Source organism: Triticum aestivum, chromosome 5D (genome assembly GCF_018294505.1).
Source record: "Triticum aestivum cultivar Chinese Spring chromosome 5D, IWGSC CS RefSeq v2.1, whole genome shotgun sequence".
NCBI lineage: Eukaryota > Viridiplantae > Streptophyta > Magnoliopsida > Poales > Poaceae > Triticum > Triticum aestivum.
Genome location: NC_057808.1, coordinates 394,749,628 through 394,821,716, shown reverse-complemented (window position 1 = coordinate 394,821,716; position 72,089 = coordinate 394,749,628). Strand labels below are relative to the sequence as shown.

General features: G+C 46.9%; 1 protein-coding gene and 1 long non-coding RNA gene across 5 annotated transcripts; one reads left to right on the top strand and one right to left on the bottom strand.

Annotated features, from left to right (window-relative positions):
- Positions 1 to 40,465: 40,465 nt before the first annotated feature.
- LOC123122073 (uncharacterized) lies at positions 40,466 to 49,890 on the bottom strand. 3 transcript variants are annotated; one of them, XR_006460033.1, is made up of 12 exons: positions 49,731 to 49,890; positions 49,430 to 49,623; positions 49,128 to 49,264; positions 46,511 to 46,964; positions 46,214 to 46,424; positions 46,088 to 46,137; positions 45,780 to 45,985; positions 45,022 to 45,371; positions 44,609 to 44,865; positions 41,788 to 44,488; positions 41,538 to 41,690; positions 40,466 to 41,034 (listed from the first exon to the last, which is right to left on the bottom strand). It is a non-coding gene; the product is annotated as an uncharacterized lncRNA (long non-coding RNA). The 3 variants fall into 3 exon arrangements; XR_006460034.1 differs by having other exon boundaries at positions 41,788 to 44,623; positions 44,731 to 44,865; XR_006460032.1 differs by having other exon boundaries at positions 41,788 to 44,865.
- Positions 49,891 to 50,059: 169 nt separating this feature from the next.
- LOC123122072 (uncharacterized) lies at positions 50,060 to 57,335 on the top strand. Of its 2 annotated transcripts, none has more exons than XM_044542207.1 (16): positions 50,060 to 50,364; positions 53,040 to 53,225; positions 53,312 to 53,442; positions 53,531 to 53,806; positions 53,909 to 54,039; positions 54,115 to 54,170; positions 54,269 to 54,289; positions 54,389 to 54,475; positions 54,958 to 55,038; positions 55,147 to 55,212; positions 55,317 to 55,436; positions 55,518 to 55,645; positions 55,718 to 55,984; positions 56,219 to 56,349; positions 56,935 to 56,973; positions 57,104 to 57,335. In XM_044542207.1, exons 2-16 carry the CDS (start codon positions 53,045 to 53,047, stop codon positions 57,180 to 57,182), a joined length of 1,794 nt encoding a protein of 597 aa, XP_044398142.1. In that variant the 5' UTR covers positions 50,060 to 50,364; positions 53,040 to 53,044; the 3' UTR covers positions 57,183 to 57,335. The 2 variants fall into 2 exon arrangements, with proteins under 2 accessions (XP_044398142.1, XP_044398143.1); XM_044542208.1 differs by having other exon boundaries at positions 50,065 to 50,360.
- Positions 57,336 to 72,089: the final 14,754 nt, after the last annotated feature.

Below are 72,089 nucleotides of genomic sequence, written 5' to 3'. Positions count from 1 at the left end.
GCATCCGCAACTACGAAAGAAGAATTAAGGTAAACCTAACCATAGCATGAAACATATGGATCCAAATCAGCCTCTTACGAAGCAACGCCTAAACAAGGGTTTAAGCTTCTGTCACTCTAGCAACCCATCATCTACTTATTACTTCCCAATGCCCTCCCCTAGGCCCAAACAATGGTGAAGTGTCATGTAGTCGACGTTCACATAACACCACTAGAGGAAAGACAACATACATCTCATCAAAATATCGAACGAATACCAAATTGACATGACTACTTATAACAAGACTTCTCCCATGTACTCAGGAACAAACGTAACTACTCACAAATCATATTCATGTTCATAATCAGAGGGGTATTAATATGCATAAAGGATCTGAACATATGATCTTCCACCGAATAAAACAAATAGCATCAACTACAAGGAGTAATCAACACTACTAGTAACCCACAGGTACCAATCTGAGGTTTTGAGACAAAGATCGGATACAAGAGATGAACTAGGGTTTTAGAGGGGATGGTGTTGGTGAATATGTTGATGGAGATTGACCCCCTCCCAATGAGAGGATCGATGGTGATGACGATGGTGACGATTCCCCCCTCCCGGAGGGATGTTTCCCCGGCAGAACAGCTCGGCCGGAGCCCTAGATTGGTTCCGCCAAGGTTCAGCCTCGAGACGGCGGCGCTTCGTCCCGAAAGCTTCCTTTTGATTTTTTTCCAGGGCAAAGGACACCTTATACCATAATATGGGCATCGGGAGCTTCCAGGTGGCCCACGGGGCAAGGGGGCGCGCCCAGGGGGGTAGGGCGCGCCCCCCACCCTCATGGACAGAGGGTGGCCCCCCTCTGGTGCTTTCTTCGCCCAATATTTTTAATATATTCCAAAACCGACTTCCTGGAGTTTCAAGACTTTTGGAGTTGTGTAGAATAGGTCTCTAATATTTTGCTCCTTTTCCAACTCAGAATCCAGCTGCCGGCATTCTCCCTCTTCATGTAAACCTTGTAAAATAAGAGAGAAAAGGCATAAGTATTGTGACATAATGTGAAGTAACAGCCCATAATGCAATAAATATCGATATAAAAGCATGATGCAAAATGGACGTATCAACCGCTGGTTGAAATGATTCAAATTATACGCCGTTGGAAAGATATCGATGAGGCGCAACTTTTTCATGTAGAACGCTCTCTCCGATTCCTTACGATTTAAGAGCAATTTTGAATTTAACGAAACGCGGACACTCTGTTTTTTTTGCAACATCAATATCGTCGTATGTACTGCATCAGACAGAAAAGCGCACTGCTTCAAACAGAAAACCGCACTGCACCAGACGGGCAAGAACTTCATGGCTTCTTTTGTTCAGATGTAAATTTTCTCAAACAAGGAAGTTGACCGCGCTTCATATCGAGCGTAAGTGAACCGCAGCACTATCAAAAATGAACAGGATTACTTTTTTGCCATTTTCGTAAAAAGACGTATGTACTGCATATTGGGAGCAAGTGAACCGCGGCACTGATAACAGTGAACCCGAGAAGTCGAAGTGAGCCAAATGACTTTTTTTGTCTTTGTCTATCTTTTTCTTATTTAGGCGCATCCGGACTACATGACCAAGGTTAGGGTACTACGTGATCAAGGTTAGTGTACTGCATCATATGTTTTCTCCTTTCTCTAAAAAAGTTATGAAGTGATTTTGCATCCAAGTCAGCCGTAATGATCGAGAAAAATGAACCACAACACAATGTTGGATGAACTACTTTTAAACAAAATCATATACACGTGCCTGAAAAACAACACAAATAAACCCTGAAAAAATGCCTCATTTCCTGTGTCCTCTTCAAAGTGTGTGCAATGCACTTTTTCTCATTTTTTCTGTCCAAATCTTCTCCTGCAATAAATAGTAATATCACAACCAAACTGCATCATGTATTTCTTCAGAGTGTGTGCAGTGCACTTTTTTTCTATTTGGTGTTCCTAGTTTTCTCCTCCAATAAAAAGTACAACGAACCACAAGGGCAGAAAATAGTGAACCACAAGGGCAGAAAGTAGTGTAGAAGCCGCCAAAACTGAACTGAATGTTGGCACGCCCAAAATCTGTGATATGTTGTTTCCTCTCTTCCGCATGCTACACAAAAAACTCCTAGTTTAATCCGTCGACGGTGAAGTTTTGATCCCACTGCTAAACCATTCTTAATGAGACGCCACATATGTATTTTAGCCTTGGCTGGTGCTTGTGAAGCCCAAAGCGCCATGAAGCCACGATGCTTGGTGACCGAGCTTGATGCCTCCAGCTGTCTGGATTGTGCACGCAGCATGGCCATCTTCAGGTGATATGCGGATTTGACTGTGAAGCTCCCATCCTTTGTAAAATTCCATGCTAGGTAGTCATCCCGGCCCGGACCACCCACTGCAATTTGCTGGATGTCATGGACATCATCCGGCGTGAACATAGTTCTTAGTCGTCCTTCATTCCAGCTAGTGCCACCGGGGTTAAGGAGATGAGTTACTCGCGTGACTCCCGGCATATAAACTTGTCCCAGCGGTTTCATACTGTTACTCCGCGGAATCCAGTTGTCATGGTGGATACGCACCTGAGACCCGTCCCCAATTCTCCAAACCAGCCCCTCTCGCAGCAAATCACGCCCGTGCAGTATACTTTGAAATGTGTATGAAGCCGTGGCAGGACAGGTTGCTGTCAAGATAGTGTCCTCACTAAAATAACGAGCCTTGAGGACCCTGGCGCATAGAGAGGAAGGGCATTGCAGCACCCTCCAGGCCTGTTTTGCCAACAAAGCTTGATTAAATGCTTCCTGATCCCTAAACCCCATCCCACCGTCTCGTTTCACTGCACACATTTTTTGCCATGAAATCCAATGTACTTTCCTCTCGCTGTTCGCTGCACCCCACCAGAATTTAGAAGAAATAGAAGTCAGTTTCCCACACGTCTTCTTTGTGAGACGGAAGCAGCTCATGGTGAAAGTCGGTACTGATTGCAGGCCCGATTTGACTAGCACATCCCTGGCAGCCTTGGATAAGCCCTGTCCCTTCCAACCACCAACTTTTCCTTTCGAACTCTCGGTCAGGTACTTGAAAGTACCGTCCTTGGATCGCACAACCAGTGTTGGAAGACCCAAATGTCTCTCGCTTAGAGCTTCAGAGTGGACACCCAAAACAGATTTTAACTCCACTTTTGTGTCTTGTTGACACCACCTTCCGAAGAAAATAGATGACTTCTGCATATTAACCCGCTGTCCCGATGCAACCTCATAATGTGTTAGGATATCTTTGAGCGTTTGCATGTTCTGTGTTGTGCCCTCAAGGAATACGATGCTGTCAATGGCGAATAGAAGATGTGTAATATGGGGGCCAGTGCTCCCAAATTTCACTCCTGTAATCATATTTTCGCTTTGTGCCTTCTTCAGTAGAGCAGAGAAACCCTCCACGCAGAAGAGAAACAGATAGGGCGATAGAGGATCGCCTTGCCTTAATCCTCTTGAAGGGAGAAAACACCTTGAGCAGTCCCCATTGAGCTTCACCCGAAAGCTCGCGGTCGTTACACACCTCATGATCATTGCAATCCAGCCCGGTGCGAAACCAAATCTTCCCAACATCTGCTCCAAAAAAATCCACTCAACTCTATCATATGCTTTCATCATATCTAATTTTACAGCACACAACACCTTTCTCCTTTTCCTTGTTCTTATCGCATGAACACACTCATATGCCACCAATACATTGTCCGTTATCAGTCGCCCCGGTACAAAAGCACTCTGCTCCTCAGAAATAAGGATGGGTAGGATGCGCTTCAAACGGTTAGCCAAGATTTTTGTAGCAATCTTGTATAAGACATTACAGAGGCTTATAGGCCGAAATTGGGTGAGTAACTCTGGCGCACTGACCTTCGGGATCACAACAATTACCGTGGCATTAAAAGCATCAGGGGCTGCTACCCCACTCAAAAAATCCCTCACCGCTCTACAAACATCTCCCCTTACCAACGACCAGTGTCGTTGATAGAACAAAGCGGGAAGACCATCGGGTCCCGGAGCCTTCGTCGGACCCATTTGAAATAGCGCCACCTCTATTTCCTCATCACTTATCATAGATACAAGAGCTGCATTCATGTCATCAGTGACCACGCTCTCAATATTTTGTAATAAAGTGTTGGCTCTAGTTGATCCTTCGGAGGTAAAAAGATTTTCATAAAAAGCTGCAGCCATCTGTCTCATCTCATCGTTTACCAAACATCTCGTACCATCCTCCCGCCTTAGTGCCTTGATTGTATTCTTATGCTTGCGGTGGGAGACTCTGTTTTGAAAATACCTAGTGTTTTGGTATCCCGCGCGCAGCCAATCCACTCTTGAGCGCTGCCTATACATGATTTCCTCCCTTGCATAGACCTCTCGCAGCTCCTCTTCTAGCTCACGAACCTCCATGTAACAAACAGTACCCAGCGCCCTCTTTTTCGCATCAAGGAGCTGCGCTTTCAGCTTGGCAATTTTCCTTCGAACAGATCCAAAAACTTCCATTGCCCATCACTGCATCGAGCCCGTCACCCGTCCCAGCCGCTGCCAGGTCGCGGACAGCCCCTGTTCGCCCATACCAGCCGCCTCCCACGCTTCTGCGAGCATTTCCTCATATTTTTCATGTCTTGTACAAGCTTCCTCAAAGTGGAACTGTCTTGTGCCCCGTTTATTAGTGCGAGGAGCCGTCTCCAGCGCCCTAACAACTAGAGCTTGATGGTCCGATTCCTCTGTAAGTACATGTTCAACACTTGTTTCCGGAAATAACTCCAAGAAGCCGTCATTGCATGTTGCACGGTCCAGCCGCACCTGTATGTTTGCGTTGCCATCCCGCTTGTTGTCCCACGTGTAGGGATACCCCGAGAAACCCAAGTCCGCTAGCCCACACTTTTCCAAACTATCTCGGAATGCCTCCATCTGTAAAAAACTCCTTGGATTACCACAACTTTGATCAGTTTGGAATAGCGCTTCATTGTAGTCCCCCACGCAAATCCATGGAAGATTATCTTGAGCCCGTAGATATCGTAGAGCGTCCCAAGATTTCTTGCGTAGCTCTGTTTTGGGTTCCCCATAGAATCCAGTGATCCTAAAGGTTTTCCCCTCGAAGGCCACCTCCGTGTCCAGAAAATATTGGCACCACAGACGCACTGTGACTTGAACATGATCTCTCCACCACATAGCTAATCCACCACTCTGCCCAAAACTATCCACTGCCACTCCGTTTCGGAACCCCAAACTCCACTTAAGCTTCTCCATCGCCCTGCCTTTCTTTTTTGTCTCGCATAAGAATACCACCGCTGGGTTGTAGGACCGTATCAGGTCTCTCAGTTCGCCAACCGTCGAGTCCAACCCCAGTCCTCGACAGTTCCAGGCCAAGATATTCATGGCGTCCGGCGGCCCCCTCCTCGGGGTCCGCCGATGTATTGTTGGTCTCTGAGATACGGTCAAACACAGTAGACGTTTTCCGCCTCGTGTCGCGAATGAACGCATCATGTGAAGTTTGCTTATCCGGATCATTCTTTGCCACCCAGTATTGCCTCGGCCCCCTCTTGCGTCCCATCTGTTCATACCGCTGCGAGCTCCGCTCATAATAAACTTCTCTATATTCTTGCCTCGGCTTGCGTACAAAATGACCCTTTGTCCTTGTCCTGCTATTGTCGCCATTTGGGCTATACCTTGATGGCTCCCCTAGGCCTCCATCACCTTGATGCTGCAAACCCCCCTGCCTGTAGTTCCTTTCCTCATTTTTTGATCTGCTTGCATGTGCCTGTCGTTGGGTCTCCTGGAGCTTGTTTCTTAAATCCTTCTCTTTCTTCTTTTCTAAGCCTTGCCTAAGATCAAATTCTCCCTCTGCAGCAAAATGTGATCCACCTTTTAACGGGCTGTCCACTGCTCCTTTGTCCAGCTTTAAACCACCACCAGTGCGCTGGTCAGCTGACATGGAAAACTCATCCTGCAAATTACGTTTTGCTGGAACATCTCTTCCCTTGCTTGGTCTAAACCGGTCGCTGTCGCCGGTTCGACCCATTCCCCTACTGTTATTGCTGCTGTGTGAGGGCCCAAGAGATCCCTCCTTTTCATTGCCCTTTCTCCCCGGGGATGCCCTGAGCCATCCTCCCCACTGAGCCGCCGACTCCAACGGCGGATCGCATACTCCCCCCGCATGCACTAGACGCCCACAGTCAAAACAAAAATGAGGAATCTTCTCATAATGAAAATCGAACCACGTTCCGGTCTTGTCATCCCTCGAGTTCTTAAGATAAAAACCTCTGACCAATGGCTCAAACACAGAAACTCTTGCTCGGACTCTCAAATTATTCCCTCTAGCCACCCCATCTTTATCACAGTCCACCTTCACTATCGACCCCAGCCAATTGCCTAGTGCTTTCCCAAATTTCTCAGTCCTCTTGTCAGGCGGCAGGTCGTCCACACGAACCCATACGTCCACCGAATCAAAAACCATCTCCGATGGCCTCTTATTTCCTTCATACTCCTTGAGGATGAGCACACTAAAATCATACTGCCACGGGCCATTGTTCATAGCGTGCTTCCAGTCACCCTCACTCCCAAAGTGCACCTCGAACACGTTGGATCCCAGGTCTCTGAACCGTGCTTCCCTATGCAGACCCCATGCCCTCGTCATTGTCCTCTCCAGAGAACTCCTGATCATCGGCCTAGTCGAACAAACTTTCCCCACTGTCGACCACCTCGAGTTCTTCGGAGTCACCTCCTCTGGATCGTCAAAAACCAATCCCTCCACTTCTTTATCCAACAGAACCATACCTCCCATCCTCGCTGAGAGACTCGACATTGGATCCGGGGTTTTACTTTCCGTCGGGGATTTTGAGGATCCCCTGCTTGCCGTATCGCCCCCCTTGCGCAGCGGTGTTGCCATCGCCGCCCCCCAACATCCGCAGCAGTCTTTCCTTTTTTGTCCGCCGCACCCAACGCTGTCGTCGAGGGCATGGTTTTTATCTGGCTTGTGGATCCCGCCGCCACAGATGCCTGGTTCAGCGGCGAAGGAATCTTCTTCTCGCGCCCCGTCTCCCCCGCCCTGGCGGGCGAGGAGTTCTGCCGCTAAAGAGTAGCCGCCGCCGTCATCTCTAATGCTCTCGGCTGCAAAACCTTCGTCGATCTCTCAGATGCTTTCTCCGCCATTAGCTCCGCCCCTGACGGAAGAGAAACCAGCGCCGATCAGGTTCTAGGGCAACGCCGTCGCTACCCCAGCCCCCACCGCAATCTCTCTCACCCCCGCAGCAAAACCCTAACCCCAGCACTCGAGCGCGATCGCCATGCAATCGCCTCTTGTCGCCTTAGGGTTTCCTACGTGGTGGACCCTTCTCCGCACCTGACTACAACATGGAATGGGGTGTTAGCAGAATAAGCTAGGTGTTATTAAAATAAGACTCTTAAGGGGTGTTATCATAAGAGACCCACCTTATATATATACTAGTAGAATGACCGTGCATTGCCACGGGCTTTTAAATATTTGTACCAGTTGCATATATATATATAATGCATGTCAAATTTTATATGTAAGAAAAGATAGTCATTAACAGACAAAAGATAATTGAAATTACAAGCAATCCCCGGTAGTATGGTAGAATCACCTCGACGCGCTCGACAGCAATCGACTGGCCTATGATCTAAGCGAGTCCCTCTCTGTAGAAACCAGTAGAATCAGGGAGCATGTCTTGGAGTTCTTTGGCGCACGCGTCTCTGGAGACGAAGAGAAGAGGCGGCGTGTGTGCCCGGTCACTAGCTCACCTATTTTGCTTCACATGACCAAACTCGATGTGCAGGCTGCATTCCGCTAGGGCTAGATCTAGTCTCCGCGATTTTTACATAGTTAATTGCCTGTGTGTTGAAACGGGCCATACATATTCTAGTGGCTCAATACTAATCATCCCTATCGTATACTTTTATCACCAAATCACTTTTTTATTCTTCTTTCACCACCCACTTTATTTTGTAAAAATACAAGCTCGCTCACCACCTCCTTTAGGGCATCTTCAACGGTAGCCTGCAAATTTCCTCCCGCATCTGTGCACGGACAGGGGGACCAGTCTGCGGACACGGATGCGGGATGACGACATCCAACCGTAGCCGCATACATCCGGCCTTCCTCAATTTTTTTAAGTCCGCACCATCAAATAGCCGCAGGCAATGGGTACATACGTTCAAATAGCCGCATACAAAGGGTACGGACGTTCAAATAGCCACAACAGTAGTTCAAATATTACGTCCCAACATTGTTTTCACCTTTAACGGCGACCGAGGAAAAGCGGGGTGGAGCCCTGCTACAGTGCTAGACGCGGCGGAGACGTAGAGTTCCGGCAGGGGTGTGGCATCGCGGCCAGGGTGGTGGAGCGGCAGCGAAGGCAAGAGGGAGAGAAAGAAGAAGAGAAAATGGGGAGGATGGAGACGCGTGGTCCGGGAAGAGTTTTGGGTGGGCCGGGGGTATCAGAGTCATAAATATCTGGTGTCCGAACTTCCGCAAATGTCCCCCACTTTTGTCTTTAGTTTGCGAAAGAAAACGCGTCCGGACCACCCCGCAGACCGATACAGGAAAGAGTTGGAAATTTCTTTTTATAGCCTTACCATACCTGGTGGTAATTTAAATTTATTACCATATTCGATATTTCCCGAGTTATGGCCTTACCATACCTGGATTGATAGCCTTTGAGGTAATTTAAATTTATTACCATATAATTACCATATTACAAATTTCCTGAGTTATGGCCTTACTATACCTAGATTGATTTATTACTGTACATGGATTAATTGTGATTGATTACCATAAATAGGTTGGGTATTGCCGGCCAGACGAGAAAAGAGAAAAACCGATGGGAGGGGGTGGTGGGAGGTGGGACGAAGAAAAACCAGACAAAAAAACAGACGGAAGTGGTGGGACTATTCAACCAACTCGTCCATTAGGAGTAGAGATATATATAGTGGAGGGGGCAGAGGAGGCTGCCTAGGGCGTGCCCTAAGGGGGCCAGCGGCCGCCCTAGGCGCCTACCCTAGCCGCGCCCCCCTTTCCTTTCTGGCGCGTGGAGGGAAAGGCAGGAGGGGAGGCGCCCCCTTTCCTTTCACATCATGTGGAAGAGAAGGAAACATGGGGCTGGCCCTCTTCCTTCCTTCCCTAGGGCCAGCTGCCATGAGGTGGGGGCGCGCCAGCCTCATGTGGGCTGGTGTGCTCTCCCTCGTTGGCCCGTTTGGCCCAATATGCTCCCGCGACCTCCCGGAACTTTTTCCGGTGATCCGATAATTATCTGGTGCATTCTGAAACCCTTCCGGAGACCAAATACGATCATCCTATATATCAATCTTTATCTCCAGGCCATTCCGGAGCTCCTCGACATGTTCATGATCTCATCCGGGACTCCAACAATATTCGGTCACCAACATACATAACTCATATAATACAATATTGTTAACGAACGTTAGCGTGCGGACCCTACGGGTTCGAGAATGATGTAGACATGACCGAGACGCTTCTCTGGTCAGTAACCAATAGCGGGACCTAGATGTCCATATTGGTTCCTACATATTCTACAAAGATCTTTATCGTCCAACCTTTTTGACAACATACATAGTTCCCTTTGTCTGTCGATATGTTACTTGCCCGAGATTCGATCGTCGGTATCTCCATATCTAGTTCAATCTCGTTACCGGCAAGTCTCTTTACTCATTCTATAATACATCATCTTGCTACTAACTCCTTAGTCACTTTGCTTGCTTGTGATGCTGTATTACCAAGAGGGCCCAGAGATACCTCTCCGTCATACGGAGTGACAAATCCCAATCTCGGTTCACGCCAACTTAACAGACACATTCGGAGATAACTGTAGAGCACCTTTATGATCACCCAGTTATGAAGTGACGTTTGATAGCACACAAGGTATTCCTCCGGTATCCGGGAGTTGCATGATCTCATGGTCCAAGGAATATGTATTTGATGTTAAGAAAGCAGTAGCAAAAACTATATGATCATATGCTATGCTAACGGATGGGTCTTGTCCATCACATCTTTCTCCTAATGATGTGATAACGTTATCAAGTGACAACACATGTCTATGGTTAGGAAACCTTAACCATCTTTTGATCAACGAGCTAGTCTAGTAGAGGCTCACTAGGTACACGGTATTTGTTTATGTGTCCACACATGTATTTAAGTTTCCAATCAATACAATTATAGTAATAAACCTTTATCATGATTAAGGAAATATAATAATGACCACTTTATTATTGCCTCTAGGGCATATTTCTAACAGTCTCCCACTTGCACTAGAGTCAATAATGTAGATTACATAGTAATGAATCTAACACCATGGAGTCTCGGTGTTGATCATGTTTTACCCGCGGAAGAGGTTTAGTCAATGGGTCTGCCACATTCAAATTTGTATGTACTTTGCAAATTTCTATGTCTCCATCCTTGACCTTTTCACAAATGGAGTTGAAGTGTCGCTTGATGTGTTTGGTTCTCTTGTGAAACCTGGACTCCTTGCCTAAGGCAATTGCTCCAGTGTTGTCACAAAAGATTGTCATTTGACCCAATGCACTGGGTATTACACCCAGATCGGATATGAATTCCTTCACCCAGACTCCTTCATGCGCTGCTTCTGAAGCAGCTATGTACTCCGCTTCACATGTAGATCCCGCCACGACGCTCTGCTTAGAACTGCGCCAACTCACAGCTCCACCATTCAATATAAATATGTATCCGGTTTGAGACTTAGAGTCATCCAGATCTGTGTTGAAGCTAGTATCGACGTAACCCTTTACGATGAGCTCTTCGTCACCTCCATAAACGAGAAACATATCCTTGGTCCTTTTCAAGTACTTCAGGATATTCTTGACTGCTGTCAAGTGATCCACTCCTGGATTACTTTGGTACCTCCCTGCCAAACTTATGGCAAGGCACACCTCAGGTCTGGTACACAACATGGCATACATAATAGAACCTATGGTTGAGGCAGAGGGAATGACTTTCATTTTCTCTCTATCTTCTGCCGTGGTCGGACTTTGAGTCTGACTCAATTTCACACCTTGCAACATAGGCAAGAATCTTTCTTTGACTGGTCCATTTTGAAATTCTTCAGAGCTTTGTCAAGGCATGTGCTTTGTGAAAGGCCTATTAAGTGTTTTGATCTATCCCTATAGATCTTGATGCCCAATATATAAGCAACATTGCCGAGATCTTTCATTGAAAAACTCTTATTCAAGTATCCTTTTATGCTATCCAGAAATTCTATATCATTTCCAATCAGCAATATGTCATTCACATATAATAGCAGAAATGCTACAGAGCTCCCACTCACTTTCTTGTACATACAGGCTTCACCGTAAGTATGTATAAAACCATATGCTTTGATCACCTCATCAAAGCGTATATTCCAACTCTGAGATGCTTGCACCACACTACTGCAGGATGCTGCTAACGCGACACTACGATTAGAGTCCCTTCGAGAAACTGTGTGCGATATAATAATCACAAACGGTGGTGTCAGAGAACCGTCAAAATGTCCAAAACGTTTGCGATGACGGATGCATCAAACACGGTTCAGATTTTCGTTGCGTGTGTGATGCAGGGCATACGGTTCAGTTCAATTAACTATTTGCGATGAGGAGTAACAAAATAAACGGGCAGCTAGATGAAGGTGTGTGCGATATACATCATACGGTTCACTCGGATGAACTGTTTGTGATTAGGCAACACAAAAGAAACGGTCAGCCAGATCAAGGTGTGTGTGATGCATGCGGTTCACTCGGCCCTTGTCGTCAGTGTGTGACCTCTGTGGCAACCGTTCGCTCCCCAAGTGCCTCTTCGTGTACCGTGGCAACCGCCCACCGCCTCTTCGCCTTTCCCTCTCGATTTGGAACTGCTGTCGCACGCTTTTCCTCCCTCCATTTGCCTTCACCCTTCCTTCTGCCATTGTTCGATCATCTTCTCCATGGAGGGAATAGGCCGGAAATGACCCCGTTATTCTTGCCCCGATCTGAAAGATGATGTTGTGGAGGAACTCATTGATCGGTGCGACATCATCACCTCGGCTAGCATGGCAGGTTCGTTCAAGACCATTCTCGACTCAACTAATAACATCATTACAAGGAACCCAAGGGTCCAGGAGCGGTTTGATCTCCCCTATCTTCTTCACCGTGACCCTGCTGACTGGCGCGGGGACGAGGGAAGCCTCGCCTTGTGCAAGTTGATGCCGCTTGATAATGGTACGTATGATGTTAAGATGCCATCGCTTGAGGGCAAGGCTTGGGCAGGCGCAAATGGAGATTGGGTTGTTTATATTGGGTACAACTGCGAGTGGGAACTTGTGAATGTGTACACTCGTCACCGGGTTCCACTACCAAAAATCTCAGACGACTGCCCAGAGGTTGAGTACACCGGTATTCTATGTGAGTTCAAATACGATCATGGTGACTGTCGTCTATAGAAGATAGCAATTTGTCGAGTTCCCAACCGCTCTTGGGATTACATGAACTATGAAGTTGTTGTTATCTTCGACAAGCTTGTTGCCGTCCTTACTTCCACGCCTCGATGGATATTGCTCAAAAATCAATTTCTGTACACGGATGAGTACTGTGATGCAATTCAATACGAGGGTCTTGTGTTTGCTACCACCACTCGTGGCACTGTTTTTGCATGGAATCCTGATGCTTTCGGTACGTTTGTCTTCCACCGTAATTATAATTGTTTCATCCACATGCATGCGGGTTAGCTAGTTTCCCTTTACTAGTTAAACTTCTTGTGTTTCCAAGGTCCTGTGAACATTCCACCACCTATACTTGAAAAATTTTATAACCAAGGGGGAGATGACGATGCTGATGATCACGAGCATGAGGACGAGCAGGACCCATATACTCAGTGGCGCCTGGAAACTTATTCTGATGGACCACCTCTTCTTGTCTGTATACATGGCACTGCTGATGTTACTAAGAAAGCAGGTGTTGTCTCGCATGGTCGCACTCTCCGGACCTATTCCAACATCCGTGGCAGGGTATTCGGGATGGATACTAGTGTACTAGCGCCAACACCTTCTCCCTGGTTCAGTATTGAAAGTCTTGGAGGAAACTCGCTCTTCCTTGGATAAAACTATCCAATGATGGTGGAAGGCGATCCAGCTGCTGTTGACACAACGTTACTACCATTTATGAGAAGCAACGGTATCTATACCTCGGACATTGCTATGCTTCCCTACCATCCCAATATGGGTCCTGACATAGGGCGCTTCAGCCGGGATGATCAGTCATGCGTTGGTCTCGAGATTGGCAGTAGCTGGCCCTTCCCAGAGAATCACTTCTGGTTCAAAGCAAGCGTTTCCAACGCCGACGAGTGGTTGAGCTGAAGTTCATTTCATCGCTTTTGTTATTTGTTGTGTGAGAAAAACTTCACTAGAATGTTTTGTTGGAAATGATCTATAATCCAACGTGTGTCCTCGTTGTCGTTGTGGGTTGATGACTTGTTGTATGTAATCAATGGTACATTTTCATATGCGTCCATCAACTCACGCCTGCTAGTGGTGTCCATATGAACAGTGCTAGTGATTTTAGTTGCAAAAATTAGATAGTGCTAGTGATTTTTAGCTGCATATTTTGACAAATCGAGTGTTACAAGGTTGATAAATGGCGATGTTACTAGATAAACAAATGTCAATCTTTCCTGTTTGAAAAATGGCAACATACCCAAAATGACAGATATGCAAATCTTACCCAATTGTTTGTACGTGGTTGCACACGGGTCATGCAAAACAACCGTTTGCGTTGAAGGGATGCAGAAATCCTGCTCGGCACATTTTCCCTTGGTTTCCTGGGGAAGCTGTCGGTTTGCATACGCTGTTCTAACTAAAACGTTTGTGATGAGTGTTATATATTTAAAAACCATTTGCGTTTTTTTCAAAAGAAAATCATTTGATAAGTCTGTACATTAAGAGAGAAAAACGCAAGTTCGTTCAAACCATATCTTTCATTCAGTCACACTGTGAATTTATATTCATATGATCGAGAATTCGAGATACGGTATTAAACCCCAAAAAAACTATTTCCAGCGGCGTGCCGCACCGTCGTAGTCGTTGTCGTCCTCCGGGACGCCGTTGTTGAAGTCTTCAAGGTAGCACAAAATGTTCTTCACTTGTAAACCAAACATCATGTCGTCGCGCGATCAACGGGCGGGGCGCGGGAGGACGGCAACTGGCGCCGCTGAGATGTAGCGGTCGACGGCAGCCTCCCGTGGAAGTCAAAGGGCTCGCTTCCCAGTGAGCCTGCGCAGTGTACAACTTGCATGCTTCCCGGTGAGCCTGCACATTGGAGGATAGCTTGCACGCCTCTCGCTCAGCCTGCGCACTGGACTGCGCTCGCACGCCTCCCATTCAGTCAAGGTCAAGCAGCTGTCCGCACGACACCTCCTACACCCATTAAACCAAGACACATGGCGTCACGTGAATGGTTAACAGAACGCACACGGTTTGAATTATACAAACGTTTGAGATATTAAAGTGGTAGCTATTTTTTCAAAATGCCTTTGTTGGCTGTCATTATTTGAGTGCACCTTCTCTCAAAATGGACACGAAAAATGCCACAGCATGTCAGGTTCCATTCCATGATAGCATGCCAAGTTTCATGAATTTCAGACGAGTTTTGGATTTACTAGAATTTAAAAACTAGGCATCTCAATGTTTTGCCGGCAATCAATGGTGCCCTGGTGTTTGAAATTCATTCTCATTTCTTGCATGGGACCTAAGCATGCACCCAAGGACACAGATTTGATTTTTCAACCAATTTATATGCACTGGAGCATGTGCATGTGGTTCAAATTTGAATTATGCACATAAATGCATTGAAAACTCAGTTAATGCATAAAAATGTCCAAACGAACCCCGAAAAATCCCAAAAATTGACACAACACTCCTGTTGTTCTATGTTGACACGAGAAATTTTTTGAAAGCAATAAGAGGCAATGGATATCGTTTCGTCCCCAAAGGTGGGACGTTCCCTACCGAAACCATCATGCTTTTTGTGAGAAGCTCTGGTTTGTGAGAAGCATATGCCCGAACCTGCCCCAAATGGGACAATTTTTTTACCACGGCATGTTGATGCCGCTCCATGCTAGCATGCCAAGTTTCATGAATTTCAGATGATTTTTGGATTTACTAGAATTTAAAAACCAAACATCTCAACGTTTTGCCGGCAATCAATAGTGCCCTTTTGAATTTCATTCCCATCTCTTGCATGGGACCTAGAAATTCACCCAAGGACACAGATTAGATTTTTCAACCAACTTTAGTGCATTGGAGCATGTGCTTGTAGTTCAAATTTAAATTATGCACATAAAATGCCTAAAAAACCCAGTTAATGCATAAAAATGTCCAAACGAACCCTGAAAAATCACAAAAATTGACACAACACTCATGTTGTTCTATGTTGACAGTAGAAAATTTTTGAAAGCAATAAGAGGCAATGGATATCGTTTTGTCCCCAAAGGTGGGACGTTCCCTATCGAAACCATCATGCTTGTTGTGAGAAGCTCTGGTGTGAGAAGCTTATACCCGAACCTGCCCCAAATGGGACAAATTTTTTACCACGGCATGTTGATGCCACTCCATGATACCATGCCAAGTTTCATGAATTTCAGACGAGTTTTGGATTTACTAGAATTTAAAAACCAGACATCTCAACGTTTTGCCGGCAATCAACAGTACCCTGGTGTTTGAATTTCATTCTCATCTCTTGCATGGGACCTAGAAATTCACCCAAGGACACACATGTGATTTTTCAACCAACTTTAGTGCATTGGAGCATGTGCTTGTAGTTCAAATCTGAATTATGCACATAAAATGCCTAGAAAACCTAGTTAATGTATAAAAAAGGCCAAACGAATCCCGAAAAATTCCAAGATTAAACACAACACTCCTGTTGTTCTGTGTTGACACTAGAAATTTTTTGAAAGCAATAAGAGGCAACGGATATCGTCCCGTCCCCAAAGGTGGTACGTTCCCTATCGAAACCATCATGCTTGTTGTGAGAAGCTCTGGTTTGTGAGAATCTTATACCCAAATTAACCTGCCCCAAATGGGACAAAATTTTCACCACGACATGTTGATGCCGCTCCATGATAGCATGCCAATTTTCATGAATTTTAGACGAGTTTTGGATTTACTAGAATTTAAAAATCAGGTATCTCAACGTTTTGCCGGCAATCAATAGTGCCCTGGTGTTTGATATTCATTCCCGTCTCTTGCATGGGACCTAGAAATTCACCCAAGGACACACATGTGATTTTTCAACCAACTTTGGTGCATTGGAGCATGTGCTTGTAGTTCAAATTTGAATTATGCACATAAAATGCCTAGAAAACCGAGTTAATGTATAAAAAGGCCAAACGAACCCCAAAAAATTCATTCCCATTTCTTGCATGGGACCTAAGCATGCACTGAAGGACACATATTTGATTTTTCAACCAATTTGTATGCACCGGAGCATGTGCATGTAGTTTAATTTTGAATTGTGCACCTGAAATGGTTAGAAAACCAGTTTAATGTATAAAATGTCCAAACGAACCCTGAATAATTTCGATTCTTTTACGACACACATATAGTTGCATGTTCACTGCAGATAAAAGTTCTAGCAATTCAAACAGCGTCCATTGCCGCTGTGACCCCATTTTGTAATTCAAATCAAGTAGATCCCACACAGTTTATTATCACCAACCGTGTGAGATGTAGTACAAAATATCTTGGAGCACCGTCGGTGTATAGTACGCCTATGGCTTACGTCAGAAGGTACGTCGGCTATAGTCCACAGCCGGCGTGTCAAGCACACTAGCTCGATCCCCAAAAACTCCCGCCTCCGCATCCCTTGCAATCTCAAAAATATTGCTGCCTCGTAATCTCGAAAATATCTACCGCCTGAAAGGTTTTAATGTTTGATAGCACACGATTAGTATGTGCGGACCATGTGCGATGTCTGTTACTCCCACTCTGCTTCAGTCCCTTTATTCAAATTTTCAGTAACCCTGGCATTTTACTCCCGCCTCTGCATCCCTCGCAATCTCAAAAATATCTTCTCGCCGTTGATCCAAATTTTCAGTAGCCCCGCCTTGTTACTCTTGCCTAGTAAAATTTTCAATTGCCGCGGTATTTGCTCAAACACAACCTTGCCCCCCCCTTCACACACACCCCAAAACCTCCGCTCACACTGACACACACAACCCTCGAAACCATTGGTAGGTCGCTGCCATCACCGGCGCCTTCATCCTCAACCTCTGCCTGTGTGCCGGGGAGCTCGAGGAGCCAATGGCCAAAAAGAGGTTTATCGCGGCCTTTTTGCCCAACGTCGGCGAGGTGGCCGCCGAGGTGTCCCGTCATCCTCCGCGGGCCCGATCTGCCGTCGCCGGTCCCCCGATCCGCCCGCCGCCGTGCCCCTATGTCGGCTCGAGGACTTCCCCGTCCTCCCTCGGACCCGGCAGCCGACGAAGTCCTACCTCGGGGTCCGGCAGCGGCGGTGGGGGACGTGGGTCGCCGAGATTACAGGTCGAGAGACCCACACCCGTCGGTGGCTCGGTAGCTTCCACACGACCGAGCTCGCGGCCATGGAGTATGACCGTTGGTAGGTCCGCTACCACGGCACGGCAGCTAGGCTCAATTTCCCCTTCGGCACACGTCCGGTCGACCTTGTTCCACCAGAGCAAGGGATGGTGAGCTCGGCTATGGCGCGGGAGGACTGCGAGGCGTGGGAGCGCCTCGAGGCTGAGGCCGCCGACGAGGCCTACATGCAAGAGCTCCGCCGGCAGCACCCGGAGCTCGTGGAGGCGGAGCGGGCGATCTTTGCCGGCACGGAGGGCGGCGAGGTTATCACGCTCTCCTCCGATGACGAGGTCGAAGGCGGCGAGGACGGCAGCGTGGAGGGCGGCGAGGTTATCGCGCTCTCCTCTGATGACGAGGTCGAAGGCGGCGGCGACGGCGGCGCGGAGGGCGTTGAGGTGGGCCCCGAGGACGAGGAGATCGACGTCGACGAGTCGAGGAGTGCCTTCCCGAACGACCCCGACGACGGTACTGGCCCGGACCCGGCTCGCGGCACACCGTACATGACGAGGAAGGATTGGCTCGACCTCTACTTCGACCGAAAGTAGTTTAGCTTCGTTTAAATTTATGTTTTATGTTCGGTTATGTAAAACTATCTATCTTTATGTTTGAATGCATGCTACTTTCGGTTGAACCTGCTTTGAACTTGATCAAACTGAAGTTTACAACCTTAAGTTTAGGGGATCGACTAGAAAAGGCCAAAAATTGCTGGAGTATATATATCCACTAAGGGTTTTAGTCCTTTAACTTTTTAAGGATCGCCTAGACATGTCCTTATGACTTGTTTATTTCAGTTCTTCACAATGTGATGCTCTATATGTGCAACTATTTCCGTGCCGTTCAATTTCATCAATAACAGTTTCAACATACCACTATGAATTACGATATTTTGTTGCTGTAAAGGATATTGCAGTTAACATGCCTTTTCGTTTTTCAATTGTTGTTTAGCAACATGCATAGTACTGAATGACTAAATATGCAATCCCAGGCTACATAGCAACAAGGAAGAGTGTTACCTTATTGTCCTGATGATGTCTAGATATACATGTAATAAAATCTTATATAAATATGCAATCTCAGGCTTCATCCACACAAAACTTAACAAAAACTTTGTGAGATCCGTTAATATAATAAAGCAAATAACTAACTTTAGGTACTGTTGTAAACTCATTCCAATTTCATATTAGCATTATATCTACTGTATTCCAAGTTCACCATGGTTCATACCCCCCGATACTACCCATAGATTCATCAAAATAGGCGAACAACACATAGAAAACAGAATCTGTCAAAAACAGGATAGTCTGTAGTAATATGGAAATTTCGTATAATTCTGTAACTCCAAAAATTCTTAAACAAATATGACAATTTAAACAAATTGTACAGAAGTACTGTGCAAAAAGTTTCATACCCATTTGACTTTCCAGTAAAAAATGTAAATCCACGCACTACAGCCAAAGTTTCTGTTTTTGCACTGCACATAGTGAACAAGCAATCTAATCATCCTAAAACCAAAACTTGGCACATTATTTTAAAATACAATGGATATATATAAGGGGATAATTATTTTCAGAGAAACTTCCATGGAAAATTCTACATTGTTTCCATGAGCATGAACACAAGTGTTCAAGGTCGACCCTCACTTCTCCAATGCATAACTTTCCAATCATTTCTCTTTTCTCTTTTTGAAAAACTTTTAGGCATAAGAGGCAAGTAATTTTTTTTGTATTTTAATTTTTTTTATTTTTTTGTATGTTTCACCCACAACTAGCAAAACAAAAACTACTTAGTGAATAAAGCAAACAAGCACACACGAGAATATCAACCCCACGCTATTGCTCCCCGGGAACGGCGCCAGAAAAGAGCTTGATAATCCCCAGGTGCAGGGAATCATCGTAGCAATTTCCAAAGGTGGAAGTGATAAGTATGGAGTGTCGAACCCACAAGGAGCTAAAGGTAAGATCAATATTATCTCAAGTCCTATCTGCCACAGATACAACTCAACGTACACCGAACGTTTGCTTCCAACTAGAAATGAGAAATAAAACTATGTTGTGTGTATGAAGAGGATAACTTTGCATGGTATCGCAGAGCTAAAATATAAAAGTAGGTGTTGTTATCATAAAGTTAGAATATATTACTTAAGTATTATAAATAGCGAGTGCGGAATAATGATGGGTCGGTGTGCGGAATTGTCCTAAGCAATTGTTAACAAGATCGGTAATCATTATTGCAATTTCATACGAGGGAGAGGCATAAGCTAACATATTTTCTCTTCTTGGATTATATGCACTTATGATTGGAACTCTAGCAAGCATCCGCAACTACTAAAGATCATTAAGGTAAAACTCAACCATAGCATTAACATATCAAGTCCCCTTTATCCCATACGCAACAACCCCCTTACTCGGGTTTAAGCTTCTGTCACTCTAGCAACCCACTATAAGCGAATCATGAACGTATTGCAACATCCTACAGAGGGAATCCCTCACATGTGCGCGGCACGGAAGGCACAATAGGAAAGCACCAAAATAAAACATACAACTCATACCAATCTAGAACATCAATCAACCCAAAGACAAAGGATATCTACTCAAAACATCATAGGATGGCAACACATCATTGGATCATAATATGTGACATAAAGCACCATGTTCAAGTAGGGATTACAGGACCGCGTAAAAGAGATGAGGATGGTGATGATGATGGTGATGTTGATGAAGACAATCACCGCGGCGATGATTCCCCCTCCCGATGGCACTGCGGGGCCACCGAGAGAGAGGAGGAGAGGTTCTCCCCCTTGTGCTTCCTCCTCCATGGCCTCCCCCCTAGATGGGGAGAGGTTCTCCCTCTGGTCCTTGCCCTTCATGGCGATGATGGCCCCTACGAGATCCTTCCCCATGGCCTACGGTGATGATGGCCCCCTCCGGCAGGGTGCCAAAGAGGGCCTAGATTGATTTCTCATGGCTACAAAGGCTTGCGGCAGCGGAACTTCTGTTCTGGGGTTTTCTCGATTTATACGAGGGGTTGGCGTTGGTTTCACATCAAGGGGGCCCACGGGCAGTGTCGTGGAATTGTCACGGCAGATGTCCTCGAACTAGGACTTAGTCGTGGAGCCATCGCAGCTAGGAAGCTTGAAGGGGTTAAACGGGACAAGGAACACGAGGGTTTATACTGGTTCGGCCCCTTACGGTGAAGGTAAAAGCCTACGTCCAGTTGAGGTGGTATTAATTAGGGTTTCGATGACCAGGGAGCTTAACTGCTATGCCTGGCTTTCGACGAGATCTTTCTTGCCCTTAAACCGCCGCCGGGTCGTCCCTTTATATAGAGAGATTGACGCCCAGCAGCTCTCAGAGTCCCGGCCGGCTCATAAGAGTGTCCGGCTCGGACTCTCAACTATTCTTGCCTTACACTACAAGTTCTACCATAATGACAGTTGTAACTACGGGCCTTAAGCCATCTCCGGGTCTTAAGCCCATCTTTGGCCCACCGTCTTCAAGCTTGGCGCCGGGCTTCAGGTGATGACCATTATGAGTAACCCGGCCCCTCCGGGCGGGTGACTCTAAGGTTTATGTGCTCAACATTAGGCCCCAGATTGATTTGAGCCAGCTCATGTCAATCTTCAATCCTTTCGACAGAAAATCTCCAGCTTACAATTGTGTGAAGGCTATAACCCGTCGTGACGTCATCTTCTGGATTCCGGGTAACCCGCCGTGACGTCATCTTCTATTAAGTCCATTTTTTACTCCACCATATCCGCAACGGATCTTATCTTTACTGCCATCCTGAAAATCGAGGCGCTTTTATGGTGAGATAACCGTGTCGTGGCCTCCTCGTTTCTCGCGCCCACTTATGAGCTTGCCCTTATAAGTAGTCCGGCCCGATGAGCCTCCAGCCACCCGTCTTCCTCCTCTCGCCAATGTTCTTCCGCTCGAGCTCCGTTGTCGTCGCCACCGCGGGTCTTCTCGTCCTCACCGACTCCGGTCGCTGCATCAACCTGTTGCGTCCAGAGAAAACGGCGGCGACCCCCGCGACTCACCAGCACCCGTAAGCTTTTGCCACTCCGTAGAGTAGATCCACATTAGGCTCCTGCTGTTCTTCCCATGTTCTTCACCGTTCCTCGCGAGTTCTCGGTAGATTTTATTTTTACCACCTTTCTTGATCTCTGACTGCATAGGACTGCTGCGGTAGTTGTTTCACGCCCGTTTCCAATGTTCATAGATCCCTTCTTACTGCATAAAGGCTCCGTTCAAGCTTATGAACTTCCTCTGCGTCTGTTTTAGGTCTAGAAACCTTTCCTTTTATTCGACCATTTTGATCCAAAATTTTCACCACAATCTGTGAAACTTGTTTTCACCACACTTAGTAAAAAACTGCATCTGCTGAGCTATGGCGGCTTACATTTCCGGCTCAAAGAAGCCACGCGCCGTAAAACTTTCCGGCTCAAAAGAAGCCACGCGCCGTAAAATTTTGCCGGCTCATTTATGATAAAGCTGTAGACAATTTGAATTACTCCCGCTACCTTCAGCGGCTTAGATAACCCGATGCATTTAGCCATATGTCATTAGGCCCCTTCATAAGCCGCCACTTTAAACATTGAACTGTAATTTCCCTCCGGCTTATAATTAAACCGGACATTTCCTTTTATCATAGGCTTACGACTTTCACCATGCCTCCCAAAGCTCCCAAAGCACCCATCACTTGCAACTGGATGAGGTCCAACGTCACCGACGAAACTTTAGCGGATTTTGTGAAGACGGGTTACCTGCCCAAGAAGGACGTCATGTCTTACCGCGCCCCTGACCCGTCAGAGGAGAGACCACAGCCAAAGGACGGGGAGGTGGTAATATTTGCGAATCACATGAGCCGGGGCTTCGCACCGCCCGGCTCAAAGTTCTTTAGAGATGTGCTGAATTTCTTTGATCTGCGGCCACAAGACATAGGACCCAATTCCGTGTCCAACATATGCAACTTCCAAGTATTCTGCGAAGTCTACCTTGGAGAGGAGCCCAGCCTTCTGCTCTTTAGAGAGCTGTTCTATTTGAACCGCCAGAACGAGTGCGCCAACGGGCCGAGCTTAGAACTTGGCGGAATCTCCATTCAGCGACGGAGAGACTGCCTTTTTCCTTACGCCGAGCCGCCAAAGCCACCCAAAGGACTGGAACCAGACGTGGTTCTACTGCCAAGACACTTCGCCGGCTGACGAGAGCCCGCTGCCCGGCTTTCGTCCTTCGCGTCTGGAACCAACTCACCCTCTGTCAGACAAGTTATCTCAGGCGGAGCGCCAACCTCTGATCCCCACCATCAACAAAATCAAGGCTCTCCTGGGAAATGGCCTTAATGGCATTGATCTGGTCCGAGTCTGGATCTCATGGCGGGTGATCCCCTTAAGCCGCCGCCCCGGCTTAATGTGTGAGTACACGGGCCGGAAAGATGACCCCTGCGACACAACCGCAACGATCTTCCTGAAGACGTTGCTGAAGACATGACCAAGGCCCTCTTGAACGAGATCTTGGCAGACTGCGGGAGGACCGGCTTAAGCCCCTTCTGCAAGACCAACCCAGCCCCAGCGGTAAGCCGCTGATCTGAACATCTTATTTTCTTTTGTAGATAGCTTTCATCTGAACCTTAAAAAATTGTCATTGTATTTTTCAGGCTGATGACAAATCTGGAAGGTCAAATATGACCATGAGGCGGCCAAGAAGGCCAGGAAGACTAAGAAAGCCGCCAAGAGAGCCGCTCCCCGCAAGAAGGGAAGCAGGCCTACTGCCTCAGAGCTGCTTCAACTGAGTGACAGCTCCGAGTCAGAGGTAACCCCTGAACCTGTAAGCTCTTGTTGTATTTCTTGTTTATTTCTGTCCACCTTATCAATACTGTTTATCAACAGGATGACACCGGAGCAAGTAACCCGGTGGTTGAAGAGGTAATGACACTTTCCTCCGACTCGGAGCCCTTGCCAAGGCTGAAAGTCCGAAGGGTAACCCGGAAAGTAAGATTTTCACATCCTTTAGCTTATTAAGATCCTCAATTTCTTTTGAAGCAACAGATTCATGAGAGCCGGCGGCACACCCGGACCAACAAGGATGCTGACCTCTCCTCTGGCTTACCTGAGGCATCAAGGAAGCGCCGGACCGAGGTTATCTCCAACTTATATCATTTTCATCCTCTGGCGGGTGTTATACGTCAACCTCTCAATTCTTCTGATTCAAATTATCAGGAAACGTCACCTTCCTCTGGTGACTCAATGCAGTCGAATCTGCCGGCTTTCAAGACCGTACCCAGGTAATGATGATCATCTCTTGCTGTGCTTTATCTTTACTCATACTTTTGTACTAACCTCTTGTCCTTTCAGTGCTCAAGCAAAGCTCGGTAAAAGAGCAAAGAAGAATAAGCCGATGGAGGAGTCGGTCGTGACGGAACCGGAAGTTTCCGCTCAAGAGCCGCCAGCCGCCTCTGCTCCTGAAGCCACCGCTCCCACCGACGAGCCAGCCATGGAGACTTCCACCAACCCGGATATCTCCATCCTGGCTCAGCCGGCCGATAACCCGGACGTGGTAATCACCTGGACGGAGTTTGTTGAGCCGGGGAGACCCACTGCGCTGGCCAAGTGCTCCGTCAAGGAAGAGTTGCTAGAGCGCAGCCGGGCCAATCTGGACTTCACCAACTATACGAACTTGAGCGTCGGAGAGATCGTCTCCGGCTATGTGAGTCAGGTGCACAAGAGCCGGGATTTGGAGATCAACATGGTGAATCAGATACAGCAGAAGTCTGAGGTACCACTCTACTGCTTACTGCATAGTTAACTTTACCATACTAGCCCCCAAGTCGACGACTTATGATTGAATATCTTGTAGACTTAAGTTCCGGCTTACTTCCATGAACCGGTAATTTGTAGATAGAAACGTTCGACATGCATTAGCCCCCAAGTGCCAAGTGTCTTTGCTTGGAAAGTGCTTGGGACTTTAAAATTGCATAGTAACTGTTCATATTATAACCCGGAAATTGTGCAGGCTGCTTGCAAGAAGCTTGAGGCTGACATCTCTGATCTGAAGACCCGCCTGAGGACGCAGGAAACTGAGACCCGGAAGGCCAACGCCAAATTTGTGTCCAGTATTGCTGCTCAAGAAAAACTGAAGAAGAACTTTGAAGCTGAACGGAAAACTTGGGCCGAAGAGAAGGCTACTCTAGTGAGCCGGGCCGAACAGGCGGAGAAGGCTCTGACGAAGAGAACCGCCGAACTCTCCGGCTTAAAACGCCACGTGTCACAGAAGGTCGCCGCAATCTTCGGTGAGTTATCCCACCGGCTTTCATCAAGTTTATAATCTTTTATGTCTCGTAACTCCCATCATTGTCAGCGGCTTATCTTAGTCTGTTAAACAGGTCCAAGAAGCGCCAACCTCAACCAAAGTGTGCTGACCAAGTTGAAGGCCGTGTACACTCTGGTGGAGCAACTCTACACCGGGTCACAGCGCGCCTTGGCCGTGGTGGCCCTATCCAATGAGGTGCCGACTCACCTGGCGGAAGTTCTTCGCCGGCTTGCCGTTCTTCCTCAGCGTATCCAAGAGCTGCGACGGGCCTCTGCAAGAGCCGGAGCCATAGCTGCTCCGAGCCGGGCCAAGGCTTTCCTTCTAGAGCTAGACCCGGCGGACATTGCACTTGGTTATCCCAGCTTGAAGGAAGACGGCACCCCCTTTGACCAAAAGGACTTTGCTGCCTGTGTGAAGATCGTGCACCCGGTGGCCACCCTGATTGGAAATGATACGGATCTGACCAAGTACCAGCCGGGCTACGATGCAGAGAATCAAAGGATCCCCACTCCGCGTTATGAAGCCATCAGCTTAGTCCCGCCGACTCGTAAGCACACCTTTGCCCCGGAAATTGACCCGGCCGGGTTGATTGACGAGGAAGCTCAATTTGAAGCTTTGAGCGGCATTGACTGGAAATCGTCAACCTTCCAGGTCTTGGGAACAGCCGGAGGAGTGGAGAGGGATGAGCCGGAAGCTTCGACCCAGCAAGCATCTTAACTCTGTAGGCGGCTTGGTTAAACAATGCTTCACCCTTTTGGACTCAGGGAGTCTTGTAATAGAATAGGACCAACATTTTAACTTTGCCGTGCCATCGTGCACGTGCTGAATGCTTAATTCCATTGAAGTTGCTTCCTTATATTCCTCCGGGTCATAAGTGATCATTCATGTTCCTTAAGCTCAAATAGTTGTCTTTAACTATCCTGCATAGAAAAACAAATCACAAATCTCTAGGCGGCTTACCGCACTGAGAATCATAGTCTCATACATATAACCCGGAATATGAATCTAAGTCACAAAAGACTGGTCCTCAATTATGTCCTTGATATAACCGTAATAACACACTTACCAGCCTTCAAGCACACTTCCGGTTTATATAACCCGGGTAATAAGGTTGGTACCTCAATTCCGGTTTACCAGTCTTAATAACGCCGATTGTGTTCGACTAGTACTGTGAATCAAAGTTAAGCCGGCGGAATAAGAACCGTCGTGTACACTGTTGATACAATCAGAAGAACTCGTTATAAATCAGAAAATCAAAACTCAGGGGCTTCCGGTTCGAATACGACCAGAGACCCGTCCCAAAGGGGTTAAGCTAAGATTCGAATGCGATCATATAGCCCCCAGTGGGTTTGGCGATGCCGATCAAGAGGGTACCGACAGCTATGTTCTCTTTGGTTCGAATACGACCCATGTTTGAACAGGAAGCCCCCAAATGACCTTAAGAGTTGTTTAACGACGTTGATTCGAATACGATCCACGTCGGTTCCCAAAGGGGGTTGAGCCATGATTCAAATATGATCAAAGAAAACTCCCCAATGTGCTCGGCACTTTGCCAATCAAGTGGGTATCGACAGCTATGTTCTCTTTGGTTCGAATACGACCTATGTTTGAACAGGAAGCCCCCAAGTGATTATATTGCGTACGACTAGATTCGAATACGATCATAAGCCGGATCCACCTCCAAGTTACCATGTGACCTTGTAATGGAAACAACACATTTACCTTTGGAGGAGAAAAAGGACAGAGTCCTGCTTTATTACTTATCATAATATATACATGGCTTATAGAAATATGTACATCACGAGAGCCGGCGGCTCAAGTGTAATAAGGCCGAAGCTGAGCTATGTTCCACGGCCGACAGGTCTCTTCCTCCGACTTGCGGGAATCTTTGTGCTCTCGAATGTCAATGAGGTAATATGACCCGTTGTGCAAGTTCTTGCTAACCACAAAGGGTCCTTCCCAAGGCGGGGATAGCTTGTGAGCATCTGTTTGATCTTGGATGAGCCGGAGCACCAGATCACCCTCCTGGAAGACCCGGGACTTAACCCGGCGACTGTGATAACGGCGCAGGTCTTGTTGGTAAATTGCTGAGTGAGCTGTTGCCACATCACGCTGTTCGTCCAACAAGTCAAGAGCATCTTGGCGCGCCTGTTCATTATCCGCCTCAACATAAGCCGCCACTCGAGGCGAGTCATGACGGATGTCACTGGGGAGGACCACTTCCGCTCCATAAACCATGAAGAAAGGCGTGAAACCCGTAGACCTGTTAGGAGTAGTATTGATGCTCCATAACACGGAGGGTAACTCCTCCACCCAACAACCCGGCGTCCGTTGCAAAGGGACCAAAAGCCGGGGCTTGATGCCTTTCAGAATCTCCTGATTAGCTCTCTCAGCTTGACCATTGGATTGAGGGTGAGCCACTGATGAAACATCAAGTCGAATATGCTCTTGTTGACAAAACTCCTCCATGGCGCCTTTGGACAGATTGGTACCATTGTCAGTTATAATGCTGTGTGGAAAGCCAAAGCGAAATATCACCCTTTTCATGAACTGAACCACCGTGGCTGCGTCACACTTGCTAACTGGCTCTGCTTCAACCCACTTTGTGAACTTGTCAACTGCCACCAAGAGGTGGGTCTTTTTATCCTTGGACCTTTTAAAAGGCCCAACCATATCAAGCCCCCAGACCGCAAAGGGCCAAGTAATTGGGATCATCCTCAGCTCTTGAGCCGGCACATGAGCCCGTCGCGAGAACCTTTGGCAACCATCACATTTACTGACCAAGTCCTCCGCATCAGCATGAGCCGTCAGCCAATAAAAACCATGACGAAAAGCCTTGGCCACAAGGGATTTTGAGCCGGCATGATGGCCACAATCCCCTTCATGAATCTCACGCAAGATCTCTTGACCTTCCTCAGGGGAAACACAATGCTGGAACGCTCCCGTAACACTGCGGCGATGCAGCTCACCATTGATAACAACCATTGACTTAGACCACCGGGTTATTTGTCTGGCCAAAGTCTCATCCTCAGGCAAGTCTCCCCGGGTCATGTAAGCCAGATAGGGCACTGTCCAATTCGGGATGACGTGGAGAGCCGCCACCAAGTGTGCCTCCGGGTCAGGGACGGCCAAGTCTTCCTCTGTAGGCAACTTAACAGAAGGGTTATGCAAGACGTCCAGGAAAGTATTAGGCGGCACCGGTTTTCGCTGAGAGCCCAGCCGGCTTAAAGCATCAGCCGCCTCGTTCTTCCTGCGATCGATGTGCTCTACTTGGTAACCCTGAAAGTGCCCAGCAATGGCATCAACTTCACGGCGATAAGCCGCCATGAGAGGGTCCTTGGAGTCCCACTTGCCTGATAGTTGTTGAGCCACCAAGTCTGAGTCGCCGAAGCACCTTACCCGGCTCAAACTCATCTCCTTAGCCATCCGAAGACCATGGAGCAAGGCCTCATACTCAGCCGCATTGTTAGTGCAAGGAAACATCAACTGTAGCACATAATGGAACTTGTCACCTTTAGGGGAAGCCAACACGACTCCAGCCCCCGAGCCCTCCAATTGCCTGGACCCATCGAAGTGAATAGTCCAATATGTGTTATCCGGCTTTTGTTCGGGCACTTTTAGCTCTGTCCAATCATTGATGAAATCCACCAAAGCTTGAGATTTAACAGCAGTGTGTGGCACATATCTTAGACCATGAGGCCCAAGTTCTATAGCCCACTTAGCCACTCTCCCCGTAGCTTCTCTGTTTTGGATGATATCTCCCAGGGGAGCAGAACTAACCACAGTGATATGGTGACCCTGGAAGTAATGCTTAAGCTTCCGGCTTGCCATGAACACACCATAAACATGTTGGGGAACGTAGTAATTTCAAAAAAATTCCTACGCACACGCAAGATCATGGTGATGCATAGCAACGAGAGGGGAGAGTGTTTTCCACGTACCCTCATAGACCGACAGCGGAAGCGTTATCACAACGCGGTTGATGTAGTTGTACGTCTTCACGATCCGACCGATCAAGTACCGAACGTACGGCACCTCCGAGTTCTACACACGTTTAGCTCGATGACGTCCCTCGAACTCCGATCCAGCCGAGTGTTGAGGGAGAGTTTCGTCAGCACGACGGCGTGGTGACGATGATGATGTTCCACCGTCGCAGGGCTTCGCCTAAGCTCCGCAACGGTATTATCGAGGTGTAATATGGTGGAGGGGGGCACCGCACACGGCTAAGAGATCTCAAGGATCAATTGTTTTGTCTCTGGGGTGTCCCCCTGCCCTCGTATATAAAGGAGCAAGGGGGAGGCAGCCGGCCAAGGGGAGAGGCGCGCCATAGGGGGGAGTCCTACTCCCACCGGGAGTAGGACTCCTCCTTTCCTTGTGGGAGTAGGAGAAGGGAAGGGGGAAGGAGAAACAAGGAAGGGTGCGCCCCCCTTCCCTAGTCCAATTCGGACCAGACCATGGGGAGGGGTGCGGCCACCTTTTGAGGCCTTTCTCTCCTTTCCCGTATGGCCCATTAAGGCCCAATACGAATTCCCGTAACTCTCCGGTACTCCGAAAAATACCCGAATCACTCGGAACCTTTCCGAAGTCCGAATATAGTCGTCCAATATATCGATTTTTACGTCTCGACCATTTCGAGACTCATCGTCATATCCGCGATCTCATCCGAGACTCCGAACTCCTTCGGTACATCAAAACTCAATAAAACTGTCATCGTAACGTTAAGCGTGCGGACCCTACGGGTTCGAGAACTATGTAGACATGACCGAGACACGTCTCCGGTCAATAACCAATAGCGGGACCTGGATGCCCATATTGGCTCTCACATATTCTACGAAGATCTTTGTCGGTCAGACCGCGTAACAACATATGTTGTTCCCTTTGTCACCGGTATGTTACTTGCCCGAGATTTGATCGTCGGTATCTCGATACCTAGTTCAATCTCGTTACCGGCAAGTCTCTTTACTCGTTCCGTAACACATCATCCCGCAACTAACTCATTAGTCACAATGCTTGCAAGGCTTATAGTGATGTGCATTACCGAGTGGGCCCAGAGATACCTCTCCGACAATTGGAGTGACAAATCCTAATCTCGAAATACGCCAACCCAACAAGTACCTTTGGAGACACCTGTAGAGCACCTTTATAATCACCCATTTACGTTGTGACGTTTGGTAGCACACAAAGTGTTCCTCCGATAAACGGGAGTTGCATAATCTCATAGTCATAGGAACATGTATAAGTCATGAAGAAAGCAATAGCAACATACTAAACGATCGGGTGCTAAGCTAACGGAATGGGTCAAGTCAATCACGTCATTCTCCTAATGAGGTGATCTCGTTAATCAAATGACAACTCATGTCTATGGCTAGGAAACATAACCATCTTTGATTAACGAGCTAGTCAAGTAGAGGCATACTAGTGACACTCTGTTTGTCTATGTATTCACACATGTATTATGTTTCCGGTTAATACAATTCTAGCATGAATAATAAACATTTATCATGATATAAGGAAATATATAATACTTTATTATTGCCTCTAGGGCATATTTCCTTCAAAACAAGCTTCTGCCAATGCGGATACCGCTGCTTGGACTCGATGAGCACTTCGCTGACGTAATAAACCGGCCGCTGAACCGGATGCCCTTACCCTCTTCCTTGCGCTCCACCACCACAGCCACACTGACGGCTCGTGTGTTAGCAGCCACATACAGCAATAAAGGCTCCTTGTCAACCGGAGCAGCAAGGACTGGGGGCTCTGCCAGCTGCCTCTTCAAATCCTCAAAAGCAGTATTAGCTGCATCATTCCAGACAAAGTCATCAATTTTCTTCATCAACTGATATAATGGCATGGCCTTCTCACCCAAATGGCTTATAAACCGGCTTAGAGCAGCGATACGACCCGCCAGGCGCTGGACGTCGTTTATACACGCCGGCTTAGCCAGGGAGGTGATGGCCTTGATCTTCTCCGGGTTAGCTTCAATGCCTCTGTTAGAAACCAAGAAACCCAAGAGCTTGCCTGCAGGAACACCAAAAACACACTTGGCCGGGTTAAGCATCATCTTGTAGACCCGGAGATTATCAAAGGTTTCCCTCAGATCATCTATCAAGGTTTCCTCCTTCCTGGATTTAACCACAATATCATCCACATAAGCATGAACATTGCGCCCAATTTGGTTATGAAGACAGTTCTGCACGCAACGCTGATAAGTCGCCTGTGCACTCTTGAGTCCAAAGGGCATAGACACATAGCAGAAGGCTCCAAAGGGAGTGATGAACGCCGTCTTCTCCTGGTCCTTAACTGCCATTTTAATCTGATGATATCCAGAATAAGCATCCAAGAAACTTAAGCGCTCACAACCCGCCGTAGCATCAATGATTTGATCAATACGGGGAAGGGCAAAAGGATCAGCCGGACACGCCTTGTTTAAATTCGTGTAGTCCACACACATCCGCCAGGTGCCGTTCTTCTTGAGCATGAGCACCGGGTTAGCTAACCACTCTGGGTGAAAGACTTCAACAATAAACCCGGCCGCCAAGAGCCGGGCCACCTCTTCACCAATAGCTTTCCGCCTCTCTTCATTAAACCGCCGAAGGAATTGCCTGACCGGCTTAAATTTCGGATCAACATTGAGAGTGTGCTCAGCAAGTTCTCTAGGTACACCTGGCATGTTAGAAGGTTTCCATGCAAAAATGTCCCTATTCTCACGGATGAACTCGATGAGCGCGCTTTCCTATTTTGGATCCAGATTGGCACTGATGCTAAACTGTTGAGATGAATCACCTGGAACGAAATCAACAAGTTTAGTCTCATCAGCCGACTTAAATTTCATTGCCGGCTCATGCTCCGTAGTCGGCTTTTTCAGAGAGGTCATATCTGCTGGGTCAACATTGTCCTTGTAAAATTTCAACTCCTCTGTTGCACAAACAGATTCTGCATAGACTGCATCGCCTTCCTCACACTCCAAGGCCACCTTTCGGCTGCCATGAACCGTAATGGTCCCATTGTGACCCGGCATCTTGAGCTGTAAATACACGTAACACGGCCGTGCCATGAACTTGGCGTAAGCCGGCCGCCCAAATATGGCATGATACGGGCTTCTTATCTTGACCACCTCAAAGGTCAATTTTTCCACCTTGTAATTGTGCTCGTCTCCAAAGGCCACTTCCAACTCGATCTTGCCGACTGGATAAGCCGACTTACCAGGCACCACACCATGGAAAATAGTGTTTGACTGGCTGAGGTTCTTATCAATCAACCCCATACGACGGAAAGTCTCATAATAGAGGATGTTGATGCTGCTGCCTCCATCCATGAGCACCTTAGTGAACTTATATCCTCCCACCTGAGGAGCCACCACCAAGGCCAAGTGACCCGGATTATCAACCCGGGGAGGGTGATCCTCCCTACTCCACACAATAGGCTGCTCAGACCATCTTAAATAGCGTGGGACCGCCGGCTCAACAGCATTCACAACCCTCTTATGAAGCTTCTGGCCTCGCTTACACAGACTGGTGGTAAATACATGATACTGTCCACCGTTAAGCTGCTTTGGATTGGTCTGATAACCCCCCTGTTGCTGTTGATGACCCTGGCCAGACTGCTGATTAAAGCCCCCTTGACCGTTCTGAGGATTAGAATTTGAACCGCCGCCCGGGCCATTGTTTCCATTAAAGGCGCTGGAATTCTTAAAGGCCTTCATGATTGCACAATCCTTCCATAAATGAGTAGATGGCTTCTCCCTAGAGCCGTGCCTTGGACAAGGCTCATTCAACAGCTGCTCCAGCGTCGGGCCTGACCCGCCGGCTCGGGGAGGCGGCCTCCCCTTGCGTCGCTGGTTATTACCTTGTGAGCTAGCGTTGGCCACGAACTCTAGGCTGTCGTCGGCCTTACGCTTACCACCTCCTTGGTTCCCCGGGTTATGCTGAGGACCCTTGCCATTGCCGTTCTTCTTTCCCTTCCCTGTCCTTTCATCATCTGAAGCGGGGTCCTTGGTACTATCAGAATCGGCGTACTTGACGAGAGCCGCCATCAGCGTACCCATATCATTGCAGTCGCGCTTAAGCCGCCCGAGTTTCATCTTCAGGGGCAGGAAACGACAATTCTGCTCCAACATTAAGATTGCAGAGCCGGCATCCATCTTATCAGATGAATGTATGATCTCTTTGACCCGGCGAACCCAATGCGTCGTAGACTCACCCTCCTGCTGTTTACAGTTAGTCAAATCCACAATTGACATAGACTGCCTACATGTATCCTTGAAATTTTGGATGAACCGGGCTTTCAACTCAGCCCAAGACCCGATGGAGTTCGGTGGTAGCCCTTTCAACAAAGTGCGGGCAGTCCCATCTAACATCATGGTGAAATACTTGGCCATCGCTGCTTCACTGACCTCCAGCAATTCCATGGCCATCTCGTAACTCTCGATCCAGGCTCCGGGTTGTAAGTCAGCCGTGTAATTAGGCACCTTCCTAGGCCCTTTGAAGTCCTTGGGCAGACGTTCATTGCGGAGAGCCGGCACTAAGCAGGGGACACCTCCAGTCCTCGTAGGGATACCCACGTCGACGGAAGTCGTCGGATAAGCCGGGGGTGTTTGGTAAGCCGTCAACTGAGGCACCTGCTCCGCCTCTTGCCGCGCTCTGTCTTGGTCTGTTGCGTGAAAGGCTCCGTTATGAGCCGGCCCATGGCCAGGGGGCGGGTCATGGCATCGGACATTACTTGAGCCGGTCGCTGAGACCATGTGTCGGCTATAACTCGGGCTCCGGCCCGGGCGAGGGGTTGAATGGATCCTGTCCCGGCTGTAAGAATACGCCTCTTGCTGCGCCAGCGCTGTCTGAAGGAGTTCTCTGACCCGGCAGGTCTCAATAGCCGTCGGAGAGTCGCCGTCAATTGGGAGAGCTGCCAGCCGTGCTGCTGTGGCGACCATGTTCTCCAGCGGATTAGCATAATGACCTGGTGGTATTGGCACATACTGAGGCGGGGCAGGGTTCACCCGGGGAGGCCCCATCACTTGTGGCTGAACAGGGGTCCCAGACCCGGGCACTATGATCCCTGGCGGGTTACTAGACCCTGCACCTGGTGTGTTGAAGAGGTTTCGAGGATCGTAGACCAGAGGGAGTCAAGATTGGGCCTTTTGATGCCTCCTTCTCATGACCTCATTGGACGCGTTCTGATCCATCGTGAGCCGGAAGGACTGCGCCTGAATCAACTGAGTTTGGGCGTCGAGAGCCGCCCTCTCCGCAGCCATCCTGATCCCTTCCGCTGCCAGATCCTCCTTGGCTTTCACCAGATCTAACTTTAACTGCGCCACCTCCGCGTCATGCTGAGCTTGATCCGCCGGGTCAACCGCGGCGGTCAACAGGGCCATCATCTTGTCCGTGAGATCCATCAGCACCTGAGCCGGCGAGGGCACCGGGTCTCCCGCCCCAGCAGCAGGGTTCTGAACAGGCTGCGCACCGGCCATGAAGATTCCAACCCGGGCTCGGTGGCTCAAACGGGTCCGGAATACTGTCACCATCGGAACAACCCATGAGCCTGCCATCTTGAAGTTGATACAACGAGTTTGACTCATCTGTGGACGACTCACCGTCAGAGCCGGCGGCCGTCTCATCACCAGATCCAGATCCATCAGAGAGCCCTCCATGGATACATCCCACAAAAGCATGCTTCAAGGCAGGCAGGGCCCGGGCGGGTCATGCGCGCTGAGCCGTCTCGATGAGATCGGCGCAGAGATCCGGCTCAGGGCCCGGCTCACCAATCCTGCCAATGAAAACATGAATTCCGCCGAAGGGGACCCGGTATCCGTACTCGATTGAGCCGGCGTCGGGGCCCCAGTTTCCATCGTCGATGTAGAGCTTGCCGCGACGACTCTTGGTCATCCGGCCCACAGCGTATTCCTTGAGCCCTTCGAAGCTGCCCTTCAAGAACTCAAATCCACCGTGCGCTGGCCCCACGGTGGGCGCCAACTGTCGTGGAATTGTCACGGCAGATGTCCTCGAACTAGGACTTAGTCGTGGAGCCATCGCAGCTAGGAAGCTTGAAGGGGTTAAACGGGACAAGGAACACGAGGGTTTATACTGGTTCGGCCTCTTACGGTGAAGGTAAAAGCCTACGTCCAGTTGAGGTGGTATTAATTAGGGTTTCGATGACCAGGGAGCTTAACTGCTATGCCTGGCTTTCGACGAGATCTTTCTTGCCCTTAAACCGCCGCCGGGTCGTCCCTTTATATAGAGAGGTTGACGCCCAGCAGCTCTCAGAGTCCCGGCTGGCTCATAAGAGTGTCCGGCTCGGACTCTCAACTATTCTTGCCTTACACTACAAGTTCTACCATAATGACGGTTGTAACTACGGGCCTTAAGCCATCTCCGGGTCTTAAGCCCATCTTTGGCCCACCGTCTTCAAGCTTGGCGCCGGGCTTCAGGTGATGACCATTATGAGTAACCCGGCCCCTCCGGGCGGGTGACTCTAAGGTTTATGTCCTCAACAGGGAGTCCATGAGGCAGGGGGCGCGCCCTCCACCCTCATGGTGCCTCGGGACTCCCCTCCGGTAGATTTTTGTTCCAGTATTTTTTATATTTTCCAAAAATATTCTCCGTTGATGTTCAGCGCATTCCGAGAACTTTTATTTCTGCACAAAAACAACACCACGATAGTTCTGCTGAAAACAGCGTCAGTCCGGGTTAGTTCTAATCAAATCATACCAAAATCATGTAAAAATATTATAAACATGGCATGAATACTTCATAAATTATAGATACGTTGGAGACGTATCAGCCCGCACCCACGCGCGATGAACTGTCAGGTCCTGCTTGCGGTGTCTTCGCCCTTGCCAGCTGGTTCGGTCGCTATAGTCGGGCTTTCCGATGCGCCCGCTTGCGTCGGTTCACACTTGCCCACGCCCTTCGCTGCTATTAAGGGCATGTACAGTGGGGTTGACTCAGCTGTCTGTAAGCAAGCACACATAGGATATTTGACTACGTGGTGGGAAAAGAAAGAGGAGAGAGAAACTAATCGTCTGTACAATTACCGACCATCTAATAGCACAAAAATCGCTGCTTAGCGACGTCCAACCTCCCATTGTACGAAGGGGTGTCTGCATCTAGCAGTTTTTTCTTCTAAGATCGATACAACCACCGCATGATTTTACAGACTATACAGACTACTAAATAGACAATGCGTTGTAAAGGGTGTCTGTAGTAAACAACTAAATAGACTATAATCTGACATGGACAGGCTATAGACAGGATCTGTCTAGACTGTTGTACATGCAGGGCCGGTCCTGAGATTTCGGGGGCCCTGGGCGAAAAGAGAACCTAGGGCCCTCATATTGTATCTTAAAATTTTCATTTGATTTCCTACATGCAAAGTCGCGGTTAATGATATCAATATCAATCTTATTCAACATTTTTTTCGAAATGTGGGGATTTTCCAAACCTAACCAATCTTGGGACATTTACAAACCTCACATTGTTTTTATTAATATATATATATATATATATATATATATATATATATATATATATATATACTAGTAGTTATTTAAATGACGCACATACTTCTTACAGTAGGACAAAAGCAATCACAACAAGGAAGCATACCTCTGCCATTATTAATCCGGTTGCTTTCTGTACATGTCATTCTTGGTAAGGTTTTTTGCTCTTTGATGAAGCATTAGAACCATCTTCTAAGGCCGGATAATGGGTTAAATATCATAAGCAATATGAGAAACCCGTTGACCCGAAGATTCAGTGTATTACTTGATGTAATCTGCAGATATAAAAACATTATTTTCTGTCCACTTTGATCCTCATCTAAGTCGGAAGTTTCTACAAGGAACGGACTATACACGTGAAGCAAGGAAGGTAGCAAATCTCAAAATTCATACAAATTCTTGATTCAATAGAAAGGAGCCGGCACAGTCACTACCAGAGCCTGAAGACGATCCTACTAGCTTCTCCTCCACGGCGGCCGCGGTATCGACGGTGATGGCCTTGCTGTGATTGCGAACTGGAGTTTAGCGTGTCCTGGACGATGGAAGAAAATGCTGCGGCGGCGCCTTGCCACGATTGGGGACTAGAGTTTGACTTGGAACCCGTCACTGGATCACCGGCACCAGGCTGCCGCGTGCAGCGGCGACGAGAAGAAGAATCATGAGCAGCCGGAGTGCCGATTGACCAAGAAACGAAGAGACAAACTGACGAAGCGATTAACGATCTGATTGATTTTTTTAGGGGTCAGCGATCTGATCGATGAGGAAGAGATGCGTGGCGACGGTTACTATCGCTAGCGATCAGCAAGGGAATTGGGCGATGGGCCTGGAGCGTGTTTGATTGCCGTGCGCTATAGTACCCGCATTGCATACACTTCTCCACCTAACCTGGCTATCCAAATGCAGACTCAAATGCATCATATGCATGTTGTTTGGTTGCCTGCATGCCCTCTTACCTGCATGGGCTGAACCACACTGCCTGGTTTTGGTTGCCTGCATATTAGTGCACAAACCCAAGGCATGGTGTTTGGTTGTATGCAAGGCCTGATGTGTGGTAACTTCTTTGGCTAGTTGGTGAGGTTACCACCATACTTCGGCAGCACAGATCATAAGCACAACAGAGTATAAACAGAGCATGAACTAGCATAATTCAGATATAAGCAGTACCACAGTTCAACGCATAATCCATAAACATGTTCAAAGCAGACTCGATAGTACGCTCGAAAGAGGTGGCCCGGCCCTACTCCTTGGCGGCGAAGGCTTCGTCGTGCTTCCCGCACTTGTTGACGACCTCAATGCCATCGTCGTCGAAGATTATGACCTTGAGGGTGTCGGGAGTGAGGAGCTTGAACGTCACCATGTAGCCGATCTTGATCTGATGAACGGCTGCGTAGGTGGCCCAACCCTGATCCAGGGTCACCCTGCCGTTCATCAGCTTGACCGTCACCTTCCAGGAGCAGCCGGTGTTGTTCCTGAGCTTGAACTCCGTCGGCACCGCGACGAAGTGCTTGGTGAAGTCCAGGGGCATGGGGATGCACTCAAGCTTCGGTGCAAGGATGACCTTGCAGAAGTGAGTTGGGCCATCCTCCTCATGGTAGTGGTCGTAGTTGCGGCGCTTGTTGCTGGGGGCTCCTCCATGCCCTCGTCGTCGCCACCCTCAGGCGTCTTCGGGTCTTCCTCGGCGGTGGGCGGCAGCTCAACCTCGTCGGGCATTGGGTGAAGGGGCTACTTGCCCTTGTTGTCACGGCTGGGAGCACCTCCGTGCCTTTCTCATTGCTATCCTCGATCTGCACACAATTCATGGAGTCGGGCACTGCACAGAGTTCATGGCTAATTCAAGAGCTTGTAGTTAAAACGGCATGACTGTCACTCTTCTCCTCCTCTCCATCCCCCCTATATTTACTCACCCTACCCACCACTACTTACCCACCCCCTCTCTTCTCTCACTGTCAACCTTCCTCCTCCCCATCGCCATGAGCTCTAGCTCCAGCTCCAACGCCAACCCCTTCCCTTGGGGTATTGGCTGGAGGGCCTTCTTCTTCGGGTGGACGGCTGGTGACCGGACCAAGTTCGAGAACACCATGAAGGTGTGCTCGAACTTCGGCTCCATGCCGGACATGCAGAACGAATCTAATGCCGTGCTCATGAAGGCCACTAAAGAAGAGTTGAAGACGCTGATTCCTGACCCAGCAAAGGGCGCGATGGCAGTTGACATCATTCGCTGGGCCATGAATCAGGCCGTCTCCGATGACCCTAAACAGAGGAAGAAGTGGTGCAAGTACAAGACCTACTGGGCTCATAATGACTGCCGTGCCGCAGTGTACTGGGAGACGGCTATCGCGCCGCCGGCGGTCATCGGCGGGGAGCCTAAGGAGGAGGAAGAAGAGGCGGTGCACATGCCAGCTAGGGCGCCGGAGCCAGTCCGTCCTACCTGGCAGATCGACCTCGACTCCGACGAGGACGACCCGCCGGCCTGCACGGCGATAAAGAAGAAGAAGAAGAAGGCCAGCGGCTCGACCAGCCGCTCCGTACGCCGGTGACGGCCGCCGCGGTCAGCCGGTGTCCGTTGTGTACCCCCTATCCACCTATTCCCCTATCCCCCAATCCCGAAATCCACCTTATGCATTCTGATCTTGCATGTATGAACTTGTATGAACTGCTATGAACTAGTATGAATTACCCCTATGCTTATCTACCTCTATTTCCCATTCCGTCCGCCGTGGATCGAATCTATCGCCGTGAATCGAATCAAGCATGCAAGTCGAAAAGAGATAAGTGCTTACCGCCATTGATGGAGTCCGGTGGTCTTATTCCTCTGCTCCGATCCGCCGCCGCCGGTGATGGAGTCCGGTGGTCTTCTTCCTCTGCTCCGATCCGCCGCCGCCGCCGGTGAGAGTTGGGAGAGTGGGGAAGAGTGGGGAGAGGGAGCGGTGAGGGGCGGTGAGGCTAATAACTGCCGGTGCTTTGGGAAGCAACGCGGCTCCTCGAGCGTGGCCGCGCGCGTGCAGCCGCGCCTGCCCACGTGCACCGCTCGGGTCTGGCCCTGGAGAAACTGCCGATTCGTGCATCCCCAGTGAGTCAGGCCCAGAGGTGCTTTAAGAAGCGTGCGATGCAGGCCCAATAGTGTATGCGGGCTATCAAACAGGCCGAATCCTTCCCGCGCGGGCCTGGTTGGACCTTATGCGGGCAACCAAACACGCCCCTAACTTCCCGAATGCCCATTTTTAGCTGCGTTCCAGAAACCTAGGGCCCGCGCGTCGTCCTTTCTTACTTTCTTATATTTTTCTCTGTCTAATATTTTTGCTGGGCTGTACTAATAATATACCTGCATAACATATCATGGGACCCTCCAAAGCCTGGGCCCTTGGCCATTGCCTCGTTGGCCGTACCCTAGGGCCGGCCATGTGTACATGCTCTAAGGCGACTCGCCACGAGGTGCATGACGGCTCTTAAAAAATGTGACATGTGGCAGCTCCTAGGGAGTTGTTGGTCCAAGGTAAGCCGAGATTTGGCACCAGCAACTAGGAAAGTATTTGCCGAGCTCTCCTTTGGTTCTCGGCAAAGACCTGATGTCCCTGTCCTCGGCTAACAGACTTAAGGTCACTTTATTTTGCCGAGAGTATCCCTTTAGCTCTCGACAATAAGTATGCTAAGTGCCTGACAGACGATTCTCGGCAAAGATTTGTTTGCCTAAGGTGTGCATGCTCGGCAAAGGTGTTGCTGATTTCTTTTTGGCTTTCGCCTCTTGTCTGGGGCACTTCGCAAAGTAGGCGATTCCAGTAGTGTTGACTATCCTGTAGACCTGCTGGCCACCTGGACAATAAGAGATGATCACCTGAAGCACCCCATCCCTTTTGATTTGATGATTTCTACCGGTAGATCATGGGTGTTAGCTCATATCGCGTTGTCCACTGCTCCAACGTTTCTGTTTCAAGTTTTCGCAATGCAGTTTCAATGATGGTCTCTTTTCCGGTGCAACAGGTGTGGATATTCAAAAGTGGTGCCATAACGCATAGGAGGCTACTCCACAGGCCAACAACAAAAAGGCCCCAACACTTTCGTAAGCACATTCAATCATCATAAATAATTTAGCGGGAACTTCACCGTGATGCATGGGTGCATCTGTCTTGTGCCGGTTCAAAAGTTGCATTCCCTGGTCAGACACGAAGCAACACATTTCTGCTGTCTTATCCAATGGTTTTACGTACAAGCTTCTCCGGCCCGTTCAAAAAAAAAACAAGCTTCTCCGGTGCACGCAAATATTTTTTGAAGGCGGGAAAGTAACTACAGCAGCTCACTTCTTGCCACGGCCCTTGTCAGACTTCTTTGTTTCCTTGGATTTCTTCTTGCTTTCTGCTTCTGCGCCACCTTTGTTGAAGTCGAGGCAGCTTCTCCCATGTCAGCTCGCTCATCATCTGGACAAGTTTTGTATAAACTGGCTGTGGGCACCTTCAGAATGCAGAGGATGGGAACCTGGGGTCTTTCTCCTTTTCCTTGCACCTTCACTTCCTGCATTCACTACAATCATTCATGCATATTCCTGTACCACTCACAAGGCGGATGACCGGCTGCAGTGTCTTCCCAGCACCTTCCCACTTTGTGTATAGGTCATCCACATCTTTTTTGTCCATCCTGTGAATTTTCACGAGCGCAAGTTGTAAGGTGCATTTTCACAAGACATGTCTTAAACTAGACTAGAAGGTGTTACTCCCTCCGCTTCTAAATATAAGTCTTTTTAGAGATTTCACTATGGACTACATACGGATGTATGTAGACGTATTTTAGAGTGTAAATTCACTCATTTTGCTCCGTATGTAGTCTATATTGGAATCTCTAAAAGGACTCATTTTTAGGAACGGAGGGAGTACATATCAAGCAGAAAAAGGAGGATGTTATTACTCATACTCCCTCCGTTCCTAAATATTTGTCTTTTTAGAGGTTTCAAATGGACTATCATATACAGATGTATATAGACATATTTTAGAGTGTTCACTCATTTTGCTCTGTATATAGTCATTTGTTGAAATCTCTTGAAAGACAAATATTTAGGAACGGAGGGAGTACATGCCTATCAATTCCAACACGGCATATTAAGAAATTTAGATAGAGTCGGCCCTAAATTAACACTTGCTTACCTGTCGGAGAGTTTTTCAAACTCACTGCAGATGTGCTTGACCTCTTCCAGACTGTGTTCATCAAGTTCTTTATCAATCTATGCTAGAACGCCTGTTTGTTCCAGCCATGGAAGGGCGTCTCTAAGAAATTGAAAAGACAGCCCTTGCATCTTTCTGCAGAAATTAGCTTTTAGAATTACTTGGCAGCTGCCAACGATGGGACAAGCTGGAAGATAACAAAACAAGCACTATTGTAACATATGAAACTCACCTGGTCTTGCTCATCGAGTAGAAAAGTCTCAAGCTTCTTCCAGAGAGTGTCAAAGATACCAGTTGAATCTGTCTTGCTCGAACCCTCTACCTTTTAATACCTCTATACAGGCACAAGGACATCGGTTGAATTTCTCTTTCTCGGACTGATCCATATCTTTACTATCTCTACCGTCACAGGAATGTTTCCAGAAATAACATTTTTGAACTTGCTACCATCAGATTTTTCTGGAAATGGAGTCTCTTGCTTTACAGAACTTGGTTCTTCAAGACACTTGCTACCATCAGTTTGTTGTGGCAATGGAGTATCTTGCTTTACAGAATTTGATTCTTCAAGACACAAAGAGCCATTATCTTCGGAACATCATGCAAATCCTCCTTGCTAATCATACAAGGATTCAAGTTTCGACAGATTACTGGGGCTTCGGGTGAACCAATAACTACCATACGATCTCCGATTGCGGCAAGTGCATCAGCAAGCACTCTTGTGAAGTTGCTAGGTGTGCGAGACCTCATTTTCAAAGCATCTTCAATCTTCTTAGAGAAGTCCAACGGTAAATCCTTAAAGATTTCATTCCTCACAAGGTTATGTGTGACCTCATAGCACTTCCCCAGAGAAAGAGTAAGGATCAGAGGGTAAAGTGTAACAACTAGTCACAGGAGGACTGCTTTGTATGAAGTACTGGAAGGACATGAAGTCATATGTACCCATTCCTGGAGCATATGCTTGGCCATCAAGATAGTCACAATTGTCTCATATATGAAACGGCCTGATGAGTGTGCCAAACCATCAAAATTGGAATCTGAGCTTGACTTAGATACCAGGCAGGTGTCAGTGTAAAGCCTTGCTGGTACGGCATTCCAGCATATTGACCAACAGAGATTTCGTGCAGCATATAAAATCATTCTGCAGTAAGCATGATGAATCCAAGAAACCAAGGCACTCCATAAGACCCACAGTCCCACATAGCATGGTGGGGATATGTAGTCTAGTTCATCCTTCCACTTTACACTGAAGGTACACTCGAGCAAGCTTAAAGTTGAAGATCAAGGAGGATCTATCCCGACCACTATCAAGAAATCTCTTGAAATATCAAAAAAAATCTGCCCACTCAGAATTATTGCCCAGGTACTGTAGTAGTCTTGAAAGTAGCACTTCGTCCAATTGTGCTGCATGAAGCAGAAGCATGGTTGTTCTCCCAAGATGCCCATGAGTCAATTTTTTATTTGCTGGGTGAAGATCTGCACCACGAGAATCAGCAACCAATCCATATGCAGCTGGCGAGTCAAGTAGATGCAAGAGGCTCCTCATTGTCCCATCTCTCCACACAAGAAAAACTAACTCAAAGAATCAACGCCCACAGAGAACAAAAAAGCTTCTTAACTTCATGGAACCTTTTGGCATACTGAACTCTGGTTCTTCCAAAAACTTGGCTATCTCATGTATGATAAGGATAGTTCTCACCAGGGTATGCGAAGATGCCGGCTTTGGAGAAATTTGAACAATCCACTCCAACTTCTTAAGTACACTGAAACCAACAGAAGACAGCTCATTCATCAAGAAACACTGAGCACATGAACGACACTGAGGGGCACCCAATAAACATCTGTTCCCGTCTTGCTGCAAAGAATTCCTGTCAGCATTGGAAAGCCAACTTGCATTCATGTTCAGCACCACATATCTGTCAACTTCACCATCTTTTCTCAATCCAAAGTACTTGGCGCAAAGATCTTCTTAAACAACTGCATAATCATTTAATTCTGGACCATCAGTGTGGCAAAGATGACATAATACTTTGATTATGATCGTCTTCCAGTGATTCCAGACACAAAACAGAGTTTGGGGTGACATCTGGTTAGAGGCCAGCATGTCATTGCAGCTATTTTCATCTTCAGATCCTGGTCCTGATTATATCTTGTATCCAGAGGCTCGAGATTGAAGATGAACATCAAGGATCGAACAGGAAGCAACAAGTCCAACTAACAAGTTTGCACATTTTCTGCCCTCAAGCAAAGTGCAACTCAAACTGGAAAGGGACTTTTTCCCATCTGACAGTGCATCAGCTTCCATGCAAACAAAGCAGTAAGTAGAAGCACTCAGAGACCTTTTCTGCCATCTCTTTGGCTTTTGCAAGCAACTGCTCCTTCTCTGCATATCTTTTGGGAGGCCATCCTCTACTATTTGAAGACCACAAGGAATCCACAATGATATGGAGAAGCCATGTTGCGTCCTCAAACAAATCTGCTTTCTCGAGTATATCTACCTCCAATAAGACATCTCCTTTATGCTTTGGTATTCCTGCAGCTTCTAGGAAATTACCCATTTCCATCTCTAAACTTGACATAGATTTCTAGAATTTATAAACGTGATCCATAGAGCTGAAAGCTTTAACAAAGGGCATCATATGCTTTATGTCAGCACGCTCAAAATAATGCTGAGCACAATTTTCCAGATACTTCGTTCTAATTGCAGAAACCTCCAAGGATGTTGAATTCTCAAGTGAATGTTCCTCCTCTTAACTGTTGCAGAAACTGCAAGCCCAGATTGTATAATTGTTTTCCGTTCGAGCACATGGAGAAACACTTGGTGTAACATTTAGCTTTAAAGAATATTTCAGCTGTCTCCGACCAGCATTCAGCCCTAGCAAAACAGTCACCAGCTTCCTCAATTCTAGAAGTACCATTTTGCATGTAGACCATACCTATGGCAATGCAACGAACACAATGGTAAGTCAGACAGAGCTTCGTAGAGTGTAAGGTAGGTTTTTTCCACTGCCTGACCTCCCAAGTATAAAAATAGTGAGCAGGAATTGGATAACCACCTGCCCTTCATCAGTCTGTTCAAAGGGGATGTCAATTTCAGACCCATTAGTAGCTGTCACAAATGCTTTGCCGTTCCAGATGATAAAGAGTAGAATTTCATCAGCAGGAAGCTTTCACTAACTTTTGGATTCTCCATGGCATATGATGTATCCACGAGATCATGCTCTTCATAAGAATCAACTTTGCAATCCATGTTATAGCGGATAATATCATGCACAACATCCCAAAGACCAAAACCATAGGAACCTCCAGTTTCCTGTTATCCACAACAAAAGCAGCGCAAAAATTAGAATAATGTCAGGCAGTTCATTTGTAGGAATGACTATTCACAAACAGTTCATCTCTCTACGTATCAGGTATAAAAAGTCCAAGGAACCAGATTATAGCCCATTAACAATAAAAAAACTCATACCCCTGTGTCTCCACTCTCTTGCAATGATCAAGGTAATCATCCGTGTACATGGAGAACAGATTCTCGAGACGTTGAACAGTTCTTGCAACATTCTGCTGTGACAATAGGTCCCAAATTCTTATTATCTGGGAATACGTTCTTTCGGTTTTCTTCACGTCAGTAGTCCAAACAAGATACAGGTCCCAGACCTTGTATACTTTCGCAAGATGAGAAGCACCAGGCATCTCAAGGTTCTTAACTGTTCTCCTCCAATCATCTTCAAGTTTGATAAGCTTTTGGAGTACTTCCTTCCTGAGCTGTGGTGATTTTAGTTTGGTGAAAGACTTTCTAAACTCGTCGCTAAGAATGACCTATGAATATATGAATACAAAAAATGGAACATAAGAAAGAGTGTATACGAGAAAAACGAACAGTGTGTATTTCAAGAAAAGTAGGAGGTTCACAAAATAGCACATGTCCTGAAATCTTATTTACAAACCTCTCACAATCCAATTACAGAGCAAACAGCATAGCAGAGACAAGTGAACCACATACATGATTCCAAAAAGTAAAGACAGATATATTCATCATGAATACAAACAAAATCACACTATAAAAGAAGTGTATATTCAGTAAACCCTGACTACCTGACAACAAAAATGAACCTCACAAGGCAAATGTGCATGCATGAGCTTTACATTCTGGGTAATTTAAGTGCAGCGATATTAGAAAACATGAAAGGAGTTGATAGTCACACTGGCTGAAACCATGGTACTTACCTTCCATCTGGTATTGCTGAAAACCCCTGAATCAGCATTAAGATCCTCAAGTTCATCAAGCTCTTGCTTACTTGCAACACCAACTTACAGATGGTTGCGTCATTAGTGGCACTGAAAATACATTTACGTCTCTCCGCATCAGCAACAAGGTCTGTCCATTTGGTCCCACTTTAATAAAGTGTATGAGCAATTCCTACTTCATTCGACTGAAAACAGTTGGTATATGTGATTAGACATATGTCACCATGAGTATTTGGGAAATGCATTTAAATCTATTATAAAATCTGCACAAGAACACTTTTACTCACCACGCTGCTGAAAGGATCTTCTCAATCATTTCAGGAATTGAGAAGCCCTTCTGAAAATATACACGGTTATTAGTATTAAATACGAACACAACACTATCTAGCTACTTTTTTATTACTCATAGATACCTTTGTACTCAACTGGCGCAAACTTTCTTCTATCACTGGCATTGGAATACAATATTGAGTGCCCTGCACTCTTCCAGCATGCATTCCTATTACCTCTGGACTACTTCCTTTCTGAACAAGGAAAACAGGTGCTCCCGAAGTCCCGGGGGTTGATACATATGACACCGGCAATATATCACACCCCACTAAAGAATTGTGATACATGCTGGCCCTGCAAAATCAATATTAAGTCAACAAATAAAAAAATATTAACATAAGGTCTTTGTGAAAATAGTTCTTTGTGAAAATAGGCATTACTTTGATTTGCCGTAAGAGGTTCCTGGTTCTTTAATTACACCCTTAGGCATGAAAATGTTACCCAACATGACTAATTCCATGTCCTTCTTGACAACCCGATCAGATAATTCCAAATTAGGTAGTTCAATCATTGGAAGACCATCACAATCTGTAGTAACCACAATTAATGCCACATCTCTCTCATCGTCGGCAAGTAGTATCTGGCCAGAACACAAACCATATCCAGTAATGCAAACTTGGACCAAATATTCATCTCGCAATTTAGCTTTATAAGCACTGCCCGCTACGACATGGTAGCATGTCAAGATAAGACGTCTTCTGTCTTTGGAGCCTATCAAAAATCCTGTTCCTTGCATGTCACCGATAATAACAACACTGTCTCGAAAGCCAAACACAATCTGGTTCCAATAACTCGGAAGTGGGTGATCCACTGTAAGTCAATTCCTAGAGAGAACTTTTCAGGAAAAATATATAGAAAGTGTTATTTCTTTAATAGCAGTATAATGAATCTAAAATAGGTTACAATATTTTTAATTAGCTGAAGCAATAATGAAGAAATAAAAGGCGCCTAGGCGCCACCCGAGTGTAGGGGAAGAAAGATCAAACTCCCCCAGTCGTCCAATTAAAACACATGTGGCGGTTGGATTGGGTCAATGCATCGTCCTACAGGCCTCTCACCCCTCACTGCATTTTTCTTCGTTTGAACCAAGAAAACGAGTGATGCGTGTGGACGCAACAACCCATGGCCTCCTGCAGCTCTAGTGGTCACCTCAACACATGGTCTTGGTTCCCTCCCATCGCAGCATTGCTAACGCACGACGACGACGACGACGCTGCACCGGCGACCACAACAGCATCGCAGCCACAGCAGCTCGTAGCTTCACCGCCGCGGCATGCTGCAATACAGCAGTCGATCGTGACACAATCGCAGCACAGCCACCCTTGCTCATCGACCATTGGGCTTTGCAAACAGGTCGTTGCAGCACTCGCATCCCCTCATAGCAGACGGTGGTGTTGCAACGTGGGTGGCAAGCTCTGAAGCACCAATGAGGCGGTTTGCAGCAGCTCGCACGCAGACGGTGGACTGCTCTGCAGCGTCACCTCGATGGTGTCAGGCTGTGGGGGAGGAGATGGTTGGATTGTTCCAGGTGTGCCTCAACCGAGAAGTCGTGCATCCTGGCTGGTTGTTAAAACTGGCGCTAGCGCACAACAGGGACCAAGCCTAGTGCCTTGGCACCTACCTTGAAAACGTCGCTCGCGTGCGACCAAAGGACTTGTTTCCTTTGCCACACATCGACCAGACGGCCGATGCTACAACCAGGATAAATGTACCTCATCAGGAGAAAAATCTCTCCATCACCACTTACGGTCCGCCACGCTTTGCCAGCATGTCCTTTGGGCTAGGCAATGCAGGAGCCAAATACCAGCAAACAATCCTGACGTCTGCAGCAGCAGATCAGGATACCGGCGAAGGCATATGTCAACGACAAGGTCGTCGGGACCAAGTCAGATGAAACCCTTCCCGCTGATTCGTACGAACTGTTCAACAAACCTAGCGCACATGCCACTCAGTTCGAGCTGAACAAGCGCGGTTTTGGCAAGATCCTCGGACCCATTGTTTCCCAGCAAGGAATTAAAATAGCTGGCAATAGGATAGCCGGGGGCTCAGAGCTGGGGAATGCCTCTTCAGCTCGCCAGTCTAGGACGAATGCTGCCTCCTTTTGGAGCTTTCAGCACTCTAGTCCTACATTCTGTTATTCGCCGTCTGGTTCTCATCGTAGGAGATCAGGGAGGACGTTTTCCTGTTTTAGTTGCTTTATTGAACAGCGTTTGCTGCTTGTATCCAGGTGACGTTCTGATTTCGTTATATAATGGAGCCAGGGAGCTCCTCCCTGTTTGTCTAAAAAAAAGCACTAACCGACCCTACTCACACCCCTACTGAGTGCCAAGCTAAAAAAAATTGTTGTGTGAAGCACCGTGGTACATAAGTTAAACTGATGTAGCTATGGCACTTATGTGTAATCCATATGCAATCTATGTGATCTACAAGTCTTTGGGAAGTTCTTATTCTCAGAAAGTACATTAAGTAGACAGAATTCGACAATGTGAACTAAATATTAATAGTTACAATTTGGAACAACTTTTTCATCATGTTAAATACTATAGCATATTACAGAAGTTGGACCGATGTAACTAATAGCATATCTGTGGAAACCTAATGCAATAAATGTGATTTACTTAGATCAACTGATGTATTAGTAAGTAACTATTTTAAAAAACATCTACTTTTAAGAAATGAAAATCTGAAGTTTGTAAAAACCGTAGAACATATCCTGATTTGAAAATGTCCCTAAGAGAGTTTATCCAGGTTGACTACAAGTAGCTGAATAGTGCTGCGGTTCTTCAGCCTTGACCAAATTTCTAATATCCATATCAGTTTACTTATTCAGATGTGAGATGCCTTAGGTTAATAAACTCGCAATGTCTTTGGCTTAGGTCAAGTAAACTTTTTACATCAGTAAACTGATATTCAGATGATTAACCTAAGGCCCTTGCCAATATTCACTAAACGGTTTGGACAGAACTAAGCATGTTGGCATTTAAACAAACAAGTTACCTTGCAAGGATGCAGAGCAAGCCCTGGACTGGGATATGGCAGCAAACCTTTCGGTTTGATTGAATTCAGATAGCTCCAAACTGGAAACGCTCAGGCAAATAACTTTTCCTTGTGCCCTTCCAAACAAATTGCGTTCCCTGTAAAAATTGGTCACCAACATTCAGCCCTAATCCAGCAAAAGTATCTCGCTCTTGAAAACACTAGTGTGAAGATTTGAGTTATCCGTACGAATCAATCTAAACGAAATCGATGGAGGCAGGTCAGCGAATCGGCGAACCAGAGAGAAGAGAGGGGTGCCAGACCTCTGCGTGGAGACGGAGGGGTCGTCTTCCAAAAGCCGATGAGTGCCCGAAGAGGGGTCGTTGTCCAAAAGGCGAAGACGAGGCTACCCGACCGCGAAGACGTAGGGTTCGTCGTCCAAAAGGCGACGACGAGGCTACCAGACCGCGGAGGCGGGGGTTCGTCGTCCAAAAGCCGACGAGGCTATGGCAGACTTCTGCGCGGAGACCAAAATGCAACGAGGTTAGGCGGGAGAAGGTCCAGCAAGCAGGTCGGAGCAGAGGTCGAGACGACGCAGATAGCCAGCAGAGAGGAGAGAGGTACCAGCGGAGACGAAGGGTCGTCATCGACGACGAGGACGGGAGGGAGAAGGCCAGCAAAAGGACGGGGCGGGGGCGGGGGCGGGGGCGGGGGCGGAGGCGGCGACGACGGAGATGGCGATGTCCCGGGCCGCGACAATCCCAATCTGCGGCCGGTGACGGTGCCTGGATCCCGGTGAAGTGGGGCAAAAGGAAAAGCGAAGTGGGGGGAACAAGAAGAGAACGGGCGCGGGCAGCGAAATTCCGTAGGGAGCAATCGCGTGGAGTGGGTGGGCCCCGCTTACAGGGACGGTCAGCCTTTCTGGGGAACCCGTTGGCCTGGTTGGACTTGGAGTCTTTCCCCTTTACCAAGAAAGAGTTTGGGTTTCTCAAAAAAAAAGTGTTTGGGGATTGTAAAGAAAATAAGCCAAAAGTTTGGGGAATTGCAGTCTGCCCAAGCGCGACAGCTAGGGTTCCTAGCCGCCGCCGGCCCGCCGCCACTACTGCCGGCCCTCCGCCGCGGCGCGCCCACCCGGCTGAGGCCCCGCCGCCCCGCCTCCGGTACAGGAGCCCAGCAACGCCTCCCGCCGTCGAGCAGGCGCTCCCACCAGCAGCGCCTCCCTCACTGGAGCAGCCGCTCCCGTCCAGTTCATAGGCAGGTAGCCACCACTCCTTCGTCCTCCCTCTTCCTTCATCCCCCCCTCTCCTTGCATCCTCTGTTTGTTCAAAAATATTTCCTGATTTTGTATTGGATGAGTACTTGCTGTAGATTGGATATTGTGAGAATATGATTATGACTATTTCTTGATGAGTACTTGCTGCATGATTTTTCCAGTGCATGTTCAAGTTCACATTTGAAAGGATCTTGCCATATACTGTAGGTGTTTGTGATGATGATTGAGGGGCAAATGTTTTCAAACTCTAGTTTGATTTATTTTTGCAGATGAGCAAATGTTTTGGTTTAAGCATGTTAGAAGTGAAACATGCAATGACTGACGATATATGAAAAGGAAAAGATTAAGTTGTTTTATATGCACTGTCTTGACCTGAAATCACAGCTTAGCAGTAACATGCAATTTGAGAGAGCATGAGCTTTGTCTTGATTATACTGGCCGAAATTGGTTAACACGTTACTAGTCGTATTGTTGGCATGATAGATGTTCCAAATATTTTCTATGATTGGGAATATAGTTCTACTATTATACTTGTTGTTGATTTTGACAGTCAGACCTAAAATATTACCGTTTAAAGTGATTGTTTCTCCTTTTGCATGTTAGCTGACTGATCTTCAGGTTCCACACCTTTCGTGTTTGCCATGCTGCAAGCCTTTCTGTATTTTTGCCCAGAATGTGCTACTGTGCACAAAAGAGAAATTGTTGGTTTCTTGTTTATTCATACAATTTGTCCTGCAATTATGTGTTTTCTGTTACACAAGTCAATCATTCTTTGGGTTTTCACCTGGTCAACCTCACCAGCAATGTTACACAAAGCTTCATTTTCTGGATTGAAGTTAAAATTAATTTCTGTTTCAATATATATGCTAGGAAGGTATTGAATTGCATGTGTACGTACCTCCCGGTGCTAGGAAAGAGGGTGTCACCAACACAAGCATATCCCGTTCAAGAGGAGGAGAACAACGATATCTTGAACAACATTCGTAGTAGGATAGTCGATGTGTGAGCAACATAAGTTAGCTATGTTGATGAAGGTCATCATCATGTGAACCATATGTGTTCTGCGTGGTGCCTGCCTCTCCTTTCTCCTGAATTTCTTCCCAATTTATCCTCTCCGCCCCATCATTTTCCTGTGTAGTTCTCCCTGTGCACACCTCAACCCACCCACTCTTTACGACCGCAACCAGTTCACCACCGGAGAACGGTGCCACTCCCGTGTACCTTGCTATCCGTGTCTTCTTCAGCTCTCTTGCAGCAGGCATGCACGCCGCCAGGCCATCTCAGATACTTGATTTCTAGATGGTGCTGGTTTGTTGGTTTTCGTGGTACACTGCTAAAGACTAAGAGCTACTCCCTCCGACCTATAATATAAGATGTTATTACAACGAATGTACTCATATATTATGGGACGGAGGGAGTGGTAGGTTGGTAGTTGGTGCCTGGTTTGTGTGTTGAGTACTCAAGTTTAGACTATGTCAGTGATATCTTCCTGCAGCTAGTTCCTGGAGTTTTCATTGAACCTTTTGAACTATGTGTCTGATTTCTTTGATTATTAGCTAGTTTACTACCGGAGAAGTCTGGAAAATTGTTGTCAATGTGCTTGACTGTGCACCAGAATTACTGTTGTTTTCTATATTGTTGCTATGTGCTTTGGTTGGATGTGTTGATCGGCTGGCCCGTGGGTGGTCGATGCCTGTGGAAGACTTGCATGAAAGATGTTCTGTGCCCGCTGCAAGTGGCGGGTATGGCGTCAGCTATAATGTAATTGCGGGCAGGGGCACTCGTGACTACTCCCTGTGCCCAATTGCCAGCTGTATTAGCACAGTGCAGAAACTGCAAATGAGTTCTAGGGGTCGTTTGGTGGAATTGACTGTAGTGGGTTAATTCGGTCTTGCGCTTAGTTTTCAGCCCATTAGCCGTCTGCCAGTTTCGTGGTATATTATCTTGGCCTGCTAATGAGTTCATATTCTTAAGCAATTTCATCGTATCTTACCTTCTCCTCTCGCCTCCTCCTGGCTCCTCATTCCTGTGAACAGGCGGCGCTTCCATGCACTTCGGTGCTGGCTATAACCACTGCCACTGGAAAACCGCTGCAAGACTATGGGCTTCCACGCGAAATCCCCTGTCTTCTCTTCCTGCTAGAGTGAGGTTTTTTTGGCTGGAAGCCCTTTTGTGAAAAAAGAAAATCCTTGTTCATTGGTAGGTCACTGTAGCAAAGATGTCCTCAATGGTGACAACAATGTGCATGCCATCAACTTTGTTGGTGAGGCGGGTGGACTATAGAAGGATGGGTGGGCATTTTTAGCGGGCGGAAGAGCGCCATGCTCTACATGTAACTTGTAACTTGTCCCTTCTTCCTGATTCTTTCTCTATTGTTGTAATGTGACAATAACAACCAAGGTGTACGTCCATGCCTATCTGTTGATCTACTTCAGTGGATGTGAGCCCTCACTTTGCATTAACTAGTATATCTTAAACTTTTACCATCGGGAGACACTATTTCTGAAAACTGCAAGATAAACTGTTCAGCTGATTAAATCATAAGCTAGGAGTGCATGCTCCGTCAAACTACAGGTTACTTGCATGCACTTCAAACAAAATTCTTCAAAGTACAGAGAAGATTTTTAATTTTTCTTGTGTGGGGAACCCAATTTTTGCAGGGGAGATGCTGAAATTTAGGCAAATGTCAAGAAGCTCAAATGGAAGGCAAAAAATTCGTAAACGGGTGGTAAAAAAAGAGGTGTCCAGCATTGTAAGTGATCGGCGTAAAGCTGTAGTGGAGAACATCACTCAAGAACTTGCTACAAAGTTGTCCCCAAGCATTGTCTCTCTTGCTTCATTTGATGGTGATTATACTATCGTATGCGCAGTAGTTTCCCTGGTTCATACTTAATTATCGGTAGTCAATGACTGCAACAATGATCTTTTGTAGGAGACAAAATGCATTTTAGAAGCACGGGCATAGTTCTTGCAAACAGTTCATCTGGTGGTGCATGTGTTCTGACCTCGTCAGCTTTGGTTAGCACATCAGATAAGGAACGCATGCTTACCCCTGCACTTAAGGTTTGTGCTGCAAATTTGTCTGCACTTGTTGCTCTTATTTAAGATAGTGGTCAGCTAATCATCCTGTATATCTCTCATAACTTTACAGATAAAATTGCGCCTTCCCAATAACGAAGTTGTTGGTGGCTGGATAAAACGTTATCGTTTGCCTTTCAGTATGGTTGTTATTGAAACTAGATTCTCCCCTGATCTTCGTGCAGCATGTCTCAATAAGACCGTGCAAGTCGAGCCCCATAGTCAGTTATTAGCTGTAAAGCATTGTTTCCACTCAGGCAAATTAATGGATACACGTGGGGAACCGATTGATGGTCCAAGTGAAGTTGACAGTGAAGGGTTTATGTTCTCAACATGCAAAATTACTATGGTGTGTTGTTTGCTTCCTCCTTATTTTTTTAATCATTATGCACTGTCTTTTGATGCATCAAATTTACTAATTTCCTATGTACACACTTCATCATTGTGCTAGGATGGAAGTGGTGGTCCACTTGTTGATTTTGATGGGAACATTGTTGGGATGAATGACTATCATGATCAGAAATTTACTCGATATGTACCAACAAATAAAATTCTTGAATGTTTGAGGGATATTTGGTTATGGTATGCCATTTAGACTTGTAGCATTTAATCATACTTGTACTGTATGCATTATGATGAGTTCACTGCATTCTACAGTGTGGATGAAATGGAAGACTTGTCCATTACCTTTAAGCCCTTTCGCTTTACAGAAGGTGAGCTAAGAAAAATCACTCTTTAAGGCTGCTAAATTATGCACTTGCAGACTATTCTTCATCATTTTCTAATGTTACTTGTCAATTATCACTTGTAGGTTGCTCATCTCGAGTGCAAGGTCAGTTTATGGTCTGCTAAACTCTCATTGACATACTATATGAAACTACCCCAACATAAAAGTCCTCAGTATTCTTCAGTTCTGTCTCTTTCGTTGTAGGTAGCTTGAATCAAACATGCTCTACTGGGAGAAGTGGTGACAAAAGGAAACGTAAAGATTTTGCATCTTCCATCCCTAAGCCACAAGGTGAATCAAGCGGTGGTCGGTTTTTTTTTTAAGTAATAGGCGGTGTTTCATCAATTCAGAACAGATAGTTCATTACAGATGATGTCCTGAACAAGGTCAGGGACCTCATTAAACCACACAGCACCAGACACAGGCTCAGCTGATCTAGCTAAAACATGGGCTGCCCCATTACATTGTCTACTGACATGAATAAACGAAACTAACTCCTTGATATCATAAACTACAGCACTGGTCAAAGTCCTGTTACTAGCAGCATCATTCAGTTTGTGGAATGAGAGGCAGGCAGTCCTGGGAAAAGAATAATCTTACTGTAACCATGACCAAGTGGACAGATAACATGTCTGAAGTCGCTTATTATGTTAACTATGATGCACCTTATCATATTCCGCTTATTATGTTAACTATGATGCACCTTATCATATTCCAAGTTAATTTGTTATCTTTACTGATGAGTCATCAATCGCTTCATCTTGGTGCACCAGAATTCATCGAGGATGAACATACACCAGAATTCACTGTTGATGAACATAAGCATCCGACTATTCATCCTTGGCCATCCAGTGGTATGCTTTTGATTTTGCTGATCATGATGCATATTCATGGATTGATTCACCTTGTTGCCTATCATTACTGATATATTATCATGAAATGCTTCACCTTTGTCACAATAGAGTTCACAAAGGTGGTAAATGATATCTTAAGATCTGATGGTTATCCCTTGCCAGCTTATGCTGATCGTGAGTTCTCTCTCTTGATTGTGCTGACTGTTCCTGTTTGTATCACACTTAAACTGCTTTATTCTGCCACTCATTTATCTGGACTGCCATATTTATTTAACCAGGAGGCATGCATTTGGAAGGTGATTTTGAAGAGGAATTTGGCATAGCCATGTGGAGTGAACCCACTAGAAAAGTTGCTTCAATGAAGTCTTGGGGTGTTGTCGCACTTGCTTCGTTCAATGGTGATTGTACTGTATAAGTTTATTGTTTTCCATTTTTACCTTTTGCCTGTTCACTAGCTAATGATTCAAATTATACTGTAGGCAAGGAAAGACATTTTGCTTGCACAGGTGTATCTGTAGACTGTAATGAGTCAACCTCAATAATTCTGACTTCAGCAAGTTTGGTTAGAACTTCCGGTGATGAAAACAAGATTATTGATAACTTAAGGGTTTGTACTAGACATTATTTACTCTTTGCTTGTTCATTCAGATGTTGGTTAAGTCTCACTTCATCGTTGCAGATTGAAGTATGTCTTCCAATGGAACAACGTATCATAGGAACATTACAACACTATGATTTAAGCTACAATGTTGCTGTTGTCAGCATCCCGAATTCTTGCAAAAATCATGCGGCAATAATCTTTGAAGAACCTCAAACTAAGGTAGTAGTAGCTCTTGGGCGCGCCTTTAAATCTGGGAACTTGATGGCCACAGATGGGTCAGTGACTGGAGGACGAAGCAAATTTGATTACAGAGAGCTTAAGTTCTCCACTTGTAAAATCACTAAGGTACACTGTTGATTTCTCTTATGTTTTTGCGTGAGAAAATAATGGGTTGCATCAGGATAAGGACCGTTATTTGCGAGTAACACTTTTTCTGTGTAACCATTGGTCAATGGCGCTTTATGTTTTTGCTATAGGCTCGAACTGGAGTCCCCTTTTTTATTAGATTTGTAGGTTATTATGAACATCATCTTTTCTTGTGTAACCACTGTTCATTGTCACTAAATTTTTGTGCTGTAGGCTGGAATTGGAGGTCCCCTCTTTGATTTGAATGGGAACTTTGTTGGCATGAACTTCTATGACTCGGATGGAACTCCTTACCTACCAAGTGACATAATTCAGAATCTATTGAGGAGTTTTTATGCAGACCGGTAAGCCTTCTTTATGTATAAATATATGTATGGTATGGAAGTGCTCCAATGCTTTTCATGCACATATGTATTGATGTGTTAGTGATGCAGACTTAGGTGATCAGTTTGATGATCTTTTCTAGTTGAGTTAGGCTATTACTCCCTCGTTTCTAAATATAAGCTTTTTTAGATATTTAAGTACGGACTACATACGGGTGTATATAGACATATTTTAGAGTGTGATTCACTCATTTTGCTTCGTATGTAGTCCGTATTGAAATCTCTAAAAGGACTTATATTTAGGAACGGAGGGAGTAGTTAGTTATACAACATTTATGCACCAGTAAAGAATCACTTGCTTATTAGTTAGTTTGTTAGCTGAATATGCTAAAGCTCAAGCCAAACGTAGCTCTTTGGTTCCAAGAGTCCAATTATGTCCTGTACTTACTGAGGGTTAGGCACAGGTGCTTTTGGGGTGGCTTGTCTATTTCTCTCCCACTCATGTAACTTGCTAAGCCATTGAGCTACCATATCTGTTTAGAAAACCATATTAGGCTATTGCAGTTGTTCTTGGATGTTAAAACCCATCTTTTTGGTCTATCGTAGGACTGCTGCTGCTGGAATTACAGAGAAGCCTAATTATCGGTATTCTTCCTGACATGTCTCAAATAAGTTTTGCTATTCTTTCTGACATGCCTCAGTAAGTTTTGTTTACTCTGGTTGCACACAATTTCTTCAGTGTCTGACTTCTTTTTAAAAACTTGTTTGATGACAGTTGGCCGATCCCTAAGCCATATTGGTATTATCCGAGTCGTCACCCGAAGCGTGAGCCAAAACCTACATTATTTGATTAAGTTTTGAAGTGAATGTTACTTGTCAACGTGATAATGGTGTTCAGTCAAAATTGTCTTGGAAATGTGGTGTGCTTGTATTTATTTGAACTAACTTGTGCCTAAGTAACATGGCTACTTACACTGTTGATGTTATAAATGTCAATGCTTGGAGTAGACAAACGTTTAGGATGATTTGATCTCTATTTTTTTTTTTTTGAAGAATTGCGCCGGACAAACAGCTTATCGAACGGTAAATATCCCTCTGCGATTGCACCAGGCCTCTTGGTACCTTGCGAGGTCTATGTTTTTTCTGTTGCTGACTGATAGTACCAGGCTACAGCGAAGTATGAAAATGAGCACACGTCAACCTGGGAATGGTCTGAGATCCACCCCACACAATCCAACCCATTTACGGACTACTCCCTCTGTTTCTAAATATAAGACTACATATAAAGCAAAATAAGTGAACTCCCTCTGTTTCTAAATATAAGACTACATATAAAGCAAAATAAGTGAACGTACACTCTAAAATATGTCTATACACATCTGTATGTAATCCATATTTTAATCTTAAAAAGACTTATTTTAGGAACGGAGAGAGTATTAAATATGTCAATCCAACCCAGTCCATAATTAATTAGGCAGAACCCGCGGATTTTCTACTCCCTCCGTCCGGAAATACTTGTCGAAGAAATTTATAAAAATGGTTGTATATAGAACTAAAATACGTCTGCAAAGAACTCTTGCATCGTGTCGGTCTTAAGCATCTCCATGTGACACACAAGCAAAGGATACAACGCAATATGAGCTTACACAAGTAAAGGTGAGAGATAACCAAAAGCGGAACCGATGGAGACGAGGATGTGTTACCGAAGTTCCTTCCCTTTGAGGGAAAGTACGTCTCCGTTGGAGCGGTGTGGAGGCACAATGCTCCCCAAGAAGCCACTAGGGCCACCGTATTCTCCTCACGCCCTCACACAATGCAAGATGCTGTGATTCCACTATTGGTGTCCTTGGAGGCGGCGACCGAACCTTTACAAACAAGGTTGGGGCAATCTCCACAACTTAATTGGAGGCTCCCAACGACACCACGAAGGTTCACCACAATGGACTATGGCTCCGTGGTGACCTCAACCGTCTAGGGTGCTCAAACACCCAAGAATAACAAGATCCGCAAGGGATTAGTGGGGGGAATCAAATTTCTCTTGGTGGAAGTGTAGATCGGGGCCTTCTCAACCAATCCCTAGAGAATCAACAAGTTTGATTGGCTAGGGAGAGAGATCGGGCGAAAATGGAGCTTAGAGCATCAATGGAGCTTGGAGGTGGAAGAGGTAGTCAACTCGGAGAAGAAGACTCCCCTTATAAACGGGAGTTGCATAATCTCATAGTCATAGGAACATGTATAAGTCATGAAGAAAGCAATAGCAACATACTAAATGATTAAGTGCTAAGCTAACGGAATGGGTCAAGTCAATCACATCATTCTTCAATGATGTGATCCTGTTAATCAAATGACAACTCATGTCTATGGCTAGGAAACTTAACCATCTTTGATTCAACGAGCTAGTCAAGTAGAGGCATACTAGTGACACTTTGTTTGTCTATGTATTCACACATGTACTAAGTTTCCGGTTAATACAATTCTAGCATGAATAATAAACATCTATCATGAAATAAGGAAATAAATAATAACTTCATTATTGCCTCTAGGGTATATTTCCTTCAGGGTAATGGTGTTAGCCCATTGGCTCTTGATGCGGAGCTTGATGGGCTCATGACGAATCCAGTTGGGGGCAACAAACTCATCATCGGGATAGAGCTTCTCCCAAGTCTTCGTGATCAAGAGGAACATGTAAGGTCTATAGACGGGCACCTTACGGTTGAACACCGCAAACTGTAGCTCGCACCACATGATATGTGAGACATCAAGTGGTTGTGTCTGAGCATGACGCGCCTCCTCACAAAAGAGCATCATATCCACAAGATAGCATGCACCTTGTCCTTGTCACCGATGCGCGGAAAGAGGGAGTTGCGGAAGATCCGATGCATGATGTCAAGGAAAGAGTTCAGCACCCACGCCTTCTTCTTACTGGGAAGCGTCTTCTCAACAAAGGGCTGAAGCTTGTTCTTGTTGGCTGACTCAGGGTTGGCATGAGGGCGAACACCAACGGGCGTGTCGAGCCCCTCATCAGGAACCTGAAGCAAATCCAAGAAGTCCTTCCACTTAGCAGTCATCTGTTGTCCATTGGTCATCCAGGTCATGGTCCTTGCCTCATCAGAATGGAAGTGGACCGAAGCAAAGAACTGAGCCACAATCTCTGTGTCAAAGTCCAGGTGAAAAGTAAGCATGTGCTCAATGACAAATTGCTCCACCAGGTCCAAAGCCTCACCAAAATAGTCACGGTGCTTATCCTGCCTCATATGATTCATGTCAATCTAGTGCACGTCCACGTAGATGTTCTGCTTGGCCTTGATCACATCCAGATAGATAAGATTCTGCTGCTTGGTCCAGAACAAATCATTCCCTCTGAAGTTTGCACGGGGATTCACATAGGGGTTGATATTCCTTCGAGTGACAAACTCAGCCAGTGGTATCTCATCCATGCCCATTGTTGGCTCCTTGAGCTTGGTGGCGGTGGTCTTGGTTCTGCGTTGGGGGGCATTGGAGCCCTCTGGAGCTTCGTCTTAGTTGTGCAGGCACTTCGAGCTCGTGTCACGGACATGATTCGACCGACGGACATTGGAACCGGAGCCACCACCTATGACACACAACACAAGAACACGCAAGAGAAGCGAGAAGGATCAATGCAAAGACCATAGCAAAAAAAATGAAAGAAGTATAAATAACATTGGGTAGTTTCCATAGGGAAGGTTCGACTGCAACGGTAGTACCGCACCGTTGTGCGGAACTAAACTTTTACTGCTGCTCCAGCCGCGGTAGTACCGCGCCAGGATGGCACGGTAGTACCGCGCCTGGAGCGGAAGTAAAAATTTACTTCCGCGCCACTCGTGGTAGTACCGCTCCTAAGGAGCGGTAGTACCGTAGGAGGCGACAATGGCCAGAGCGGTAGTACCGCACGGGAGGTGCGGTAGTACCGCTCGGGGTCGGATCTGAGGTGAATCGGATCTGGGCACAGCCACAACAGCGGAGCGGTACTACGGTTGATCAAAACATCTATGTGGCAACATACCAAATAGCATCTCTACAGCACTACTACTCTCCTCCATCCTACTCTTGAAAAGATTTGGCCTAAAATCTCAAGAACAACATGCATCTCCCCAAAAACCTAGAGACAAAACAACTAAACAAAGAGCGAGGGATTTGGGGAGAAACCTTGGTCCATGGCAAGAGGGCGAGGTGGGGAACGATCTCACCGATCAGAATGCGAGGAGAGCGGCCGGAGACGGAGATACCGCGAGATCCTCCGGCGCCGTTCTTGGGCAGGGGAGAGAGAGGCGGCGTGGGGACAAGGAGTTGAATGGGTATGGGGAAGTTAGAACTCCCCTTGCCCGCTCTTAACCCCCACGCGCTCACGACTGCGTGGTAGTACCGCGGGTCATTGCGGTAGTACCCCCGGGCGGAAGTACCGCATGCTGGGTGGTAGTACCGCTCGACCAGCGGCAGTAAAAAATTACTGTCGTGCTGGTTGCGGTAGTACCGTGCAAAGCTCCTGCGGTAGTACCGTGGCAAGCCACGGTAGTACCGTAGACCCAAGAAAAATGCAAGTTTCGCAAACAAGAGAGGAAAACAGCCTTTGCAACGCAACCTTCACGCAAACGGACACACCAAGAGCTAGCACACGAGACAACACAAACACAAACACGGCTCAAACGAAGGCAAAAGACAACGAAGACCAAAACACGAAACAAAACTCTCAAAAAGAGAGGGCAGTGGCCGGAGCCACCTACGTATGAGTCAATTGGTATGGCACCACGAAGAATTATCCTTAGGCCCATGACCAAAACTCGTCTTTGAAGCACAAGTACCATCAAAATGGCTAATGTGAAAGAGTTGATCAATTTATGCATAATGGGGGGAGGGAGAGTTCATTGAGAGAACAACACTCCCCCTATGTCCATGCCTACACCTAAACAAGATATCAAGTTGAGTATGGTGGGGTGTGCAAGGGTTCAAGCTACATTTCTCGAATCAATGATATTTAGCTCATGCCTTAACTCGCGAAATCTTGCTCATCCAAGGGCTTCGTGAAAATATCTGCAAGGTTATCATGAGTGTTGACATACTTGAGCTTGATCTCCCCTCGCCTAATGTGATCCCGGATGAAGTGATACCGAATCTCAATATGCTTCGTCTTGAAGTGTTGCACCGGGTTGAGAGCGATCTTGATGGCACTTTCATTGTCACACCAAAGAGGCACTTCGTCACAAGTGACACCGTAATCCTTCAAAGTTTGCCTCATCCATAGAAGTTGAGCACAACAACTACCGGCGGCCACATACTCCGCTTCGGTGGACGAGAGAGATACACAACTTTGCTTCTTAGAAGACCAACTCACCAAAGAGCAACCAAGCAATTGGCACCTTCCGTAGGTGGACTTCCTATCCACTTTGTCTCCCGCCCAATCTGAGTCTGTATAGCCCAAAAGATCGAAGTTGGCTCCTCTTGGGTACCATAAGCCAAAGTTTGGGGTATGAGCCAAATATCGAAAGATTCGCTTGACCGCCACAATGTGGCTTTCCTTAGGTGCGGCTTGAAACCGTGCACAAATTCCCACACTCAACATGATATCCAGTCTAGATGCACAAAGGTAAAGCAGGGAGCCAATCTTGAAGCGATATACCTTTTGATCCACTGCTTTACCATTGGGATCTATGTCAAGTTGGAATTTGACGGGCATTGGAGTGGAAACCGGCTTGACATCACTTAGCTTGAATCTCTTGAGCATGTCTTGAGTGTATTTCGCTTGGTTGATGAAGGTTCCTTCTCTTCTTTGCTTGATTTCGAACCCGAGAAAGAACTTCAACTCTCCCATCATAGACATCTTGAACTTTGAGGTCATGAGAGCGGCAAATTCCTCATTGAAAGCTTTGTTAGGGGAACAAAGATAATATCATCAACATATAGTTGGCATACAAACAACTCCCCTTTGACCTTCTTAGTAAAAAGAGTGGGGTCGATTTTCCCAATTTCGAACCCACAATCTTGCAACAACTCGGTAAGATGCTCATACCACGCACGTGGGGCTTGTTTAAGGCCATAGAGTGCCTTGTCGAGTTGGTACACATGATCGGGGAAATAGGGATCCTCAAACCCCGGGGGTTGTTTGACATACACTAACTCATTAATAGGACCATTAAAAAAAGCACTCTTCACATCCATTTGTTGCAACTTAAAATTATGATCAGAAGCATAAGCAATCAATAAACGAATAGATTCAAGGCGAGCAACGGGAGCAAATGTTTCACCGTAGTCAATACCCTCGACTTGGGAGTAGCCTTGTGCCACCAACCGAGCCTTGTTGCAAACAATGATCCCATGAGCATCTTGCTTGTTCTTGAATATCCACTTGGTTCCAATGACATTATGATTCCCCGTTGGCCTTGGCACCAATCTCCACACTTGGTTGTGCTCGAAGTTGTTGAGTTCTTCATGCATGGCATTGAGCTAATCCGGATCCTCAAGCGCCTCATAGACCTTTTGGGGTTCGACACAAGAAACAAACGTGTGATGTTCACAATAGTTTGCTAATTGGCTACGAGTGCTTACCCCCTTTCTTAGGCTTCCAACCACATTCTCCATGAGATGACCTTTGGTTGTGAGTTTGGATGCAATCTTAGTGGCACGACGCCCTAATTCCTCCTCAGGTGTGAAAAGAGGAGCAGAAACTTGATCATCTTGAGCGCCGTCTTGAGCTTGTTCTTGATCTTGAGCTTGCTCTTGATCTTGAACTTGCTCGGAAGGGAGAACTCGACCTTGGGCATCACTTGGTGACTTACCACCATCTTGAGGTTGATCTTGCCCCTGGTCTTATTCATGTGGTTGAGGGCCTTCACTTTGTTCTTCGGAAGCGTGTGGGTCTTGCGTCGGTGATGGCTCCACTTGAGTGGAGCATTGTCCTTCTCCTTCGGCCACAAGGGGTTCCTCAATGGGTAGGATGTGACCAACACCCATTCTTCTTATGGCTTGGGGAGGAATTTCATCACCTACATCACAAGTACCACTTTGCTCCACTTGGGAGCCGTTATTCTCGTCAAACTCCATGTTACACGTCTCCTCAATGAGTCTTGTGGACTTGTTGAGGACACGGTAAACATGAGAGTTTGTAGCATAACCAACAAATATGCCCTCATGAGCTCTAGCCTCAAATTTAGACAAACGAACACCTTTCTTGAGAATGAAACACTTACACCGAACACCCTGAAGTACTTGAGGTTGGGCTTGTTACCGGTGAGTATTTCATATGAAGTCTTGTTCAAGCCTTTGCGGAGATAGAGCCGGTTGGATGCATGACACACGGTGTTGTTGGCTTCGGCCCAAAAGTTGTAAGGAGACTTGAACTCCGCCATCATGGTCCTTGCCGCATCCATCAACGTTCGATTCTTCCTCTCCGCAACACCATTTTGTTGAGGGGTGTATGGTGCGGAATATCTATGCTTGATCCCCTCATCACTAAGAAACTCATCCAAGGTGTAGTTCTTGAACTCGGTGCCGTTGTCACTTTTTATTGTCAACATCTTTGCATCGTGTTGACGTTGAGCTTCATTTGCAAGGTCGATAACAGTTTGTTGAGTTTCACTCTTCCTCTTGAAGAAATATACCCAAGTGTACCTTGAGTAATCATCGACAATCACCAAGCAATACTTTCTACCCCCAAGACTATCAAAGGATGGAGGCCCAAAGAGATCCATGTGAAGGAGCTCCAAGGGTCTCTTCGAGTAGATGATAGTCGTGGGAGGGTGAGCCTTCTCATGTAACTTTCCTTCGATACAAGCACCGCAAGCACGATCTTTGGAAAAACTAAGACTTGTTAGTCCACGGTCATGGTCCCCCTTGAGAAGACTTTGCAAAGATCTCATATTGACATGGGATAAACGGCAATGCCAAAGCCATCCCACATCAACTTTAGCCATTAGGCATGTTGTAAGGGCATCCTTTGCCTTAGGGTTATGGTGATGATGACAACACACGTGGACTAATCGTGCGCCATAGTTTTCTCAGGTACACTCTGTGTGGCGCAAGACGGTTAGGTTTCCCTCTGTGCGGAAAAGATCGAAGACGGAGTTTCCGACGTTTTATTTCCTTTGGTCGTAGGATATCTGTACTATTAAGAGGGAATCCGCATCGGAAGGTATTGGGTGAATCCTTCACGTACACATTCTCTGCACCCACCATATACCCTCCGTTCGAGGAGAGAGAGGTTCCCCATCCATTGTTCTGTGCAGTCCTGCTCTTGGCGGTTGTACCGCTGGCCGGTAGTTCCGGTCTTACCACCACCCGTAGTACCGCTCTGGGGTGACTCCCTTCTGTACCGGGTGCGGTTATAGAGTGGTGGTGGGACGGTAGTTCCGGTTTGTCTTGATAAACCGGTACTACCGGTGTTCACGGCGGTAGTACCGCCTCGGACCCCACCGCCCAGGAACTGTTGGCCCAGCGGTAGTTCCGGTCCAACCTCTGGTCCAACTACCGGCCTGAGGGGTTTACCTTCTGTATATGGCCCGGTAGTTAAGCGGTGGTTGTGCGGTAGTTCCGGTTTGTTTCGATAAACCGGTACCACCGGGTGCGCCACCGGAAGTTCCGCTCCTATGCGTTTCTGCACATAATGGTTGGATCTTTGGGGGCCTATTTAAGGAGGTGCTTCTCCTACCTCCCACCTACCTCTTGCCTCTCTCTCTCCTCCATTACTGCCATTAAAGCTCTCTTGCTCGATCTCTCTCTCTAGCCACTCAAATTCGTTGATTTGCTAGGAATTGAAGGAGGAGACCTAGATCTACACTTCTACCAAAGGATATTTGATTCCCCCATACTTTCGTGTGTGGATTTTGTTACTCTTGGGTGCTTGGGCGCCCTAGACGGAAGAGGTCACTTCGGAGCCACATTCCATTGTGGTGAAGCTCCGGGGTTTCGTTGGGAGCCTCCAATTAAGTTGTGGAGAGAGCCTCAACCTTGTTTGTAAAGGTCCGGTTGCCGCCTTCAAGGGCACCAATAGTGGAATCACGGCATCTCGCATTGTGTGAGGGCGTGAGGAGAATACGGTGGCCCTAATGGCTTCTTGGGGAGCATTGTGCCTCCACACCGCTCTAACGGAGATGTACTTCCCCTCAAAAGGAAGGAACTTCGGTAACACATCCTCGTCTCCATCGGTTCCACTCTTGGTTATCTCGTGTCTTTACTTGTTCAAGCTTATTTGTGTTATATCCCTTGCTTGCGTGTGTACTTGTTGTTGTTGCATTATATAGGTTGCTCACCTAGTTGCATATCTAGACAACCTACTTTGATGCAAAGTTGAATTTGGTAAAGAAAAGCTAAAAATTGTTAGTTGCCTATTCACCCCTCCCTCTAGTAAACTATATCGATCCTTTCAATTGGTATCAGAGCCTTGTCTCTTTATTAAGGACTTTGTCGTACGAAGAGTATGGTTGACACCGTAGACGGTGGGGAGGAGCACTCTGGTGTGAATCCGAGCTCGCCTACGGCCGATGGGGGAACCGCGGCCTCTCGTGAGGAATTCAATGTGGCTTTGGACACATTGAAAACCTCCATGACAACCGAGGTTGAAAGCATGTTTAATAAATTCTTAGAAGGACTTAAACTATCTACCTCGCCGATGAAACTGGGTGATCCCACTAACAAGGTGACGGATGCTAACTCCGACAAGGGGGAAGCTACTAGTGAAAAGGGTCCTTCTACTAGTGGTAGAAATGGCACCGGCATCTTTGCCCAGGTGGAACCTCCACTTACTTATGGAGGACCAATTCCCTCTACTCATTTAAATCATGCCGGCCCTCCTCCTAAGATTGTAAAAAATGAAGATTCTGATGCTTGGGTCTATCGCTTTAAGCGTCATTTAAAACATGTTAACACTAATCTTTGGAGAATTATTGAAGAAGGTTTCTATCCGCATGACCCAAGCAACTTCACTCCAAGAGAAGCCGCGGATAATCAATTCAACGAGAATGCTCTCTTCATCATTCAAGATACAATTCCACCGGAAGACATTGCTCATCTCCGACCATTCACTATGGCCAAGGAAGCATGGCACCATGTTGTTTCCCTCTACAAGGGAAGCACTAGCATTCAACGCTCCAACTATGAAGTGGTGCAAGATGAAGCCGATGAATTTGCAATGAATGAAGATGAAGAACCTCGTGTACTTTACCGGAGATTGACCACTCTCGCGGTCTTACTCTGAGATCATGGGAGTAAGGATACAGATGACAATTGGATCAAGCTCAAGTTCCTCAAGGCCATGATGCCCTACCACAAGGCCATGTCCTCCGTCATCCGTCAAAGACCGGACTTCCACTCCTTGTCCTCAAATGAAGTGTTGGATGATTTTGTGGCAATGAGGATCTTGGACAAGACCGCCGACAACGCGGTGTTGCGTGCTCAAAGAGCAAAGAAGCCCAACCTTGCCTTGAAGGCCAAGGTTTATGTGGAAGAATAAGAAGAAGAGGAAGATGAGGAGATCAACCCCGAAGATACCAAGTATGATTATCATGAGCACATGGCTCTTGCTTCAAGGCAATTTTGGAGCAAGAAGAACACAAGGCCCAACTTCAACAAGAACAACTCAAGTGGTTTCAAGGGCAAGCAACGTGTGAGAACATGTTATAATTGTGGCAATGTGAGCCACTTTGTTGTGGATTGCCCTTACGAGAAGCGGGAAGACAATGGTGGCAAGCTCATCCGAAAAGACAAAGCCAAGTCCTTCCCCAATAAGAACAACTTCACCAAAAAGACTCCTACTCGAGGGTTGGTGGTTCAAGAACAATACCATGAGGATGACAATGATGATGAAGATGGTGAAGCAATGACCATGGCCTCCGTTGCCATTGCCACAACTCCACGGGTGTCTCTCTTCGATTCACCCAACGAGAACATCACCGCCAAGTGCCTCATGGCTAAAGCCTCTAACAAGGTAACCCCCAACATCAAAACCACCATCATTACTAATCCCTCCTTGACGGGTTGCATTGATGAAAGTGAGGGGTCTAATGAGGAAGTGAATGAATTTGAGTCTTTTATGAGTATACTCAAGGGCAAATCCAAGAAGCATTTCATTGCTCTCTTGGAACAACTTGGTGAAGCCAATGACATGATCGAGGCTCATGAAGAAACCATCTCTAAGATGGAAGGTCATAGTCGTGACTATGCCAATGAGATATCGGATATCTCTAATGCTCTTGAGGAAGAGCGTGGGCATCGTTTGGCTCTTGAGGAGTCACACAACAATGACCATGCTAAATTAAAGAAAGATCTTGATCATGCTCTTGTTGTATCTCGTGTGCTGAATTCCAAGAAGGCTAAACTTGGGGTTGACCATGCTAGACTCAAGGAGGAGTTTGATATACTCTACAAGGCCCACAAGGTCTTGAAGGGTGCTCATGCTAGCCTCAAGGAGTCTCATGATCAACTTCAAGTGAAGCTAACCAAGGAGAAAGCCACTTCTCCTCATATGGTCTTAATTGATAATGCAAATGCTACTAACCCGTGTTGTGAGCATGTGCATCTTGTGGAGGAGAATGCCAAGTTGAAGGAGCAACTTGAGAAAGGCCTTGTGTCTTGCATACAAGGTGAGAAGAATCTCAATGACCTTTTGAGCAATCAAAAGGAAGTTGTTGCCAAGGAGGGAGTTGGGTTCGCACCCAAGTCCAAGAACAAGAAGAAGAACGACAAGACCAAACGACCTCCCCCTCTCAAGCAAACTTTTGTGAAGGAGGGAGGGTGCTCCTAAGGAGAAGAAGAACAATGTGAAGGGTGGTGATGTCAAAAAGGGCAATGCCACCCCTTCCAACAAAGCCGGCGACTTTAACCCTTCTTATGTGTTGTGTCGTGCTAGTGATGAGCATGTTTATGCTATTTGTTGGTTCTCCTTATGAGTACATTGAATGGTCTATTGGGGTTCCTAAGACCCTTGTTACTAACATCAAAGGACCCATTACAAAATGGGTACCTAAAACCAAGCATTGATCTCTTGTAGGTGTTTGCTTCCGGTGGGAGATCATGGTTGCTCGATAGTGGAGCAACAAATCATATGACCGGAAGCAAGGACTTGGTGATGGACGTGCACAAGATCCCCTGTATGCCCACCAACGTCGAGTGGGGTGATGCCTCGTCTTCTAAGGTATTGGGTCTTGGCAAGGTTGTCATTTCTCATGATCTCACGATCGAGCGAGTCATGCTTGTTGAGTCCCTTTCTTACAATCTACTTTCCGTTCGTCAACTTGCACTCATGGGCTTTGCCACTTTCTTCGATGTTGATACCGTGGCCCTCTTGTGGAGCAAGACTCTTAAATTAGCCTTTGTTGGGCATGTCGAGAACGGTCTCTATGTGATTAACTTTTCGGAGCGACCCACTAAGACCGCGACATGCCTAATGGCCAAAGTTGATGTGGGATGGCTTTGGCATCGCCGTTTACCCCACGTCAATATGAGATCTTTGCAAAGTCTTCTCAAAGGGGACCATGTCCGTGGACTAACAAATGTTAGTTTTGCCAAAGATCGTGCTTGAAGTGCTTGCATCGAAGGAAAGCTACATGAGAAGGCTCACCCTCCCACGACTATCATCTACTCAAAGAGACCCTTGGAGCTCCTTCACATGGATCTCTTTGGGCCTCCATCCTTTGATAGTCTTGGGGGTAGAAAGTATTGCTTGGTGATTGTGGATGATTATTCAAGATACACTTGGGTATATTTCTTCAAGAGGAAGAGTGAGACTCAACAAACCGTCATCGACTTTGCAAATGAAGCTCAACGTCAACATGATGCAAAGATCTTGACAATAAGGGGTGACAACGGCTCCGAGTTCAAGAACTACACCTTAGATGAGTTTCTTAGTGATGAGGGGATCAAGCATCAATATTCTACACCATATACCCCTCAACAAAATTGTGTCGCGGAGAGGAAGAACCGGACGTTGATGGATGCGGCAAGGACCATGATGGTGGAGTTCAAGTCTCCATACAACTTTTGGGCCGAAGCCATCAACACAGCATGTCATGCATCCAATCGGCTCTATCTCCGCAAAGGTTTGAACAAGACTCCTTATGAAATTCTTACCGGTAACAAGCCCAACCTCAAGTACTTCTTGGTGTTCGGGTGTAAGTGTTTCATTCTCAAGAAAGGTGTTCGTCTGTCTAAATTTGAGGCTAGAGCTCATGAGGGCATATTTGTTGGTTATGCTACAAACTCTCATGCTTACCGTGTCCTCAACAAGTCCACTGGACTCATTGAGGAGACGTGTAACGTGGAGTTTGACGAGAATAACGGCTCCCAAGTGGAGCAAAGTGGTACTTGTGATGTAGGTGATGAAATTCCTCCCCAAGCCATAAGAAGAATGGGTGTTGGTCATATCCTACCCATTGAGGAACCCCTTGTGGCCGAAGGAGAAGGACAATGCTCCACTCAAGTGGAGCCATCACCAAACCAAGACCCACACGCTTCCGAAGAACAAAGTGAAGGCCCTCAACCTCATGAACAAGATCAAGGGCAAGATCAACCTCAAGATGGTGGTGAACCACAAAATGATGCCCAAGGTCAAGTTCTCCCCTTCGAGCAAGTTCAAGATCAAGAGCAAGCTCAAGATCAAGAACAAGCTCAAGACGGTGCTCAAGATGATCAAGTTACCCCTCCTCTTTTCACATCCGAGGAGGAATTAGAGCGTCGTGTCGCGAAGATCGCTTCCAAGCTCACTACCAAAGGTCATCTCATGGAGAATGTGGTTGGAAGCCTAAGAAAGGGGGTAAGCACTCGTAGACAATTAGCAAACTATTGTGAACATCATGCGTTTGTTTCTTGTGTCGAACCCCAAAAGGTTTATGAGGCGCTCGAGGACCCGGATTGGCTCAATGCCATGCATGAAGAACTCAACAACTTTGAGCACAAACAAGTGTGGAAACTAGTGCCAAGGCCGACCGGGAATCATAATGTCATTGGAACCAAGTGGATATTCAAGAACAAGCAAGATGCTCATGGGATCATTGTTCGCAACAAGGCTCGTTTGGTGGCACAAGGCTACTCCCAAGTCGAGGGTATCGACTACGGTGAAACCTTTGCCCCCATTGCTCGCCTTGAATCTATTCGTTTGTTAATTGCATATGCTTCTCATCATAATTTCAAGTTGCAACAAATGGATGCGAAGAGTGCTTTTCTTAATGGTCCCATTAATGAGTTGGTGTATGTCAAACAACCCCCGGTGTTCGAGGATCCTTATTTCCCCGATCATGTGTACCAACTCCACAAGGCGCTCTATGGCCTTAAACAAGCCCCACGTGTGTGGTATGAGCATCTTACGGAGTTGTTACAAGATCGTGGGTTCGAAATCGGGAAAATCGACCCCAGTCTTTTTACTAAGAAGGTCAAAGGGGAGTTGTTTGTGTGCCAACTATATGTTGATGATATTATTTTTGGTTCTCCTAACAAAGCTTTCAATGAAGAATTTGCTGCTCTCATGACCTCAAAGTTCAAGATGTCTATGATGGGAGAGTCACTACAAAAAAAAGACACATCCGTGACATTTTGGGCCGAACGAAAAAAAATTCTGTCATACATATGACACTTCTATGACGATAATTGTGACAAAACCCGGTATCTTCATAGATGTGGTGGGCTCCTACTTCTATGACAAAAAATCATGACAGAAAATGGGCTTTTCGTCCTGGGCGGGCCGGAGACGCAGCTGCATGACATTCTTTGGGCCGTCCATGACGGAAAAAACCGTGGTAGAAGCGAGGGCGAGGAAAATTTTGGGGAGTTCCCGATTACGGTGGGTGGTCAGGGGCCGAGCGATGCGCGTTTCTCTCGTACACGTACGCACGTGTGTGCGAGGCGTTGGCTCTAACTGAACCCGTGCGAGGGCATTGGGCTCTAACTGAACCCGAGCGATTGCACTGCAGGCTACGAGTTACTGAACCCGAGCGGTCGATCGATGGCTGTTAACTGAACCCGATCGAGCGATTCCTTCGCTACTGCTGCTAACTGAAGCCGATCGATGCTACCTCTCTGGATGAACAGTGAGCGTTGTGGGGGGGGGTTGGATGAACAGTGAGCGGTGGCGTTGCCTCTGGATGAACAGGACCCCGTGGTGTGGAGGGCTGGATGAACAGGACGACCCCGTGGAGGGCTGGATGAACAGTAGACGGTGGAGGGGTGGTTGAACAGTAGCCGGTGGAGTAGCGCGCGGTGGAGGCTGGATGAACAGGAGCCCATGGAGGCTGGAGGAGGTCGACGGTAGCCCGTGGAGGCTGGAGGAGGTCGACGGTGGAGATGAACAGTATCTCGTGGAGTCCCGTTTTGCGGTACGCCACACCCCTCCCAATGAACAGGACCCCCGTTTCAGCCATAGCGCTCCAACACAAGTCCGTTTCGTCCGTTTTGCGGTACGCCACACCCCTCCCGATCAACAGGACCCCCGTTTCGACCGTAGCGCTCCAACACAAGTCTGTTTCGTCCGTTTTGCGGTACGCCACACCCCTCCCGATCAACAGGACCCCCGTTTCGACCGTAGGAGGTCCGTTTCCTCCGTTTTGCGGTACGCCAGACCCCTCCCAATGAACAGGATCCCGTTTCGAACGTGGCCGGTCGAACACAAGGCCGTTTCCTCCATTCTGCGGTACGCCAGGCCTCGTTTCCATCGCCTGTTCCGTCCAAGCCCTCCCGATGAACACGACGACGCATTCCGTTCCGACCCAGCCGGTTGGCTCCCACGCGTTCCGTTGCCTCCCGATGAACACGACGCATTCCGTTGC

Bases quoted from the DNA above. Each gene is read 5' to 3' on its own strand.
- LOC123122072 (XM_044542207.1), top strand. From the start codon at position 53,045: ATGCTGAAATTTAGGCAAATGTCAAGAAGCTCAAATGGAAGGCAAAAA. The intron at 54,040-54,114 runs GTATGCCATTTA...TGCATTCTACAG, and splicing joins TTGAGGGATATTTGGTTATG to TGTGGATGAAATGGAAGACT. The intron at 55,039-55,146 runs GTATGCTTTTGA...TTGTCACAATAG, and splicing joins TCATCCTTGGCCATCCAGTG to AGTTCACAAAGGTGGTAAAT.